General features: G+C 40.7%; 1 protein-coding gene across 5 annotated transcripts; it reads right to left on the bottom strand.

Annotated features, from left to right (window-relative positions):
• Positions 1-6,304: 6,304 nt before the first annotated feature.
• NDUFAF6 (NADH:ubiquinone oxidoreductase complex assembly factor 6) lies at positions 6,305-35,682 on the bottom strand. 5 transcript variants are annotated; one of them, XM_042464087.1, is made up of 9 exons: positions 35,570-35,682; positions 33,949-34,052; positions 29,531-29,653; positions 22,633-22,689; positions 20,355-20,457; positions 19,182-19,315; positions 16,741-16,842; positions 6,791-6,847; positions 6,305-6,449 (listed from the first exon to the last, which is right to left on the bottom strand). In XM_042464087.1, exons 3-9 carry the CDS (start codon positions 29,615-29,617, stop codon positions 6,321-6,323), a joined length of 669 nt encoding a protein of 222 aa, XP_042320021.1. In that variant the 5' UTR covers positions 29,618-29,653; positions 33,949-34,052; positions 35,570-35,682; the 3' UTR covers positions 6,305-6,320. The 5 variants fall into 5 exon arrangements, with proteins under 5 accessions (XP_042320021.1, XP_042320019.1, XP_042320016.1 ...); XM_042464085.1 differs by lacking the exon at positions 35,570-35,682 and adding an exon at positions 35,381-35,500; XM_042464082.1 differs by lacking the exon at positions 35,570-35,682 and adding an exon at positions 35,129-35,358 and having other exon boundaries at positions 33,953-34,052.
• Positions 35,683-65,103: the final 29,421 nt, after the last annotated feature.

Raw genomic sequence — 65,103 nt, 5'->3', positions numbered from 1 at the left:
ATGATGATGATGATGATGATGATGATGATGATGATGATGATGATGATGATGTCGTCGTCTTTGGTGTTGTTATTCAGCCTGGTGTGGTCTGTCAAGGTCAGGGAAGTGCAAATAGGGTGACATTCTGCCTCTTGATCTCAGTGCTTCCCAATCTAGTCTACAATGGGTAGGGGCAGCTGTCCAAAGTTTCATGCAGGGATATTTTCCATTCCTCTGAAGATGCAAAATGTGACCTTTACGCATGGAAAATATTGCACTCTATCTGGAATTTGAAAGAAAAAAATCAGTTGGAGTCCCAGAATCCCCTACACAAAACAACCCCAGTGCAGCCAAGATATTAAGTTCTGGGACTACCACTGAGCTACAGCATCTCGAAACACCTGTCTCCTACGAGATGCTAAAGAATTGGCCATAATGCAGGTCTCATGGGCAAGCAATATAAGAATTTTTTATACCAACATACGTGTTCAAACTGCTGCATGCCAGTGTTTCTTTTTAATTTTTGAAAATGCAGTTTATTTTCTTTATGAATGTTAAACAACGTTTTGCTTCTTACCAAAACTCTGAATAAACTTCAGTCCAAAAAACACAGTGCGCTTTTTGCGTGCCATCAAAGCATCCTTTAGTTCCACATTACACAGAACTATTCTTCAAGCAGTGGTAGTCAAAGCAACATCCTTTGCCTAAAAACAAAACTGCCCCAGCCTGACGCTAACTCTATCTAGCAATGTTCTCACAAAGCTAATCCATAGCAACATTTAAAACATGAAACCTATTAAGTGGATTGAGGAATCAGAATTTCTTCACAGTTCCTGGTCAAATTTCTTCCTCCTGCCTCTCAACATTGCAATTTATTTACAGCTTATTTTGAGCAATCATGTAACTTAATTAAGCAATGTCAGCCAGATGGCATCTAGTTCCTGTTGTTTCCTATTCCAATAACTTTAAAACTAGCTTCACCAAAATGACATTTGCCTAGTTGTATATTTTTAAAGAGCATAAGGGAGAGAATCCTATTTTGCATCCAGCATGCTGACTATCCATCAATCTCATAAAAAGATGGCATTAACTTACAGCACTGGAGGAAAAGCTGATAGCAAAGCATCGGATGGCCTCTTCCAGCTCTAATCTGTAACTGAGAAGTTGTGAGTCTCAAGTGGGTCAGATCTTGAATGCAAGGTGGGTTGTATCAACAAGACAACTCACTCCTGCCAGTTCTCTTTGCTTGTTTTTGTGTTCAAAGGGAAAGCTTTTTTTGTTTTTAAAAAAGAAGAAAGTAAAGGATGCGAGTGAAGGAAGCTAAATTTGGCAAACTCACACTATCCATCAATTTTTCCTTCCATGCAATTCTGATGCGCAACAACAACCTTGGCTCCAAAAGCAGCCATCCCTAAACAAGTGCCCTCTGGATGTGTTGGATTATAACATTCAGATCCAGCCACATGGGAGTTGTAATCACCTACATTCCAAACTGGAGGAGGCAATGGGGGAGTCTCCATCAAACCAATCTGAGGATCGATTGGAGCTGTGACTTTCTGCAGTGGATGGTAGTTACAGCCCAGCCTATTTAGAGAATCACTCCAGGTTCTCAAGCAGGGAACATATTTCATATATCATCATCCTTTTCACCAGAGATCCCAGTGGATGAGCCGTGTATTTTGCCGCTGAGTCATGGTCCCTGCTCCTGTTAGCTAATAGCAGCAAGAGAAGAACCAAAAAGAAAAAGATGGACAAATAGTAAACATATTCCAATCTCATCTCTCACCCCCATTTTAACTTAAAAGGCTGGTCTAATATTTTGCCTGATATCAGTAGTCTCTCAAGTCGAGATATTGGAGCTACTGTTTTGTGAACACCTGTCCTATACATTTTTTGTATGTTGCTTTACAGTGTCAACACTCATTCAATCATTAATTTAAATGGCATAGGTTTTAACCTGTACTTTAATCTTTTGTAGGAAACAATTAGGGTTGTTATTATTATTATTATTATTTAAAAAACACTTCAAGAACAGTTGGCCTGATTTAGTTGCAATTAAAACTGCAAGATGTATTCCTGCACAGCAGGAGATTGGACTGGATGCCCTTGTGCTCTCTTCTAACTATGATTCTATGCATTCATCAATACAAACTACAGTACCAAGTGCAACTGATCGTGGACAAGTGCTCATGATTTTTTTTAAAAAAAAGTATGTTGTTTTCGACATTATAGATTACTATTTGTCAAATTTTGGTGTTATCCAGACTGGCGCTTTACGTCGGCCTGGATTCATGCTAGGGTTGCACAAGTGTGGTGCCTCCGCAAGCGCTGCAGTCCCAGCATGTCACAGTGGTGTAAAAATGGCAATGCCCTGTCTACATGGGTGCCGCCATTACGTGACAGACGCATAGCATCCGCACATTGTGTTGCGCTTGTGACATCACGAGTGTGCCATTTGCTCACTCAGGCGTCGCAAGCGCAACGAAAAATGAACCCACTTTTTGCAGGTTCTTTTTCTGCTGCGGCTTCCCACCGGCGGAAAAGGAGATGGCGGCAGACCGCCCTTTTTGGACGGTCTGTCTCCCACCTTTAATTGTTGTTGTTGTTTGCCTACAAGTTGTTTCCAACTTATGGCAACCCTGAGGCAAACCTATTGTAGGGTATTCTTGGCAAGTTTCTTCAAAGGTTTTGTCACTGCCATCCCTGTGGCTGAGAAAATGTGGCTTGCACAAGGTCACTCAGTGGGTTTCCATGGCCAAGACAGGATTCGAACCCTGGTCTCCCAATGTCCTAACCCAATGCTTAAACTTTATCCTGACCTATCAGCAGTGAAAATATCAAATACTGTTTGAACTCTACTTTTTCAAAAGGTAGAGAAGGAATGAAAGATTACTTTCTAGTACACTTAAGGTTTTGGCAATCCACCCCTTGTTTAGAAAAAGCTGCACCACCAGCAAGGATTGAAAGCATTTGAAAAAAGTGAACAGGCTAGAAGTATTTGTTTGTCCTGATACTGCTAAAGTTATTACTGAGATTGAAGAGTTCTCTCTGGTTAGCAAAGTCCTCTCAACAAGACTAAATGTACCCACACAGAATGCCATCGTATCCTTTGGAATACCTTCTCTTTCTTTTCAGACTAGCAGAGCATCACACAGAAGCAGCACATTTGATCTACTTTGCTCTTATTTGCACATTTAACAGCTGTAACTTGTGTCAGCCCAAGTTTTGGTTGTATGATCATGGAACACCAAGGCTGCAGGATAGAGGGGAGAAAAGGTATATTTTCTTAACATAATACAGCAAGTGCCAAGAACGACCACAGATGTGATAGGGTGTGTATTGTTATATGATCCTTTAGTTCATTGCTGAAGTTAAAGGAAACAGGGTTGTTGCTAGGGGGGAAAAACGAGCCCTGAATCAAAATCTTTATAGTCTTCAACATGTAAACACCAGAGCCACTTTTAATGGAAACCAGACCTTATTGGGTAAAAAGGCCAAGATTGCAATCCTATACACTGGGGAGTAAATCCCTCTAACAGCAGGAGCTAGTGAAATAAGCCTAAGACTGCATTGCCAGTATTTTCAGTGTATGTTCTGTTTTTTAATATGGGGGCTCAAATCTGGGACCAGTCCCACTATACCCCAACAAGACATCAGATCTGGCAAGGATTGCCATGTTCCAAACTGTGCAGAGCAGAAAGGAACTCCTGGAATAAGCCACTCCAGTAAGATATGAATCATTCAACAGTGAGCTGCCACTTTTCTGAAATATGTGTGTGCCTTCTAAACAAAACCTCAGTTTCCAAAGCACAGCCTGTAAAGATTTTCCCATTAAGGAATTATTTTTGTACTTTCAAAGTTTCCGTTAATGCAGTAATAGACCCTCTGACTGAAATGGGGGGAAAAGGATCTTCCTCTTAGATGAAACCTGTTACGTAGCACACTAAAAGCCCAGGATGCTGTTACACAACAAAGCAGCTATGGAGATTAATCCTGATTAAGTTTGTGGTAGTAGTGGTGGAGAGGCTGCACGCTGAAATTCATCCAACAAGACAAGTATGACTGCAAAACACAGTACATAGAACAGTAAAAGTAAAGGCTTAAAGGGACTGCACTTTATAGAATTAAGCCGTTCTAAACATTTGGAACTTTCCCTCTGGCTGTACAGGTTGAGCATCCCTTATCTGAAATGCTTGGGAGCAGAAATGTTTTGGATATTGAATTTTCTTTGGATTTGGGAATACCTGTATTTGCATATACATACATAATGAGTATCTTGGAGATGGGACCCATGTGTAAATACAAAATTTATTCATGTTTCCTATGAACCTTATACACATAGCCTGAAGGTAACATTATATAATATTACAGAACATTATACAATAGTTTTGATAATTTTGTGCACAAAACAAGTGTGTGTACACTGAACCATCAGAAAGCAAATGTCTCAGTCACTCATGAAGTATTTTTCGGAGCATTCCAGATAAAGGGAAACTCAACCTGTACTCCACAGGTAGCTTGATCATTTCTACATAATAAGAAATGACAATGTTGTGTGAAATTGACTCAACTCACAGTCAGCTCATAGGGTTTGCTGAAGAAAAGAGAATTGTTACTTCCTGCAAATAGATAATGACCTGGAAGATGGTCTAAAGCAGAGTCTTGCAACTTATGGTCCTCTCCAGATATTGGACTCCAACACTGATCATCCCGTCACTGGTTATGCTGGCTAGAACTTAAAAAGAATTACAAACAGTGTCCCTCCCTAATCTAAAGTCACCTGATACCTTGGCAAAACTATGCAGATCTGGTCACTGCCTGGATAAGAGACTACCATTAACCCTTTGAATTGTTTTGAAGGCAAGATAAATATGTTGTAATTTTTTAAAGTGTACAATGCCCCCTTCTCAAATTGACAGTTCACATTTGCAGTAACATCACAAGACAATGCAGATTCCTTAAATGCATTCATTAGTACTTCAACACAAGTCCCACGTACTTTAACACAAGTCCCACGTGTAATTCCATCATTAATTATAACCTTATATGGAAAAGCATTTTATTTCATACCAACAATACCCTGACTTATTATTAATTGGTTCAAATTACAGGATATCAACATGAGCGTTTTTGTTTCAACTTCCTACATGAAAGATACTGCAGTTGCACCAGTTCTTCATCCTTCCATCTCCTCCTCAGGTTTCCTTTATATCCAAGTGTTTTTCTGTTGGAATAGTCAATTGTTTTAACAACCACTTGCCTCTTTCCATTGCTTTTATTCTGCTCTTCTCAGGTTTTGTAATACAGTGGTACCCCGGGATACGAATTGATCGCGTTACGAAATTTCCGGGATACGAAAAAGTTACATTGGAAAAAACTGTTCCGGGATACGATGTTTTTTTCGGGTTACGAATTTTTTTTCGGCGCGAAATTCAAACCGCAAAGCGCGGCTAGCGGCTTTCCAGCGCTAAAAAAAGCCTTTTCGGGTTGCGAAATTACTCAGGTTACGAACAGAGCGGCGGAACGAATTAATTTCATAACCCGAGGGACTACTGTACATTTATTTGTTTGTTTTAACCGACTGTTAGTTACCTTCAATTTTCCAAAGGAAAAGAAGAATATCAGTGTGGTAAATTACGGGTGGGCAACTTGAGTCGAGGAGCCAATTTTCTGTCACTGAGCCCTCCAGGAGCCACAAACCACAACCCAAGACAAAAACTGTCCACTGATTTTTAAAAACAGATGCAAGGAGTCTTTAAACAGATTTAAAAGTGTGGATTAACTTTGAGACAATCTGCCCTTTAGCCACAGAATTGTAATCTGGAGACTCAAAAGGAGCTGGGACCCTCCCATACACACACACAAAAAACAGCCTCAGGGGCCACATGCTGCTCCATGACCACAATTTGCTTCATACATATATCCCAGATGTTTGAGAGAAGCCAGAAGCTCCATGTCTCAAATGTTAAATGATATGCAAGGAACATAACCATAGTAATTGCAACAGAAAAGAACTCCACGCCCTCCACTAAGATGCACCCACCACCACCACCTAATGCCAGTATCTTGAGCTCCAACCTGCATCTTGAGCCAGTGTGAAGTAAATGCATGGTGCTGTTATCTGGAGGGGAAGATATGGGTTCAAATCCTGCCCTAAATGAGAAATTTTCCCTGTGACATGGGTCAGTCACTCTTACGGTACTTCAAACAAGAATGTGAGGACTAAGAGGTAAGAATGGAGGGGTGATAAGAGAAGCCCATGTATGCCATTCAAAGCAACTGGCAGGAGTAATGAGATGAAAAAATTGCATCACCAGCAAGAATCTCATGTTAAATATAATTTAATAAGTTTTCTTCCATGATCTAATATATAAATGCAAAGGTAGTAAAGTGTTCTTCTGATGCAAACTTGGATGAAATATATTGAAGTCAACTTTTTGTATTTGATTTAAATAATCCTCAATAGCAACCTGGAAAAGAAGGAAAATTTTCTTGTTTTATTACAGTGATATGCCAAGGAGGTATTAAGAAGCAGCTACAGATGAAATATCAATTCACAGGGATCAGAACCAGACAATATTAATAGACATTAAGATGTCATGATGTCAAAAGCAGTAGTAAAATGAACACACATCTAAAAACAGAAATTCTGAATTTTACAAGGGTAAATTTGTCAGAAAGGAGCACTCTCTAGTTTGTAAACTACTTGCTAGTCTTTAATTAAGTATTTACAGAGTTCACGTGCTCTCAACGCTTTGCTGCCAATCTAAGCTATTTTTACAGGGTAAAAAAATGCAGCAGGCCTACTTACTGTACAGAGAAAGGCAGGAAATGCTTTAGGAGGAACGCTCTTCCTGAAGGACCTAGCCTGGAGAAAGAAGGTCAGAAAGTATGTTCAAATTTCAAGGAATACGTGAGCATACCTAGCATAAGTAAGCATTGTGCCACGTACCTTCTTCATCCTTCATACATCATCAAAAGACATATATACTCTTCGTCATTTTAAAAATTTAGCAGAAGATAAAGCCCCTGGGTGAACATTTGCTCACAACAATGTAAGTGGCAAAGCTGATATGCACATCTGAGCCAGAAAAGCAAATGTGTCTCCCTAGTTGAGAACCATTCCAGTGCATCGCACAGGAATAACCAGCTACAGGCCAGTAAAAGTGACAAATCCTTAGCTGATGAAGAAATTCCATTCAATTGATTCCTAAACAGCTTGACCCTTTGAAGTTGGCTACTCATGGTAGATCATTAGCTCTCTTTGTATAACTACACTGATATTTCTCTCCTGGTCATGTAGAAAAGGCCATTCTAACTCTCATTTAGGAATATGCATGAATTAGCTTGTCAGTAGTGTGGGGGCCGAAGGTGAGAAAGATAAGGCAGAAAAACAGATAGAGAGACCAACAGCCAAGTGTTGAGTCAACATCTGCCTGCACAGATTGAAGTATAAGTGTTGTTATTCTTTAGAACACAAACATAATAAAAGATTACTTTCCTTATCTTTCTTCTTAAAAAAAACACCTTAATTTGCCAAGGACACAGAGTGGATCTGTGACTTCCTTGGCTTCTCAAAATTCCTGCACAGGGTGTAAGTGTTGTTATAGTAGGAGCATTAAAAGCTGGAAGCTCAAAGCTAGTGAGTCATGATTGTTATTTTTAAATGGTCACCAAAAGGACAAGTCCCTGCCCCAAGGAGCTTAGTGTCTAAAATTAGGCACAGGAAAAGGCAATGTAAGGGGATGGCAGCAGGAGGGCAAGGGTAACAGTACAAATGTGTATTTTAGTTGAGAAGAGATGCAATGAAAGAGTGGAAGACAGCATCATACATGGAAGAATAGAAGGCAGCATCACACAGGTGTTTGTGGGGAACGTCTCCAAGGAGAAAAACAGCAAGTGTAAAAGGGCAGTTATTTGAGCTTTGCTGGGAGAAAGGTAGAATACTAATAGTAATAATGGCAGCAGCCTGAGTCCTATATGAACACTGTGTAGTACATATTACTGTAATTACATTGCTGCATAGTGAATTCTTTGGAACCAAAACCACACTTACCAGTAAGCAGCCACAGGGTGCTGTTCCCCCGTTGATCAAGAACCTGCCTGATATTCCCACCCCCTCCCATGAGCAAGTTTTGGTGCAATGGGTAGGAATAACTTGCAAATCCCCCTTGTGCCAGAGATTGTGTATGTAAGAGGGTGGTGGGAACATCAAGCAGCTGCTTACTGAGCAACAGGGAAACAGACCCCTCTCTATTGCAGTGGTTGCTTACTAGTAAGTGGGGTTTAGGGGACTTTCACAGTCCCTACATAGCCCCTAAAGTAGGGGCTGCATAGGGATCGTGAATGCATAGCAGTTGCAAATGCATAACTGCAGGTTACATATAATTGCCCAACACGATTCTGGCCATTAATAATCATTAATAATGGCAGCAAAAAAGAAAAAGAAAAAAAGTGCCTCTGGACAGTTGATGGTGCTAAAACAAGAAAAGCGAGAGGTCACGTGAGATACAAGGGTAGTGATATAAAGAGGGACATGACATGGAGAGCTCTGAAGGCATATGTAAGAAATATGGAATCTACACCATTTCTAGTTTTTGTGGGGTTTTCGGGCTATGTGGCCATGTTCTAGAAGAGTTTCTTCCTGACATTTCACCAGAATCTGTGGCTGGCATCTTCAGAGAATGCTTGCCTGGAAACAGTTGGGTGTGTATATATATACACACACACACACACACACTGTGTGAGCCTGGGAATGCAGGAGTGATTTGCATGTGTATTGGTCTGTTGCTGATGGCAGGCCTCAGGCTGGGAGGCTAATGCAAAAGAGGATTAGTGTCTGCTAATTGGTGATCATTATCTGTTGGGAAAGTCCCTGACTCTGAGTGGTTTCCCATTTGCATTTGCTGAGTCCTCATTTTGCTATTCTTCAGGACTGGTAGCCAAATTTTGTTCGCTTTAAGGGTTTCTTCTTTCCAGTTGAAATTATCCAGATGTTTGTGGATTTCATTGGCTTCCCTGTGCATCCTGACATGGTAGTGGTTGGCATGGTCCAGAATTTCAGTGTTTTCAAACAGTATTTTATGCCCAGGATGGTTTGTGGCATGTTCTGCTACTGCTGAATTTTCTGGCTGGCCCAGTCTGCATTCCCAGGCTCACACAGTATATATATACCCAACTTTTTCCAGGCAAGCATTCTCTGAAGATGCCAGCCACAGATGCTGGCGAAATGTCAGGAAGAAACTCTTCTAGAACATGGCCACATAGCCCAAATAACCCACAAAAAACTATGGATGCCGGCCATGAAAGCCTTCAACTTTACACCATTTCTCACAAAAGTTATTTTCTTGGACTACACCTTCTAGACTCCTTGATGTCATGCCTTTTAAACCTAATACCAAAGCTGGAAGAGGGAAATCTAAGTTAGGTTATTATCAGAAATTCCATGGTTTACCAGGACAGCTTTAGAAATTTAAGGATTGGCAATCAAATCTGAACCTTATTAGAAAAGGCTTATTTTGCCCTCTGCTGGCCATGAATGAGAAGCAACTTACTTCAAGCTTCACAGTCACCCATCTATTTTAATGTAGTTTTAATATATTAAGCCAAAGAGCCAATGTGGTGTAGTGGTTTGGGCACTGGACTGTAACTCTGGGGACCAGGGTTCATTTCCCTGCTTGGCCATGAAAACCACTGGGTGACCCTGGGCACGTCACACACTCTCAGCCTCAGGGGAAGGCAATGACAAACCACTCCTAAACAAATCTTGCTAGGAAACCCCCATGATAGGTTTGCCTTAGGGTTGCTATAAGTTGGAAATGTCTTGAAGGCACACAACAACAACAACGGTTACTTAAAATAACAACAAAAATAATGCTTTGTTCATTCAAGGTATTACAGACATAGTCCTGCCTGAGTGATACAGTTTACCAAAACCCTGAACTGGCCCTATAAAGTTCACCTCTTTTCCACTGGCTCATTTAAAATAGGTATGTTTTAGCTTCTAGATGAGGATAAAACCTCAAGGAAAGGCACCAATTCATTAACATATTCTGAAAAACAACTTCATCCAACAGGGAATCAGAAACCGAGCAGCTTGCAAGGGGAGACAATGGGCATACAATCAAAAGTAACAGCTAAGCCTGCATAAAGGCCCTATTCACACTGCATCACATTACAGCAACAACAGGATAGGGCCTGGCTACAAGAGAAAAGGAAATGGATATGGCTCTGCCAAGCAATTGAGGATATGTCAGAATTAGAGTACCACTTATATAGCCCATTCCTTTTTGATCTATTGTTTTGTGTCCTTCTAGTTGTCTGTGTGTCACTCTGTGTTTTGGCTAGCAGTACAGTCCAGACAAGGTGAGGGACACAAGAAAGCCAGTTCCTTTCAAATATGCAACACAAAACTTGTGAAAAAGTATCCTAAACGCAAAATACCAGCCAGGTTGGGTACAGACAGCACCAGCTGTTTAAAACAAATTTCAGGACAGTTTCTCTGAAAAATTCCTTTAATTAAGGCAAGGGTACATGCAATAATAATCCACATTTTCTAAAAATCAGGCTCAAGCTAGTTACTTTACCTTGAAGAAAAACACAATCGGCCTAAGGTCACTTTACAGGTGGGGGCCCTGCATCAGTTTCCTTATCAAATCTTCCTCTTTTTGTTGCCATTTGCCTTGAAGCTTTTGTTTACTGCAAACTTCAAAGAACATCCAAGGACAGATATACAAAAGAATCTTGTAGCACCTCTGAAACTAACTGTGTAAAAGAGGTTGTAGCATAAGCTTTCCTAAACTTGGTCTACTTAGACAAAGCCTACAAAATCTTATAACACTTTCACACAATTAGCCTCAAAGGTGCTACAAGGTAATTTTTTGCATACTGATATTCTAGACTAACATAGCTATGTCTCTGAATTCCAATCCAAGCATAGGGTAATTTTCAAAATGCTGCTGACATGGGACTATGATCTGGTCCCAGCAGTATATCCTAGACTGAAGCCCAACAGCTGTCTTTTCTCAAAAATTAAAGCAGCTAACTTAAGAATGGTTCCTCAAAAAATATGGGTAATATCCTCCATTCTGAGACATCACTGGGAGCAGAAGGATGCTATTCTCAGAATCTCAATGGAACATAAGATCTAGCAGACTCGACCAAGCATGTAAGGATTCCAGTACAGCTAAAGAGGTGAATTGCATGTCTGGGGACTAGTCTAGCTAAGTATGCAAAGGTTCATCATCAGAAATATGGCCACCATGTACCGAACTGGACACAGTAATCATGAACACAACGACACCAAGTAGCTTCAGTCTGCATTGGTAGGAAGATTGCCTGCCCAGATAAAGTCACAAAACTTCAAGGTGTATGAATAATATCATTACTGGCCCTTAACATTCATGCAAAACATCTTGAAATAATATACATATGTAGGCCAGGCTTATCATGTGTCCAAGCAATTGCTTTTTCTGGTTGGACCATGGATTGCCATTCCCCAGAGGCCTTTGACAATTGTTCGCTATCAATTTAGAAGTGTGCATCTACTGTTCAGGGAAAGAGGATTGCATTTTGAAAACCCTAGGGTTAGGTACATCTGGTATTAAATCTTGAAGGTTCAGTAGGCCAATGTTCATCAATCCAATTAGCATGTCTGTGTTCTACTTTTGTAGAGCTGCAGTAATCTAGAGGATAAATAGCTTATCCTAGAAAAGAGCAGTGAAAGTGCTGCTTTCATACTACATGTGGCTCCCCAACATAATTTATATGCCCACAAGGGCCTGCCCAAACACACACGCACACACACACACACACAGATTCTTCTATGTTAAGGGGCATTTCTGCTATTTTTTATTTTTCGTATTTTCTGCCTCATTTTGGACTGTCTGAAGCCCAGGGGCATCCCTTTTCAAAACCAGAAGTTAATTTTGGCCCATTTAGTGGTTATTAGGGATGCAAGAACATGACAAATTTTTCCCCAATCTCTAGGAGCATACATGAAGGTAGTTTTTATTCAAACACAATTTGGTGCGAGGGGAATGTGTGGCCCCCAGACTTCTGATAGTTGCCCATCCAATCCTATAATTATACAATGTGTTTGGGAACAGACAATTTCACTGGTAACTGTGGCACTCTTCTTCATTTATGAAATACTATTTATGAAATGCTGTTTCTACTCAACTCACTCTTACAACTTGAAAGCTACCAAATGCCCAAACAGTTATGATTTCCTTGGGAGTATTTTCCTGGGCAGAGACTTAGGCTTGTTCCAGACCGGCGCTTTGCACTGGCCTGGACACGTAGTAGGGCTGCCTGGGGGCGGAGCGACCACACACCTCACAACCCTACTACACATTAGCAAGGTAACAATGGTGGTGTGCGGTGTTCGCACAGCACCATGCATTTCTTACGTCACGAGTGCGTATCACTGCAGTATCGACGTCACTGCAGTATCACACAAAGAACCCAGAAATTCTGGGTTCTTTTTGCTCTGCAGTGGCGGTGTGCCATTTAGGGTCTGTGCCGTCCTTGCGGAGCAAAAATGGGCACCGGCAGGCCACCATTTCTTGGCGGTCTGTCCCACACCATAGTTTCTTTGTTAGGACCAAGTTAAAAGTATTTTTTATTTTTTATTCTTTTTTCCGTTCAAATGTTCTTTATTAGTTTTACATAAATCATATACAGTATACATTCCATTAATCCATACAAATACATATCCATATTTAACATATACATCTATTTTTAATTCTTCTTCATATTTCTCCATATTTCTTTACTTCCTTAGCTCTAAAGGTTTTATTGGATTATTTTTATATTTTCTTCGTATCTTGTTTCAAAATACTGTACAACAAGGAAAAATAAAACTCTTAATCATATTCTCTTTCTTTTCTTCTTCTTCCTTGTGGTACTACCATATGTATTCTCCAAATAACTATTCCAATAGAACTCATAACCTCAATCTTACAACTATATATTTCATGTTTCCGGTTTGCAAATCTTCCATCCCATAAATTAATCATTCTCAGCAAACCAGCCCTTATCTAAACACCATCTTTTTTCCAGGAACGTTGTTATTTGAACCCAATCTTTCTCAATCCTATTTTTCTTTTTGTCATCTACTATACATGAGAGCACATCTAATTTTCTTATATCGTTTAGCTTCCATAACCAATCCTCTATCTGTAATTTCTCCTTCGATTTCCAATTTTTTGCTCTTATTAACCTTGCAAGCGTAATCATATATAACATAATTCTCCACAGTCTGCTCTCATCTTCCTTTTTCAAAAAATATGTCATATTTAGTAAATATATTTCCGGCTTTTTTTATAGCTTATTCCAAATATTTGCTGTATAATTTGATGTATTTCATCCCAAAATTCTTTTACTCTTTCACATTTCCAACACATATGAATTGTTGTACCCCTTTCTTTCTGACAATTCCAACAAATATCCAACTCTAGTTTCCGAATCTTTTTTAATCTAGCTGGGGTATAATACCATCTGTTACATATTTTAAGAAAATTTTCTTTAAGATCTTGACTTTTAGTGAAAGCTTTTTCCCATGCTTCTAATGGTATTTCATGACCTATATCTTTTGCCCAATCCACCATACATTGTTTGATTGGTTCTTTCTCCAATTCCCTTTCTCTGAACAATTTATACAGTTTTGATATTTTCTTTTCCTCCTCCTTTAATACTATCTCATCCAATTCTGTTTTGCCTAATTCTATTCCTCTCGTTTTTACATCTTCCTTAAATCTATTATGTATCTGATAATAACTATACCAGTATAATTCCTTATTTTCATTTACCAATTCTTTTCTCGATTTTATTACCACTTCTTGTTTTCCATTCCATTTCCATTTAATATATCATTGTATCTTAACCATCTATCCTTGTTTTCCCATTTATTTGCAAATGCCTCTTGTGTGGATACCCAGCCCGGGATTTTATAATAAAAAATATTTTAACCCGATTCCATGTTCCTATCAAAGCTCTCCTAATAGGATTATTATAAAAATCTTTATTTACTTCTAATTTGTTATACCATAAATATGCGTGCCAACCAAAACGCAGGCCTGGCCCCTCCAAATTCAACATATCCTTTTCCTTTAAGCTAATCCAATCTTGTATCCACATCATATTACAAGCCCATCTGTACAGTTTAATATCTGGCATTCCACACCCACCATTCTCTCTTTTTTCTTTCAAATTATTCCACCTTATCCTGGCCTTTCCTCCTTTCCAAATAAATTTTTTAAATTCACTATTCCATTGGTCCAGCACTTTGTCCTGAATAGGAATAGGTAAATTTGTAAACAGAAACAAAAGTTTTGGAATGATATTCATTTTTATGGCGTATACTTTGCCTAATATAGATAGATTTAAATGTGTCCATCTTTGCATATCCTTTTTAATGTCTTCCCAGGTTTTTTTGTAATTATTATCATACAGATTCATATTATTCTCTGCAATCCATATACCCAGATATCTCACTTTATTGGCCACTTCACAACCCGTTTTTTTGTCCTAACATTCCCTTCTCCTCTTTATTCAAGTTTTTTGTTAATATCACTGATTTTCCTTTATTAATTTTAAATCCTGACAATTTTCCAAACCACTTTAATTCATGTAATACTTCCTCGATGTTCTTTACAGGGTTTTCTATAATCAAAACTAAATCATCCGCATATGCTTGTATTTTTGTTTCTTTTCCCTTTATTTTTATTCCTCCTATTTTCTTATTACTCCTTATTTTATTTAATAACACTTCTAACACAAGTATAAACAACAGAGGCGACAGGGGACATGCAAATCACTCCTGTATTTTTTAAAATGTACATCCCACCTAGTCTCATAACATGCTAATTGCATCTTTGAAGCTGTTTACATTTACCAGAAAGAAATCCACCACAGGTGTCAATGGGAGATTTCATTTTAAAGCAATGAACATTTTCAAATAAGAAATTTTCATCAGCATAACAGTAGGGAGGAAAGAGTTAAATTCCACTGGCTGCAAACTCAACATAGACCAGGGGCTTCATTTCCCAAGCAGCTGCTACTTGTGCTAAAAAAAACATGCATGATAAATGCACAGGCACGTTTAGAGCATAATTCTCTACACACCTACACAAAAGTCAGTCCTACTGAACTGAACAGAGTTTACTTCAGGAAACAGAGTATAGAATTGAAGCTTAATGTCATGTCTAGTTTGATCGCCATCCCTCTGAAAAATTTTCATTGTCATTTCCAGTTCCAGAATCAACTGCTTCTCTCTTGTAATCACAGTCAAAGCACCAAAAATGCTTTTCACGTTCAGCCTAGGCAGAATACAGGAACGGTACTAAACAGACCCATGGATTTGAAGTAGTAGCTAACAATTAATGTATATCATGTTTAATGTGAAGTCGAAGGATTTCATGGCTGGCATCCATAGTTTTTTGTGTTTTTTTTCAGGCTATGAGTCTGTGTTCTAGAAGAGTTTATTCCTAACTGTGGCTGGCATCTTCAGAGAATGCTGGCATGAAAGAGAGTGGGGTATATCTACTGTTGGTTGAGAGGATGTGATACATGTTAATCTGTGTATTGTTCTGTTGTTGAATGGCAAGGCTTCAGGGTGTCCATTTAATTAATGATCCACTGTCTACTGGGAAACCCTCTCACGCTGGGTGGTTTTCATTTGCATTTGCTGGATCTTGATTTTGGTGTTTTTCAGGACTAGTAGCCAAACCAGGTTTTTCCTTTCCTGTTGAAGTTGTCCAGGTGTTTATGGATTTCAATGGCTTCCCTGTGCATTCTGACCTTGTAGTTGTTGGCATGGTCCAGAATTTCAGTGTTTTCAAGCAGCATTTTATGTCCAGGATCATTTAAACAGAAGAGACCCTCTCAGGGCCGCAGGAGTTTACCGCATACAGCTGTCCACATAGGGACCACCGAACACAGTGTTCAAACATGAATCAAGGAACACAAGAGACACTGCAGACTGGGTCAACCAGAAAAATCAGCAGTAGCAGAACACAGAATGATAGAATCATAGAATAATAGAGTTGGAAGAGACCGCAAGGGCCATCCAGTCCAACCTTCTGCCATGCAGGAAATCCAAATCAAAGCATCTCCGACAGATGGCCATCCAGCCTCTGTTTAAAGATCTCTAAGGAAGGAGACTCCACTACACTCCAAGGGAGTGGCATATAACGCTGTTTGAAATAACTGAAATTCTGGACCATGCCAACAACTACCAGGTCAGAAGGCACATGGAAGTCATTAAAATATATAAACACTTGGACAACTTAACAGGAAATAAGAAACCCTGAAAGTAAACAAAGTTTGGCTACCAGTCCTGAAAAACACCAAAATCAACACCCAGCAAATGCAAAGGAAAACCACCCAGGGTGAGGGGGGGTTCCCGGCTGACAACGGATCATTAATTAAATAGATACCCTGAGGTCTTGCCATTCAATAACAGAACAATACCTAGATTAACGTGTATCACTTCCTCTCAACCAACAGTATATATATCCCACTCTCTTCCATGCTAACATTCTCTAAAGATGCCAGCCACAGCTGCTGGCCAAACATCAAGAATAATCTCTTCTAGAACATGGCCTCATAGCCTGAACAACGCACAAAAAACTGTATCATGTCTATTACTAAAGAGACAAGGTGCATTATAGCCTGATCAAGGTGGCCATTTTACTGCATCAAGGAACAACATTTACAAAAAGACCATTAAAGAGATTTCAGCAAAAGCTTGAAACTCACGTGTTCTAGATGAACATGTGCTTGACTGGCAATGTCGTATATGACATCTTGCATTTTCTTCTCCTGTTTACGTCTTATGAAATCTTCCTGTGAAACGCCATGCTAACATAGCCAGAAGAATGGGGTGGAGAGACAAAGCAACACAGACAAGTTAAAAACAGTTCTAGCAAGTCAAGTAGGAGGAGGTTAAACTGCTGTCCTAAAGGCATATTGCAAGCATACTGTTATTATTGAATACTTTTGAATTTGCATTTTTAACATTTAGCATGCTACTTTTCAACCTTTAATTTGGCATGGTGCAATCTCAGGAACCTATACTTCAGAAATCAAGGAAGTAATTTTTCAATTTATTTTTCAGATGCATCTGCCAAAACCTCCTCACTGACATGGCTGCTAGCAATAAATACAGAGTTGTATTCCTGAACGGATTCTGGGAATTGTAGTTCAACAAAGTAACTTCTTCAAGCCCTGCACTTTATTCTTCATTAAAGGTTGTTCATACTCCTTCAAGAAATATTCCACAATACAGCGGTCCCTTGCCTTACGCAAGGATCTGTTCCGGACCCTGCTGCATAAGGCAAATTCCACCTATGCTCAAGTCCTACTGAGGATAATGAGGCTCATGCACACAACAGCATGACGGCGTGAGCATTGTGGGCACATGCGCCATTCATTAAATGGCATGGGGCTTCCAGCATAAGCTGGAAGCTGCGTAAAAGGTGCCCGCGTATGAGGTGGGTGCATTGTATACTAATCAGAAAAAGACAACAAATAGTATGTGAGACTATTCTGCATCAACATAAAATGTAAGAAGTGCTGCTATGTGCATGTCAGAATTTTAAAAGGTAAGAACAGCCCAGCTAGGATAAACCAAAAATTTAACTCATACAGCATCCTGTTTCCCACCTCACAGGATGGCATTCAGAGGCACACTGCCTCTAAATCTGGAGGCTGCATATAGCCTAGAGCAGGGGTAGGCAACTTTTTTGAGTCGGGGGCCGGGTTGCTGTCCCTCAGACAATTGGGGGGCCGAAGCCAAAAAAAAAATAATTAAATTTTTTTTTAAAAAAAAACTTAAATAAATAAATAAACCGGGACAAATGTAGGACAAAATTTTCAAATGGAAGACACTTTTTTTTAAAAAATGGAGGACACGCGAAAAAATTTGCTGATTTTTTAAAAATGTTAATATAAATGCATGTTTTGAGGCTTCTATAGACAATTGCCCCCCAAAGGCCCCGGCGGCAATCGGCGGCAGGACCAGGCTGGGGCCGGTCCCAAGGCCTCGCTGGGCCGCATCCGGCCCGCGGGCCGCAGGTTGCCTACCAATGGCCTAGAGTCTGACAAAGTTACTTTTCTGGATTATAATTCTGTATTATAGCTTTGGGAATTGTAGTCCAACAAAAGTAAATGTTTCCAGGTTCTTGTATAGCAACCAGAAGCAGGTAATAAGTTTATTGTCCTTTGTTATCAAAGAAGCTGTGACTACTAATTTAGGGGATGTTGAGACATATGTCTATTGGTCATTTAGGGCTTTTTAGGACATCCATTCATCTACCAATTGATATGTTCCACTGTGAAGTATAATGTTGGAAGCAATATGAAAATATTGCATTGTTGGAAATCCTCAGGTCCATTGTAGGATATTCTGCTACATGACAAGATAAGATGATGCATTCTTATCAGCACCACTACAGTTCCTGATACAGAAGCTGATCTGACATGCAGTTGAATCTGTCTTCAAAACTGGTGACAGAATAGTGTGCTTCCCTACACCTAAGGATGACAGACTACCTTATGGGCATATGATAGGTGACATAAAACCCATAACTCTGTCCTCCAACATCTCATGGCTGCTCCCTACACTCCGTGCCTGCTACTTGCAGCAGCTTCCTCATAATTTAATGGAAGGCTGGCCCTGAGTATATTTTACATACATTCACCTGTCTTTAACAGGCAATAAAACTGATGAATATGTATGTCTAGATAGGATTTGTTACATTAGTAGAGAACTTCATCTATGATTTTAGAGAAAGCATGCTGACTATTCCACATAGATTTTCCTCCCCCTTCAACACACAATCACATCCCTTGCAGCCACTTGACCACATGTATCAGTAATGTACCTGTCACAAAATACAACAAATAAGATTTCTTCTGAATACTAGGTTCGCATTTCCTTCTTCTTTATCTTACTGTGAACATGTGGCCAACCTACACAGCCAAGATAAGCTTTTTCAATGAATGAATGATAATGGAAACAAACACTGCTCAGCAACGTCACTGAAAACTATTCTGAGTTGAACAGAGCTTGATAAAGTAACTTTTAGACTACTGCTCCCAGAATCCCCAGTCAGAATGGTCTGGGAATTCTGGAAGGTGTGATACAAAAAAGTAACCTTTCCAAGCCTTGATGTTAGATCCCAGTTATATTGCCTTACCAGCATACATATGTCCATGGGCAGAAAGATCCTCCCTCTGCTAGCATGGTACGGAGTAGCTCTTAAGCAGGTTACTATGCCTTGTGCCTTTCCAATGTGACTGGCTGCGTGGTCTGCATGGATGTCCTTCACACCTATGCTCACAAAAACATACATTCCAACAAACTATGATTATTTATTTTTTAAAATGAAGTTTAACACCCACACACACACCTTTTCTTATCACAAAGGCACAGACAATAAAATACAGATTAAAAACAAAATCTTGATTAAAACACAACAGCAGAACAAAGAACACAAAAATACAACCATGAAACTAATTTTTTTAAAAAAGCCAACACCCAAATGGTTAGGTTCCATTCAGTCACAGACCAGTTCACATAACTGTCAGAATAAAAAGGCTTTTGCTGGCCAACAGAAAGACAACAGAGAGAGAGAGCAACCCTGCCCTTCCTTGGCAGAAAATCCAAAAGCAACCACTAGAATAGGACCTCTCTCACGTTCCCACCAGATATGCTTCCAATAGTTCTTGACCAACCCAGGCTGGTCTGTATGAGACAATGCAATCTTTGGAATAGCCTAGTTGCAAGAGTATTCAGTTCAGCTATGCCTAGGTTTATGGATTAAATCCTAAGTGTACGTACTAGAATCCACATCCAACCAACTCCATTGGGGATTTAAGTCCAAGTAAACATAATCAATGCTCCAAAGAATTATTTAAAACACAAGCAACATTAAAGAATACTTTGATTTCACATGTTTGTTAAACTATTTCAGATTAAGACTACATGCTATGCAGCATGTATTACTGCAGACATGGGATTCTAACACTGTTTTTACAATAAGGTTATAGTCCTCGTTGGATCCCAAAGTTCCAGCTACCAAATTTTGATAAAGAGTTTAAAAAAAAAAAGACTATTCCTTGTTGCTATTGTTCTTTAAAAAAATACCTATGTGCAAAAAATCACTGATTATCTACTTGAAATCACTGGGGTACACTAGTAGCTCTGAGCCAACAGCTCATGCCTGTTTCAAGCTCCCATTTGTATCACAACTGCAAATACTGTAACTGCACTGTTATGAAAAATTGCAGTCACATATCAGTAACTGAATTCAGAAACTTCTACTTGTGTATATCTATCACAGAAAGCCAAGTTCCAAACATACACCCACCAAGTGTTTCCAGAGTGAGATAAAGGAGGACACTCTGTGTGTTTTCAGCATATGCTTCAAGTTCACTGATATCCCGATATCCTCTATCATCCAGATTTTTTTCCTAAAAGTTTGAATACAGAGAAAAGGCTTCATTATTTGAATGATCTGCCTATATCAAAAACAACTAAACATAAAGGTGGTTGAGAGAGGGTCTGTGTCCACAAGTACCCACTCACCTATGCATCATCTGTATAATTGAAGACTTTCATTGGCTTTCCATCAAGCATAGATCACCTACTGACCAGTCTAGTACCTACATGGGGTTGTTTCCCAACTTAAGAGTTTCTTTTTCAGAAAGAGGAGAATGCCAGGCAAAGGTGGTGCAGTGAGGGGGGATTAGATGAGGGCAATCACTTTACATTTCGGTGTTGCAGTGGACCCTCTGTAATGGCAGGCTGGCAATCCATGGGTAAACATAATATTATTCAGTGCTGATACATCTGTGTGCATTTTGCCAACACTGAACAAAACTATCCATATATTTTGCCATCTGCAGGGCCCTCACTGCAGATGGAAAAGATCCACTATATAACAAACAAGCTTCATTTATATACCGCTTCATATTGCCTAAACAGTGTCTAAGCGGTTTACAACTGTAAGCTAATTTGCCCCCAACAGTCTGGGTACTCATTTTAGCGACCTCCTTGGAAAGATGCAAGCCTGAGTCAAGCTTGAGCCCTTTTGCTGGTTTTGAACTCGCAACCTTATGGTTTTGAGTGAGTGGCTGCAGTACAGGCATTTAACTACTGCACCACCAGGGTTCCTATATAAGCCTCCTGTCAGGCCTGGGAAGAATGTACTTCCCCACACCTATCCCCTTACTTTTAATAACAAGTTTGGGGGTCTAAAAAGCACCCTTGTGTTCTGTAGTCACTGACAAAGCAGTTGGCCACAATTTGAGGTTTCCCTTGTCTCAGGAGCGGCATTTCCCCCAAACTACAAAATGATCAGATTTGGAAAAAGCACCCCTCTCCCAAGTTCAGATCAGGTTGAGGCCCTCAAAATGTGGCAAAATTTTCCCTACAGGCACATGAGCAAGTTTTAAAAAGACAAATGTAAACTTGAAGGGGAGGTACAGTGGACCCTGGGGGCCAGGAGGAACTCAAAAGCTGCACTTTGCCCACCATTACAGTAAGAGCAAAACATGTTCTCTACAATAAAATCTTTCTTCCGCACATTGGGATTTCTTGAAAGATACCCGCCTTTGCAAATTCCTTAATTAAGCTTGTGTTTATCTTCCAATGTCCAAATACAAAACAAAGCATACCATATAAACAATACAGTACATATGTGATAAAAATCACATGCTACAACAAACAGACCTCTCCACTTGAGAGAACACCTCTGCCTATATATATCAAACCACTGCCTAGTTTGATTATGAGCAAAAGGGTGGCTACATGCAGAGGAAGATTGAATTTCTTCATCTGCAACTATGTAGAATGATGAAATCTCAATAGGTAAATCTCTATCAAATATCTCTCTGTTTTATAGAAGTTAAATATACAAGGGACAAGGATAGGATGATCAGTAACCATCACTGTGAACGCTTTTAGGTCTTTCAGAAATATTCTGTACAAGGAGTCACCACAGTGACATTCAGGAACAACAACAAAAATTTTTTACAAAAAAAAAAATAGTACAGAAGGATTACAGGATGGATGTGAAAATGTGAATCAATATCGTAATTTATCTGCCATGGCTCCTCCAAAGGAATCTGACGTTTTATAATACTATGCAAATACCCAGAGTTCCTTATTAGAAATCTTTAGGTCACCACACAGATCTCAGCAGTTTCCAAGGGTTTCTGGGGGAGAAACAAAGCTGCATACCTGTATGAAGGCTGATCTTTATCTTTCAATTTCAAGAACACAGACCAGGATCCAATTACTATTGGCACTGACAGAAGAAAGCTCATCAGCAGATCTTGCCAACTTCTTGCGCTTTCCATATTTGATATGGAGACCTACTAAATACTCCAGATTACTATTCTGAGTGGCACTGAAGGCTGGAGGGAAGTAGTAAGCAGAAAAGACAGTATCCATTTGCAAGGACATGGGGACTGTGGGGTAGAATTGCCTCCTCCATGATCCAGTGATGAGTCTCATCAGACAGTATACAAAGTGATTCTGGTCTTTGCTCTTAAAATAAAAGATCAACATTAACAGAGTATCCTGACTTTTAAAAATTAAATAAAAACACAATCAAGTTGCTAGGTTTTTAAAGCAAAACTCACCCTTTCATCAATAATCTTCATAAGCCACCTTTTGTTCAAGTTTTGTCGCTTGACTGCCTAGAAGTGGATGAACACAATTTCATCATTTAGAAAACAGTGAAGAACTAAATCAAGATACAGTTATGCCAGGAAATGCATGAGACATTATGAAGAAAAGAAAAAAGTCTGTAATTCTTGTTAAATGATCATAATTTCTTTGTATATTTTATTATTTCCCTTGCAGAATTCAAAGACATGGCCATGTTAATCTGGAAAATCAGCATGCAAAGGGATCTTGTAATACCTTTGAGAATAACTGAAAGAAAGAAGCCGGTAGCATCACTTTTCGTAGACTTAACTAAGTAGCTGCTATCCTTCTGGCGGGTCTACCCACCTGAGCTTCTATAACTGATCTTAAAGAATCTTCCACACTTGATTGAGTAGTACAGAAACAGTTAACGATTTGGCTATTTTAATGACTGTGCATGTATTTTTGTGTGCTTTTATTGACATTTTGTAACTGTATTGTTCGATTTTATCTGTTGTAATCCCGCCTCAATCCACAGGGAGGCGGGAAATAATAATAATAATAATAATAATAATAATAATTGTTATTATCATCTGACTTGAGCTTACTTCCTCAGATACATGTTTAGATGCTTGTAATGAATTAGCCTGAAATCTATCCATGCTCATGCCACCAGCTACTTTCTTTCAGTTAAGTCTCAAAGGTGCTAGAAGATCCCTTTACATACTATTTCCCCTGCAGTTTAACATAAGTGAATTCTAATACAGCCTTCTGCTGTCACTGTGTTATATAGAGTAGCCACCAATGCAAGGATTGTTTCCAGAAAAGACTAAAAAGATGACCCTACTCCCATTTGCTCCAGAAAATTACCCTGAACTCAACCAGTTTTTAACCAAACACTTGATTCAAGTCAAGCTGTAGTTTTTGACAAGGAAGTAGAGGGAAAGAGAGAAAGTGTTGCTAAGATACCTAGAGCAATCGCTCAGCAACAGCAATTCTTAGACTGTACCAAGGTCGAAACATCCCCTTTAGAAGTCTGTAACTTAGTTTTACATACAATCTGTTCTTCAAAGTGATGTGTGTAGCAGCTGAGGACACAACAGTTGCAATAATGTTATTAAAGAACATTCTCCACACACAAATATTGCTATCAACAGTATGTTCTTTATATGAAAGGAAAAGTACAAAAGCTGCTATATATAGTACAAAAGATTAACATAATACAAGTAACAAAACACAATGCCCTCAGCAGAATAGTCAAACAATGAAAACAACATGCTCATAACAATAAAGCAGTGTAAACTGTTCTACCTTACCTTGAGAGTGTGCACCATCTGCAAAACCCCATCTGGACCCTAATTCACTGATTAAACAAATGGTCCTATTTGGCAAGGATTGATCTGGAAGCCACCAGACCGCACTGAGATCCCAGATTCAAATCCAGATTAAAAATTGATGATCCATGCCTATCACTGATTATCATCAGAAATATTACAAAAGCTAGAGCATTTAAAGGTGTTTTTTTTCAAGGTGCTGCCAATTATCTTTTTTACTTTCTTGAGCAAGAAAGTATTGAGTATGCAGGTGTCATCTCTTCTGAGAAAATCAAGGCTGGCAAGATTCAGACGAACAGATGTAAAGATTTTTGTGCAGTTACAACAAGACTGATATTTTGAGGGTATGGACAATTTTAGAGACAACTGTAATGAAAATGAACTATAGCAAGCAGATAGCTCCAGAAAGGCAGAAACGCTGGTTTCTGTAGAAGAAAAGCCCTCAAATGGGGGAGAGGGCATGATACTTGTTCTTTTGCAGGCAACTTTGCATGAAAGCGATCTTGAGAAACCTACAGAGTTTAAGGAGGACAGATACAGGCCTGGGGGTTGTGATGCTTATAAATCAAAACCTGCAAACAATGAATAAAGGCAACATTGGAACAGCCATCCGTATTTTGCACTACCCCACCTCACCTGTATAAACTGCCTTGTCCTACCTAACTGCAATGCTCTGTTCTTAGTTGAACGCTTAATTTAAATCAAGGAGTTTTTGACAAAGTTTAAGATGTATAATGGAAACTGTGGTGTTCCACAGCAAAGCCAAGCTTACAAGAGGAGAATTAACATGTTTTACTACAAGACTGAGCCACAAGCAATCTACAGGCAGTGTACTTTGAAGGTTCGCTGTATTAGCCAGGAGCCATAAAATGCCGACATTGAAAGCAGCAGCCACAGAAAGTAGACCACTGGAATGAGAAGGATGGGATGCAGAGCAGAAGTAAGCGTTGGGAGCTGAGGAAGTAGAGGCAGTCGCAGACATACACATAGCTGGATACTTACCCAGAGGTGTGGCCTTCGACAGGTGGGGACAGTATTCATTACAGCGAGCAAGAGATTCACACTTAGGTGACAAAAGCTTACTTATCCACTTAGGCTAGCAGGGATCCTTTATGGAAAAAGTTGCTAGGAGGCCAGAGGATAGTAGTGGTGTGGCTGACAGGTCAAAAAGGTAGTGATGGAGGAAGCACGTATGCAGAGAAAGGAGCCAAGTAAAGCAGGCACAGACCTACCTGAGCTTCTATAACTGATCTTAAATGATCTAAAAATCCTTACTTATGGTCATGGTCCCCTTTACACTGAATGGGAAGAAGGTCTATCTTACTTTAGGGAGCAGTGGAACTGGTATGAAGCAGTCTGATTTATCTTAAGTGCACCTTCCACATGTTAATGAGAGAACTATGATGCGTCCTTGAACAGATTAAGCCCAAACTCTCCCTGGAAGCCAAAATGACAAAACTAAAGCCGTTGTACTTTGGCCACATCACGAAAAGGCACAACTTGCTAGAAAAAGGTAATAATGTTAGGGAAGGCAGAAGAAAGAAAAGAAGACCACATGCTGGATGGATGGACTTAATCAAGGAGTCCATGGGCCTGAATCTACAGGACTGAAGTAGGGTAATTGATGATAGGGGGGCTTGGAGATGTCTCATCCACAAGGTCACTGTGAGTTGGGGCCAGCTCGAGGGCAGTTAATAACAACAACAACAACAACAACAACAACAACAATAAATCAACTACAGCAAGAAGAGATCAATGCTGTAGCAGTACTGAAAATTGCATACAAATTGCTGATGCATGCCTACTATAATATTAAAGAAACTTGTCTGATGGGCATTCATGTAAACCAACTTAATAATCTTGAAGGAAGCCAGGCTTTATGTACAATAAATACACTGCTCCCCAACAGAAGCACATTTCCAGTAGGGAGGAGTATTTATTGTGGACATATCACAGGCCTCATTAGGGCAGTTGTGGAAAGACCAACTATCATCCCAAGTACAGTCAATGATGTACCACCAAAGGGCAAGTTAACTGCTCTACATTTTATTGCTCTGGACTTAAAAAGCCTGCTTATCTAATACAGCATCCTGTTTCCCACAGTGGCCACACATTAGTAAATTACTTTTGTATGATTTTACCAGAAGATGGGGTAGTAATCTTGAAAATAAATAAATACAGTGAAAGACACAGTACTACCCACATTTTAATAGCTTGTGCTTGTATGCCCAAAAATACATAAAGCAATACTAGAAAATGTACTTTCACATTATCCTGAAGTGGAGTACTTGAAGTGTTTGGTGTGACTCTAGGTGCCAGTCAAGGAATACAAATATGGTCTGCAATATTTATGTCAGAAGAGAAAAAAGCTAATTGCTTAAGCAACACCATTGTGCTGAGACTCTCTTCGCTTTCTGACTCACAAAGAGTAAAATTATGACTCATAAAAGGGGCAATCAGAAGAACAAGTCTGGACAAGTCCACAGACAACATGCATAGTAAACAAGCTGCGTGGAAAGGAAAAAGGGGAACAAAAGCCAAGTTCATGAGGTAGGCAGAGAAAAAGGATTTGGCACAACTATCCAAGTCCCTTCCCGTAGGGAGAGCTCAGTGACTGCAGAGAACAAAAGCATCCTGCCATGTACTGATGTGTGCACACCAGTACATATGGTGAGAACAAGTACAACAGCATATTACAGTGGTTTATATTGGGTTAGGAAAGAGAATGCACAGGAGGAAGTCCTCACTCTGACAAACAAGCCTGTCACTCCTTCTCAGCCTAATCTACCTTATAGGCATATTAGAAGGATAAATGGATAAATAATTCTGGCCAATTCTTCCTGGACTGCAGGGAGAACCTTTTGAAAAGGTAAAGCCTAGCTAACAGTGCACTCTGTTGACTAGCAGCCTCCTTCTGATACCACTCCAAAATCTCTATCTACTCCCCTATTCCTGCAGCAGTTTTACACTTTGAAAATAAAATGTATTTTAAAAATCAAAAAGACATTATTAAAGTCCAAACACATAAACATTCGGGCAGATCTTGGAAATGTTAGTTGTTCTGACAGCAGTGTTTAGGAAATGACCACTAGAATTCTGAGGACTGCAGTTTAAATATATTTCCAAGCTTTAAATTCATCTTAAAAGTCAGCAGTTCACCCAAACGCTTGGCGGGAGCAGTGGAGGACTATAACTGATAGATGAGCAAAGGTCTCAGTTGCCAGAATATAGCTATTACTCCAGTTGTGCATATATTTTAGAAATAAGGAACATGCTGCAAAAATTGTTTTCATGCTACACCTGCTTATATATACTTATAAACAATGGATACCTGCCACTCATTCATAATGACACTTAATGTAAGAACGTAATATACCTTGCACATTAACAATATTTAAAATCATATGATTTAGACAATGCTCAAATAAAGGAACCCAGAGTGTTAATCCAAGCTAAATGAGGAAATACTATCAGAATGAATACAGCACAGTCTAAGCCCTAACAGATAGTTTGGGGCCTACAGACCTTTTCAGACAGTACGTATGTGGCCTATAGCTCCCATCAGTCCCGCCTAGAATGATCAGTGGCAAAATGCTAAAATATTTAAAATTGGGAAACTGAGTAACGTTTTGTCCTCCAAGTGAAAAGACCATAATGTAGATGCCAGATAACCAATTTCTGATGAGGACACCATCACTAAAAAGCTCACTAACTGCTAGTCACCTGCAACTCACTATTTAATGGGAACACTTGAAAATGGTTTGAGAATCTTAATAGGTGTGTTTGGGAGAAACCACTCTGTAGATAACCTGGCCCCAATTTGTTATGGTTTACTAGGTTAATATTAACACTTTGAAATGGGCTTGGAAAGATTGGTAAGCAGTGTATTTGTGCAGATTGTCACAGTCCTTATCAATTTCACCTCCTTTCACTCTTCAAATCAAACCATAGCTAATTTTACATATACATTAATACTATATTAACATTTACAATGGTTAGCTACAAGCTAGAGTTTCCTATATAAACTAAGCACGATCAGTGGAGTTCTTAAACATAGTTAACTCTGAAAAAGGAAGAGGAGAAACTCAGATATGAGAGAGGGGAAGAACATACAGTGCTGACAATCAAGACCTGTCCTGAACAAATGTTGGCTTGTATTACAAATCAGATCACTTCTCTCACCTGCTCTGGAATATGGAGAAGGTAAGAAGCAGCAAGAGAGAATTTCACTGCTCAGACAAGATTCTTGTTAAACTTTTGCAAATCACAGTGGAAATTACAACTATAGGAAGAGACTCATTATGCTACAGGGTATTCTGCATTTATTTATTTGTTTATTGCTACCTGTCAATAGATGTATCCACATTTGGAGATGCTGCAGAATTCTGCTCATCCAAGTTGGCTCTTGAAAGGATGGAGTACATTTTCATAATGCTCCTGACATCTGATAGAAATTTTTATAGGGAGCTCTGAAGCCAAGTCCTCATTCTCCCAGTAGGATCTATTCTGCTCAGCATTTAATCTACCTTTCTTTATGACCAAAGATCTATTCTGTAGATTATTTAGATACTCTCCCCATATAATCCGCCTCGCACACTCAGAACTTCCGGGACCAAACTGTTGGAGGTCCCTAGGTCCAATCATGTCCGGACCTCACAGAGGGCTTTTACCACCGCTGCCCCTCCCCTCTGGAATAAGCTCCCTGTAGAGCTTCGCTCCGCCGCCTCATTAGCTGTTTTTAAAGAACAGTTAAAAACATACTTATTTCGTTTGGCCTTCCCACCTTAATCTGTTCATTCATTTTCCTGCCCCCTTTCCCCCTCTTTTCTTTCTTGACCCTGGATTGATGTTGAATTTTCACTTTTTTCTGCCCCTGCCATGTGATTTTCTATTTTATTGTTTTCCTGTTCCTGTTTTGTAGTAATGTTTTTAACTGATTATTGGATTTTAACGTTGTACTGTATTGTAATTGTTTTTATATTTTGTACGCCGCCCTGATCATATCCATGGAAGGGCGGGATATAAATAAAATTTATTATTATTATTATTATTATATCAAGTCCAGGTACCAAAATGAAGAAGAGATCAATGGATTAATTAAAATACCTGATAGCTTCTTTCCATAGCTTCTAACTACTGAAAACAACCCAAGGTCCTGTTTTGCAGTACACTATAAGATACACTTGTATTTTCCATTTTAAAACATCTGCATCAGCTTGAATACCCCAAAAAAACTGGCCTGCCATATTTCCTGAAATGAGAGAACTACTATAGTACAACCCCTGTATCCATGGTGGTTACATCCCAAGACCCTCCATGAATACATGATGCCATGTTATAATAGGGAAACCATGAATAGTAGGGAACTGTGTTATTTTGAATGCGACAGACAAACTTCTTCCAGCCCAAGCACACCATAGAATCACACTGGAGGACCTAGAAATGCCTAGAGAGAACGTATTTTTTCAGATGTGGGTAAGCGAAATGACAGCTACAGAATGCACAGATATGGGGGTCATAGTGTATTACAATTTAATTACAAATGTTGACTTTATACCTTCCACAACTCTATTGCAACTGGTTGTTGGGGTGGATTGTCATGGTATATATCTTCCACAGTTTTCCTCCAGAACTGAAGTCGCATCAAACCAATGGTCTTTTGGGTTATAGAGTCTTTAATCTGGAATTGAAACATAAATTGGAGTGATACTGAAATTTCTTGTTTTTATACAACATTTGATACATGAAAAAATAAATGAAGCAAACAGAGTTTGTTTTCTTTTATATTCATTCTTTCACATATCTAATTTGGTATATCACAAACCTGATCAAGATAGGTATCCTGATAAACCATGCAGTTATTATGTCACCCAATCTCTCTTATTTAATATTTATATCATTCAAGAAGTCAAATGCTTAGTCAAGCACCTTTTGGCATATTTATGTGCTGTGGAGAATATAAATTCACCTGGAAAAGCCACCAGATGGGTCCTGCAAAATTAATTCATTCTTCTTTTCTCATTCAATTACAACCTGTTTTGTTAATTACCTTATCTAAATAATGGTGTCTAAATCAAGTGGGATCCAATTACAAGAGAGAAACAGCATTTCTAGATACAGTTAATAACTGTCTTGGAATAATTCCCTGAAGCCAACAAAAGGAAAGAAGCAACTGTTGATGCAATCCTTAACCTTAAAAAGAAGTCTGTTACCTCTGAAACAGCACCTAGTATAAAGAACTGTAGAGTTGCTTGTGAAAATCCCCATAATAAACCCTTCAAACACAGGTAGAGGTTTATCCTGATATATTTAATTTCAAATAAGGGAATTTTCAAAGATAACAGCAGGCCCAAACAAATATGCAGGCTGAAGCAGCAGGGCTGGGATGTCATGAAAGGGCAACAAGCTCTGTTATTTAATTTGGTATTGTTTCATTTTTATTGCTAGAGATAGGAAAGGGCATGTGTTCCTGTGTTATATGACAAAATAACTTGGTTGGGTTTGTGTACTATGTGCCTTGACGGGTAGACTGGGTGATGCATTTGATGCTATACTTCAATATGCTTAATCTCCCCCTGCCCAAGAGAACAAATTAAAAAGGTATAATTCCAACTGTTAAATTATTAAGGAATGCTGATATATATGTAAACTATATTTTATGTATCTTATTATTCTAGCTATTAAAACTTTTTAAATCACTACCAATTCATACGAGTACAAGGGCTGTACAGAGATAGAATTAAAACAGTAAAATAATTAAGAGCGGGGGAAAGGATTTACCTAAACAGAGCTCACAGTACTTATCAAGTATTTAAATCCTAAAAATAAGGTCCAAAACACACTGCAGAAATAATCCAGTTTGAGACAGGTTTATCTGCCCTGGCTCAGTGCTAGGGAATCCTAGGAATTTTAGTTTATTGTGGTACCAAAGTTCTCTGACAGAAAAGGCTAAATGTCTCACAAAACTAGTTTCCTGAATTGCCTAGCACTGAGCCAGGGCAGTTAAAGCGGTCACCAACTGGATTATTTTTGCAGTGTGTTTTGGACCTAAATCACCAAATTAATCTACAAGTTGCAGTGTATGCACCCAGGTCATGGGAGAAGAAAAGACAAACAGCCTTCTATCAGGAACCACAACAACAAAGCAAGGTTTCACAACCAAAGCTAATTCTATGAAAGGCAAGGAATGCCAAGAAATGGATTGACATTTCAAAATGACCAATTGTCCAAGTGACCGTGATCACATATCCTTTAATAAACTCCAGCACATAACTACTTAACGTAAGACTGAGTAATTGGGGAGGAGGGGGAAATCAAGGTTCAGCTGCAGAATAATGCAAAATTTGAAATGTATAAATGTTTGCCCAAGCGCTTTGTCTATAGACATATTCTAGATGGGAGGGGCTAAATGTGAATTTGCCATACAAGCAAATAATGGAATTTCCCAGAGCTATTTATTGGAACCATTGCTGTTATTGTTATTATTATTATTATTATGCTTTATTTATATAGCCCTGTAGATTTGCATAGCACTGTACATACAAACAATAAAATAGATATGAGTAAACCTGCCCATGGCGTACAATCTAAGAAATAGTAGCATAATATATAAAAATAATATATAATAATACAGGAACATCAAACAGCAAATAATAGTCATGCAATGCCTGGGAACACTTCTCCGAACAGGATGGTCTTCAACTCAGTTTTGAAACAAGTTAAAGAAGTGAAGCTCGATGCTCGTGGGGGAAGGACGTTCCAGGAGTGAGGGCAGCAAGTGAAAAGGGACGAATCCAGGATGGGGCAGAGAAAATCCTGGGCTGGGACAGCAGACCTTTACTACCAGAACGGAGGGCCCAAGTGGGAAGATGAGGATAAAGAAGGTCTGATAAGTAAGGAGGGGGCAGCCCATGGAGGGCTTTAAAAGCCAACAACAGGAGCTTATACTGAATACGGAAAGGGAGGGAGCCAGAGAAGGGATGACAACAAAGGAGAAATATGGTCAGAGTGGTGGGCTGATGTAATAATGCATGCAGCTGAATGCTGGACAGAAATTAAAGGTGTTCGGCCGCTTGAGAGCAGGACCGGGGAAACCTAACAATGGGGGCAAGCCAGGGCTGAGGCCTAGTCATAGAGGAAGAAGTGCATACAGATACAGGGACAAAGTTGTCAAGTGTTGAAGAAAGAGTGGAGTTAAATAAAGAATCGCTGAGTCAGCAGAGTCTCCAAGAGGTAGAGAAGAGAGAGATGAATCCAAGGACTGACTGAGATGGTCACAGTTAACAGACTGAAGATCACGAAAGTAGCACTGAGCAGTATGATGAGGAGGTGGGATATAAGTAAGAGTAAAAGAAATTAAATGATGATCAGACAATGGAAAATCAGATGCCAAGTAGTCAGAAATGACACACTTAGCAGCAAGAACTAAGTCGAGGCAGTGACCGAGAGAATGGGTTGAAGAGTTGGAATGAGGTTGAAGACTGAAAGAAGCTAAAGTGAGACACTGAGGAATTCTTGGGATCGTCAAGGTGGATATTAAAGTCACCTAGGATCAAAGTGGGGACTGCATCCGATAGAAAAAATGTCGGCCAAGACTCAAAGTCTGAGAGGAACTGGGTAGCAGAACCAGGAGGGTGATAGATGACTGCAACCTGCGGCTGTAAAGGAAAAAAGAATCTAATAGAGTGAGACTCAAACGAAGAGAAACAATAGCTGGGGGAAAAGAAGGAATTTGAAACTGGAAGGAATTAGACAATAAGATACCGACTCCTCTTCCAGCATCTTGTGTGGGTGAAAGAGAGACCGCCAAAAGAAAGGGAAGTGGAGGTAGCAGTGTCATGGGCCAGGAACCATGTTTCAGTAAGAGCAAGAAGATTAAATGATCTAGAAAGAAAAAGATCATGAATTGCTGTCGCTTTCTGAGCTACAAAGCAACAATTTCAGAGAGAATGGAAGCTGGGTGATAGGAAGAGGTCTAATAGGGATCAGATTAGGAGAAATGCATGGAGCCATGGGAAGAAAAGGTTTGAGTATCCAGTAATCAACAACAGAAAATGTAACAATGACAAGAGCAGAAAAATAAAAGCCGACAGTGCTTGATAACATTGCCTGACCACCAGAAGACAGGAGGGCTCCTTCTCTGTAGCAGTGGCTGCTGGGAAGGGCAGTTGGTGCTGGGCCTGCCTCTGGAGGCGCCTCTATTTAAAGTGTTTATAAGCTACCTTCAATAAAGAACAAGCAAAAAGACTGCCAAGTCTGCACAGAACACCACATTATTCAGGATGAAATAATCACTAGCAGAATGTAAAAGATGATTTTAATTGTTCTGAATTTCATTGAGATTTTTAAAGGCTTTATCTGCGAGCCACCTGGGTATCTCCTGGGAGAAAGGTGCCATACAAATTAAATAAATAAATACAATTTCTTTCCATTTTTGGCCATAAAATGACACAAAGCTTGCAGAAGTGACTTCTCTGAACCACAGGTCTCAGAAACCCTAGTCGCCATGACTAGTGGCCATACTAGCCATGGGGATCCTGGAAGTCATAGTCTAAAAAGTAACCTTTTCAACCTCTGGAATGGCAGATAATACTCAGTTTAAGTTGAAAATAATATTGTTTTCTACTGATTTCACATGTAAGTAAACAGATTCTACACTATTTGAAGCAAGTGCCTCAGAGTGTGGTAGTGTCTCCTTCTTTGGAGGTTTCTAAACAGAGGCTGGATGGTCATTTGTGGGGGTTGCTTTAAGGGTGCCTTCCTGCGCGGCAAGAGGTTGGACTAATGGTCCTTGTGCTCTCTTAGGAAAGATAATGAAGAGCTGCATGAATACATCAGTATAGTATGGAGCTGGAGAAGGACTAAAGCCCTAGGGTTGCCTTAAGCTGACAAGCAACTTGAAGGCACATACACACAGAGAGAGTGTCAATATGGTTCTGTTTTCCCCAATTCAACATTTAGTGTGTATTTTAATACCTGCCTGAGCCAGTTCTATGTTGAAGGCTCTGAGGGCGAAAGCAGACGGACGAGATCCCGCAGGCAACAACAACGAACAGAGGAACCCTTCATAGTCACGTTTCCTGGATAGGTAAACAAAAAACAGACAGGGGAAATGGGAAGTATAATCCAATGGCAATCTGAATGCAATCGTGGGGTTTCATGTTATTGCGTGATAGACTACCACACGCAAATTTGGGCAATGGGAAGCCAGTTCGAACGCCATTCGAATTCACGTAAATTCACTGAACTAGAGAATTCGCATTAATGCGTTCTGGCCCCACTTTCTTTTCATTCGAAATTAAGAGAAATTCGTCCTGTGCGATAAACTCCAAGGATACGTTTTTGTCACAACCACATTTAGCCAAAGCAAGTTAAGTAGACAGAAAGTCTCTCCAAGAGTTCAAGGAATTCAGGCTGTAATTCCAAGCACTTCCTTCATAAAAGATCTCTATGGGGCTGAGGTTCAAATCCTCAGAGCCATGCAAACTGTTTGCTGTTCAGTTTCCCATCTGCTCCTTCTCTTCTATACAGAACCCGACCACTATCCTCCATCCGCACCACAGAGCCTGAGACCCCTGCAATGGATCTGGTAGGTTGTCCAACACAATAAACGTTGTCATTGTCTTTAGCTGGAGGGCGAAGGGCAACAGAAGTCTGGGTGGGAGACTGGAGGATACGCAATGCCAAGGCAGACTCATTTCTCAGAATGCTCAGGGCAACTTATTTATAATATAAAACCTACTATTTTGCATGTTAAATGATTTCATTTTAAGAAAACTGTGCCTAGGCTCTACATGAAAGGAGGAGGCGTTAACTTCTGCATCCTACGCTACCTGCGTGCATGCATGGTTCCTCCAGCGCAGGGCTCCCCTGACTCTGCTGCTGCTCGTCCGTCGAGGGATTTCGGACTTCAGTTCCCAGAGTCCCAGGCCGTTGGCGACACGGCAGAGGCTTCTGGGAGATGAAGTCCAGATGCTCTTAAAGGGCACGTTTTCAGGACCAAAGAGGAAAGTCTTTGTTTTGAATGGAAGGAAGGTAGAGAAGGGAGGGCAGAACAAAGATAAGGGCCAGGCGAAGAGTTAAAGCGGTGCCAAACCGGATTATTCCTCCAGTGTGGATGCAGCCTACCACTGTGAGGCCTCCCCTCTGCACTCACCGCAGCAGCTCCATGCAATAGCGCCCCTCCTCCTCCTCTTCCCCCGCAGAGCCCCGGCTGGAAGCCACTGCCACCGCCGGCGCGCTCCCTCCGCATTTGGCCGGAGCCAGCAGCCTCCCTCGGCCGAAGACAAGGGCCCTCAGAGGACTCCCAGCCGCCATGCCTCCCAGCCACGCCCCTCCTGCCAATCACAAGCACCGCCCTGCTGCCAATCAAGCCTAAGTCCCGCCTTCTTCGCCCGCCTCCGCCAACCGGAAGGTGTGCTGCTCTGCTGCCAATCAAGCCTAAGTCCCGCCTTTCACGCTGTTCCTTTATCCCTCGATGATGCTCCCCACTCTCAGGCACATTTTGCGCTTCTGACTCCTCCACCGGGGATTCGGCAGGAAGGTCTGCTCTACCGTCAATCAAGACAAAGTCCCGCCTCTCGCGTCATTGCTTTACCTCACGGCCACGCCCCTTCCTCTCAATCACAGGTAAGTCTCAACCAATCGAGAATTCTGCTGTGTGTCAATCAGGTCCAAATCTCGCCTCTCCTGATAGTGCTTTACCTCTCGGCCGCGCCCCCTCCCGTCGATCGCAAGCTCATACCTACTATCAATCCAGTTTAAGCCCCGCCCCTTCCATGTATTTCTTTATCGCTTGGCCACGCCCTCTCAGGCCTTGTTTGCCTCGCGTCAACTGCCTCTGTCAACCAGGGATACAGTAAAGCAATGTCAATCAAGTGTAAGTCCCGCCTCCAATCTTATTTCTTGCTCGGCCACGCCTCTCTACTGTCAATCAAAGCCAGGGCTCGGCTGTCTTTTTTTTCCCGCCTCCACCAGCAAGGGATTGGGCCGGAAGCTGTATCCTGCTGTCAATCAACTCTAAGTCCCGCCTTCCATGTTATTTCCTTCTCGTTCTCTGCTCTGGGCCCCACAACAAACTCCAACTCCCAGAATTCCATAGCCTTGAGCCAGAAAAGAGTGGATGCAGCCAAAGTCTCTTCCAGCTCTGTTTCTAAGGTGCATCCACACTGTAGAAATAATACAGTTTCACACCACTTTAGCTGTCATGACTCCATCTTACAGAATCCTGGGATTTGTAGTTCTGTGAGGCAGCAGCAGAGAAGGCGAAAGGCTTTGTTCTTGTTTGCCTTCTAGTCCTTTCCAACTTACGGCGAACCTTAGGAATAGGAAGCTGTGAAAGAACAAGGCCAAATCCTAAAGAGTAAAGATATATAAATGAACGCTAAAGTTAGAATCGTCCAAGCCATTGTATTCCCCATCACTGTGTGCGGATGTGAGAGCAGGACAGCTGAGAAAGCCAATGGAAAGGATATTATTATTGTTATTAACTTAAAGTGCTGTAAGTTTACACAGCACTGTACATAAAATAGAATAGAATAGAATAAAAATAGAATATACACTTGTCCCTCCCTACACTTCTGGGGTTAGGGGCACAAGACCCCCGTGGATGTGGAAAAAACACAAATAACAAAAACACCATGTTTTTACCTGAGAGAACACCTCTCTAGGAACCTCTGGGTCCTCCAGGGCAACTCTGTGGTCACCACCTGTCAGACATTGACCATAGAGTTGCGCTGGAGGAGCTACAAAGGCTAGTGGAGTGTTCTCTCTAGGAATCTCTAGCTCCTCTCAATGCGACTTTTAGTTAAAGTTTACCACAGAGTTGCACCAGAGGACCTAGATATTCCTAGAGAGAACATATGAATAAAACCCCTGAATAATCAAATCTGCAAAAGTCAGAGCCGCAAACGTGGAGGGGCAAGTGTAAACTCATTTGCGATGTGGTGCTGGAGGATACCATGGGCGGCCAAAAAGACAAAGAAACGGATCCTTCAACAGATTGAGCCTGAAATCTCCCTGGAAGCCCAAATGCTCAAACTGAGGCTGTTGTACTTTGGCCGCATCATGAGAAGGCATGGCTCATTAGAAAAGACAATGATGCTGCGAAAGGTGGAGGGTAGTAGCAAGAAAGAAGACCTCATGCCAGATGGATGGATGGATTCAGTCAAGGGGTCACTGGCCTGAGCCTGCAGGACCTGAGCAGGGCAGTGGAGGCTTGGAACGGGGGGCTTGGAGATGCCTCATTCACAGAGCCGCCATTAGTCAAGGTTGACTCAGATGTGAGGGCGATCTGTCTGGATGTGAGGGCGATCTGGCTGAGGATGTGAGGGCGATCTGGCTGAGACATCTGTCACCCCATTGATCGCCAGGGTTGATTCGGCTGATCTGGCTGGCTAGGCGGGTGTCCCCTTCCTCCCTCACCGCTCCATGTGCGTCCCTCCCGAAGCTGCGCGCTTGGTGGAAGAGGACGACCGGTACCATTCTTCGGTCAAGGGTATACGATAGCTGCGCTCCCCTGCTAGAACCTCCAAACAAGCTCAAGGTTGACTCAAAGGCAACTAACAGCAAACAACAATGGGGTTTGCGATTGCCATCCTATGAGGCTGAGGTACAAAACACACTGCAGAAATAATCCAGTTTGAGACCACTTTAACTGCCTGGGCTCAAAGCTAGGGAATCCTGGGAACTGCAGCACTGTGAGACATTTAGCATCTATCATAGAGCTCTGGTGCCACAATAGTTCCCAGTGGTAGAATTTGGAGATATATCATATATACTTGACTATAAGTCAACCTCATGTATAAGTGGAGGGCAGATTTGGGGGGGGGGGGGATTATGGATTTTGATATGACCCTTGGATAAGTCAAGGGTAAAACTTAGGGGCATGTAACAAAGGATGGAAAGAATGAACTAAAGGAAAACAATGCCAAAGAACGTACAAGATCCCAGCAGGCATAACTGTTTTGGCTCACGCTAAAGGCTGGATGGAAGAGAGAGTACAGGGAGGTCAGTGCTTCCAGGACAGATTGCACTCTCGCCTTTCACCAGGGGATGATTCCCTTTCTTATAAGAGTTATAATATAGTATCTACATCAACCCATGGATAAGTTGACCTAGGTTGTTGGGGTCAATTTTTTGACTAAGATTTCTAGACTTATACATGAGTATATACAATAGCTGTGTTAGTCTGTAGAATCAGTATGTAGAGAGATCTTGTAGCATCTTTGAGACTAACTGAAATAAAGAAGTTGGCAGCATGCGCTTTTGTAGACTTCAACCTACTTCCTTAGATGCATATACACTGAAGTCTATGAAAGCTCATGCTGCCAACTTCTTTATGTCAGTCTCAAAGGTACTACAAGATCTCTCTACATACAGTTTCCAGGATTTTCTAGCACTGAACCAGAGCAATTAAAGCGGTCTCAAACTCAATTATTTCTGCAGTGTGTTTTGGACCTAAGAGAGTATGACTTGCCTAAGTTCATCCAGTGGTTTCCATGGCTGAGCGAGGATTTGAACCCTGGTCTCCAGAATCGCAGCTCAGTGCCTCTCGGCAGTACAGATATTATCACAATAAATTATATAACAGGTTGGTACTTTTCGGGGCACCCAAAATCTGCCTGGGGCAGTTTCCTCAGTATACCTAAGAGTATGGCCAGCCCCACTCCCAATCTTGTCTCTAACAACTGGTATTCTGTACCGTATCGATTTGCATGGAGGTGCTGCTCCATATAAAACAAAACAGCAATGTGTCAAATGTTGTCTGGGATAACAATCACAACAGCATTCACAGAAAATATACAAAGCCTCCAGTCCTTACATGATGAAAAATGAACTAACAGACATTATTCTTCACTCACCATCAACTCAGCCTTCCTGCATGTGACAAGGTGGGTCTGACAACATCTCAAACTTCACACAAATATCACAAGAACTGATATGGAAATTCCTAGCAGTGTCCCCAAAATAGTTGTTCTAGCACATGCTATGGGGCATGTTTTGCCAAAACAAATCAACAAAAGCTGCCAGAATGAGTAACTGGAATTTACATCCTTCTCTTACCCAAACATCTGGGCCAACTCAGATTGTGTATTTCTGCCTGGTTGTTTTTAACACAACATTTTATGTGTATGTGGTAGCCCAAGGTCAACTCATGCAAATATGGAGTGCATCATCCCTATTTAAGGCTTGGACCATCCCAAATAAATACATCCCTACTATAGGGAGACCACCTCCTTTTTAGATGCTTTAGCAAAGTTTCCAGCCTAAAACTTTGCTTCTGCACAACTTGCTCTGAGGTGTGAATTGTACTTGACAGTGTCCTGGTGGAAAGAATATGTGGCATACAGCAGACTACAGTTTATTTGGAGGTACAAAGATGTAAAGAGCAGCTGTGAATGCAGGCTGCTCCTGCACTTAAATATTGAACAAGAAGCTAGGAACCAGGGACAAGTTCAGCCAGCTGGGAATCATTTTCCTTTGTGACACACATCTTAGTAGTTTCAGAATTAGGGTTTTCTTTATTGGTATGTCTGTCAGACAAACAAGGATTTTAAATTTTCACTAAGTAACCAATACAGTGGACCCTTGATATCCACTGGGGTTTGGTTCGAGGACACGCAGTGGATACAAAAATCCTTGGATGCTCAAGTCCCATTAAATACAGTGGATAGTAAAATGGTGCCTCTTGTATAAAATGGCAAAGTCAAGGTTTGTGTTTTGGAATGTGTGTGTGTGTGTAATATTTTCAAGCCGTGGATGCTGGACTCCATGGATGAAGGTTCTGTGGATAAGGAGGGCCAAATGTATATTAATTGAAGTAAAATCTGAACCATGGCATTCATGATCTACAATTGATTTATAATTTACAGTGCAATCCTGTATGTGTTCAGACATTCCACTCTGCTCAATGTAACTTATTGCCCATTAAGGAACATTGCATAGGACTGCAGCCATGATCAACAAATCTAACTACTTAGCATCAGAAGTCTCTGTTTTCCTATCACAGTAAATAACAGAACTCCTAGAAATAAACAAACAGTATGAATGTTAAATTGAAGTCTCTTCCAATTAAGCCTGTTTGAACTTTTCAGTCTTTTTCCCCCCAAGAAAACATTTTTTTCACATTTTAAAAGGATATTGTGTACCAACAGGAATGAAACTCAGTCCTACCATGGAATGCCTTATCATGGTGTGCTCCCAGTTGCCCTTTGTTCCAAACTGCAAGCGCATGAGATCCTTTTTTTATTGCTGTATGGTAATGTGGGAGTACGTACTTTTATATCATTAAGTCTAAACAATTATTCCCCCCTCTCCCCATTTTTCCCCTCCTGGCTCTCTCTACAAAGTCATTCAGTTTTGTTCCATCTTGTTGCCTGGGGTGACACACCACAAACAGCAGATGGAATTATTGAAGAGAGTATTTGAATGGCATTTACGGTGTTTACATGTTCTAGATAAATGAGATTCTATCTGTGTTAGATGCAAATTTATTCACCAGAAATGCTGTTTTTATATTTATCTCTTATCTTGCACCTGGTATTGTTACAGGGATTGTTGTAACCAATACCCTCTTTCAGACTCCTATGTAAAAAATAAGTCTTGACTGATATAATAACAATGTGATCCTTTGATATGATATATCTATAAGCCTCACTGACTTCAATGGTACTTATTCCAAGGTTCAAGTGTATAGGATTGGGTTGTTTTTTTTTTCCTACTTCTACTAGGTGCAACAAAACTAGCACCTATATTACATTAAAAAAGCAAACCCTGACATTTGAAGATTTAAGTGCCATGGCTTAGTAGACAGCTATGTATGCAACTAATATAATATTGCTGAATGTCAGCAAGGTTTGTGCTCTATTTCTGTCGCATATTCTTGTACTAACTTTGTAAAACTGGCCTGTTAAAATTTATGAGCTAATGGGTATGGAATAAAAGCAGAGATTTAATTGCCTGTGGCAGAGCCATAAATGCCATCCTGTCACCCCATTCAGGTTGCATATTATTCAAGGCTTGACAGGTTATTTTGGCACCTGAAGCAGACAATCCCACAAACATCTCTCCCTATACCTGGCAGAAAAAGATACAATAAAAATAAACCAATCAAATACAATTGACCAGACCTTTGTGACATCCTAAATGTACCCTGAAGTAGATGCAAGGGCCTGGTTTTTGCTCTCAGAGCTCTCCATGACATGAGCCACATGGACTCTCACAAAAGTCATACAAAGTGATCAGATGCTTTGGGGGGTTGTTTTTTAATGTTAAACTGTACACAAGGGGCCCATACCCTATTTAAAACTACAACTCCCAGTGACTCCTTTTGCTGGGGTTGGGAAGAAGGTTTTCCAGGGAATCTTATGGAACTGAGGACCACAAAGATAGAATTCAAAGATATAACAGTGTAAGTATGTAGAATCTGTATGTAAAGACATCTTGCAGCAACTTTGAGGCTAAGTGGAAGAAAGAAGCCTTAGGGTGGCCATAAGTGGAAAACAACTTGAAGGCACACAAGTACAAAAAAGCCCTATGGAATTCATGGGGTTACCATAAGCTGACAGGCAACTTGAGGGCATATGCATATCTACTGTTCTGTTTGCCTCACCTGGAAGAGAAAGGATATGCAGAGTGGACAGAGATGCGTGAAAAGAAGCAAACAAATTATTCAAGACACTGGAGCAACTCACCTAAGGAAAGAGAGTATATTATTTGGGGATCTTTAGATGGGGCGGAAGGAAAGATGACTAGAGACACACATAATAGAGATGTATAAAGTTATGCACATTTTGATGAAAGAAGACGAGAAGAAGATTGTCTTCCTCTGTCATAATACTAGAACCTGCCATAATACTAGAAGCTAAAATGAAAGGAAGTACTTCTTAACAGGTTGTTGTTAAACCATGGCATTCACTGCCACAGGATCATGTGATGGCTGCCAAATTGGATAACTTTTAAAAGGGAGTTAGACAAATTCATGGCAGGGCAATGAATTGCTATTAGACAAGATTGCTATGTATCACCTCCAGTATTTGAGGCAGTTGCTCTGTATCACAGTTGCTGGGGAACACAAGAAGGAAGGTGCAGCTGCACTCAAATCTGCTGGCAGGCTTCCCATAAGCAACTGGCTGGTTGCTGTATGAAGAAAATGCTAGAATTTCTAGTTTTGGTCCAGCCTTTGATATGACTCAGCCATACTTTTTTTTCCCCCTTGTTTTTTAAACCCTGCCGTTGTCTGGAAGCTTAAAGTGCTTCTTCAAGTGGTAGGGAAGACAAGATAATATAAACTGAAATATAGTGTATAATGATGTGTCTTATAACTTGTCTTTCTCATGAGGAAAAGTGGGGGATCTGATGTTTGCATATTTTGTTATTGTCTAAGGGATGCAAAATAAATAATGAGAGGCAGGCTTCCTAAAAAGACAATTTGCTCACCACTAATAACATTCCTATTCTGTGCCCATCTGAATCGATGCATTGGATATCGTACAGCAAACTGTTTACAGATTTGAGAAATGGAAGATCTACTTAGCATTTTTTTCCTAGAATAGCTACTAACAGTGGACGTTAAGGGAAATTGGAAGTATAATCCAATGGCAATCCGAACGCAATCATGGTGTTTAACGTTATTGTGTGATAGACTACCACACGCAATTTCGGGCAATGAGAAGTCAGTTCGAATGCAATTCGAATTCACGTAAACTAGCAAATTCATGTGAATGTGTTCTGGCCTCACTTTCTTTTCTTTCAAAATTAAGAGAAATTCCTCCCGTGTGATAAACTCCCTCGAAAGCCTGATGCAAGAAGTACACACTTAGAATGAAAGAGTTCTCCGCTCAGGTTTGTGTTTTGTGCAGCAAAACTGAATGAAGCTTAGAATCTTCAAAATCAAAATCTATTTTGGTAAGCCTGAGCTTTCTTTGCTTCAGTAATATAAATTAGGATTTGATAGAGGTCATCTTCTTGCACCTACTGTTAAAACAGGTGTGAGTTGGAAGTCAGTCCTGCAGAGGGTTAAAGTAATGTGTTGCAACAAGTAACATTTTTATCTGTTACTCATTTTGGGGTGGGTGGGGAGAATAATGAGTGGATAATGATGGCCCGTTTTTGCATGTTAACAGTACGGCCAGTGTGTTACATATCTGGATTGAACTAATATTTACTTGTCTGCCATAGCATGGAAATGAGTTGAAGGCACACAACAACAACTACAACAACAACATTTCAAAAAATGTTACTTTTAGGGTCATTTGAGTGCACTGTTGGCTTTTTGTAGGACATTTTTATACTTTTAAGGGGCTTTTTGGAAGCAATGTATTCTTAGCATATTACTAATAGGTTATTTCCCAAAATTGTTACTAACCCTAATATCCTATCTGTGATACCTTTTAAAAATAATGTTTACCTGTAAAATGGTACTCATTTTAACGAATATTTCCAAGCTCTATCGAGAATATCAGAATGTCCAGAGATGTAGGAGTGGTTCTATCTTCTCTCCAACTTTGTTGCAGGATTTACATACAAGGTAACGTTATAGCTCAAAGATCTGGTTGGTACTCTGTATACCCTTAGAAGCACCCACGCTTCTTCTTATTAATGTCTTTGTTATTTTAGGACACATTACAGAGTGCAGGGCTCTTTAGAGACACAACAGCAGGGGTAGGCAACTTTTCTGACCTGAGGGCCAGGTTGCTGTCCCTCAGACAACTGGGGGGCCGAAGCCAATAAATAAATAAATAAATAAATAAATCTTTTTATAAATTAAATAAATAAATAAACCGGGACAAATGTAGGACAACATTTTTAAATGGAGGACACTTTTTTTAAAAAAATGGAGGACACGCAAAAAATGTGCTGATTTTTTAACAAATGTTAATATAAATGCATGTTACTGAGGCTTCTATAGACAATTGCCCCCCTTGCTCCCCCTTCTGCCCCTTGCCACCGCTTGCCCCCCTTGCCCCCGCTTGCTCTCGAAAGGCCCCACGCCCTCGCCATGGGCCTCTTGCACGAGGGCACGGGGCCAAAGGCCACTTGCGCAAGAGGCCAAAGGCCCCATGCAAGAGGTCCTGCCGCCAATTGCCCCACGCCGGCGGCAATCGGCGGCAGGACCAGGCTGGGGCTGGTACCATGGCCTCACCGGGCCAGATCCGGCCCATGGGCCAGGGGTTGCCAACCCCTGCACAACAGGATAAACAGGCTCCTGATCTAAGGAGCTTACAGTCTAAAAGGCAACAAGAAGAAAGTAGTAGATGGAGAAGTTTCTCTCTGTGTGTGGCCTAAAGAGCTCATTGGCAACCAAGTGAGTTGGAAAATGCTTCTTGCAGATAGAAAGTCTGATATCCATTTGATGAGAGCATAGACTTGTCAAGAAAAAAGCAACATGGGATATACAGTATATGAAATAAAACATGTATGTGTGAGTCAGGGTGACTCAGCAGAAGCCAATTGGGAACCACACAGGTGTAAATGATAATGCAATTAAGAAGTCCTGAGTGCCAAGGACAAGAAATGTAAAGTGGATAATTGGACACACCTGACAATTGTTAAGTGGTCAAGGCTGAGATGATGAAATCATTAATTGTAGGATGAAACAAGAGAACCAATGAGAATGGTGTACACGCCTACTGGGTGGAAACAGACAACAGTGGGTGGTACCATGCATTGACTATAATAATGACTATGCATCCCAATGTATTTTGTGGGTTGTAGAGTGGGTTGTAGTAGTGGATAGTGAGGAGTAGAGTATTGTTGTGTTGGATAGTTTTGGAGCTGTATATAGTAGAATAAAGTAGATCTTTTATATAAGACTACTGAGTTGTCTGGTGTCTTGGGTGAAGCTACCAGCTGGATCCTGAAGAAGGGTGAAGACTTCTGTGGAAGCAAGAGTGAGAAGGCTTGGAGAGTTTGTCAGGGTCTTCAGCCTATTCTCTGTAACTCTTGCTAAGCTATAACCACTGGCCAAAACTGGTCAGCGCGGTGCACAACCAGGTGGTGAGTTCGAGCCAGAGGTGAAGAGCTACAACTCCCATCATCCCTGACAAATTTAATAGTCCATTAATCTATCAGAACAGGCAGCCACTGTGGGTACAGGATGCTACTAGACAGGCCTTTACTGTGATCAAATGGAGTTCTTCTTGTGCTCTTCTTATGTAGTCTTAATCACTACAAATATATATTAAAAAATGGGCCTCTGTGAGGTGTTATAAGCTGTAATGAGAGTCACCATTAGGACCTCCAGAAGCTTCAGCACAGTAGATAGTCTTCCGCATAAATGTTAGAAGCAGATTTATTAAGCAGATATTTTCAGGCTTGTTCAATTTGAATACATTATGCAGGTTTAGAGATTTCCACTTTTGTTGGTATAGAGTATGTGATAAACTGAAAGTACCAATTAAAAAGTTTCTAACAGATTACTAGCACCTATTGATTTACTAAAACGTGACACCCCTAGCATTTACTAAAGTTTATCTTTGATACCTGAAATTTCACATAAGCTATCCACTGGATTCCATTTTGCCTCTTTAATCATTTGCTAAAAACCTAACATTATTTGTATACAGAGTGATCTTGTAGCACCTTCAAGACTAAATGTGTGAAAGAAGTTGTAGTATAAGCTTTCGTAGACTTAGGGCTCGAACAAACAGGCCAAAATAAAGCTACTTCGGGTCCTTAAGACTGGAGCGCTACTTTGGCACAGCTTCTGGCCTCTTGAGTTGCATGTATCATTTAAACAGCATACCTCCAAAGTGACCCGGAGTAGTCTGTTCAGGCCCTAAGTCTACGAAAGCTTATACTACAACTTCTTTCACACAGTTAGTCACAAAGGTGCTATGGCATACACTGCATACTGATATTCCAGACTAACATGACTATGTCTCTAAATTCTAAGATTGTTTGGTTTGCCTCAGTCAAACATCCTTTGCTGAAAACTGATCTTTTTAAAGTCTTTCCCAGTTTTGTTTTAAAAATATCAGTATGAGACCTCAAGCATTATCCCCTTTCAGCAAGCATTGTGAATAACCCTCCAAATTGCTTACAAAAGATGGGGAGGAGTGAAGAGTCTAGATAACCTAAATACACTGATGACAAAACACCCATAGAAAGCACACTAGGAAGAAAGCATTTAAGTATATAGTGATTTATAGGGACTCTGTGGGTGCTGAAACAAACAAATTATTGAGCGCTTTAAAGAAAAATAGAGGCCTGTACTGGGAGATTGACGACTGAAACCACAGGGAAGTAATTCTTTCTTCTTCAGAATGGCAAGGCATGCTTTTAGTCCAAGAAGCAGGTCAATATAGGTCAGTGCTTGAACTGGAAACATTAAGCCAAGCAACTCATCTGCCCCTTTGCTTTGTCCTCTGCGTTGCTTGGAAAGCAACTGAAACCAGTTTATTATATTTTGGTATGGTAGATTCAAGTCTCGGCAGAGTTGATTAAACATTGGAGGTAGCAGAGCATGACTCATGTGGCACAAGAAAGTATTACCTAAATGAAGATTTTATATATATTGTCCTTCTGCAACAAAATTACAATTAGCATTTTCCCTAAAACTCTTCTACTAGTGGTGGGGCTATAGCTGTTCCCCAAAGCTGACTTGGTTATGAACACAGACCCTAACAGGTGAATAAGTATATAAAATCCTCAGTTAAAGGCGGTTTGAGCATAAGATTAGGACTCTGGAGATCAGAGTTCAATTCCTTGCTTAGCAAGTCACACACTCTCAGCCCCAGAAAACCCCATGATAAGTTCACCTTAGAGTCACCATAAGAAGGAAACAACTTAAAGGCACACAAGAACAGAATCTTGGGATAACAATTTTGCAACTCCAGTTTTTACTTCCTTAACCAATTATAGGCGAGAAACCGAAAATTGTAAATCATAGAAAAGGAAGTAGAGATCTTGAGTCCTGATTCTGGGGAAAAGGCAGGGTAGAAATCAAGTTACTCATCATCTTAGAGCATCGTTTCTAAACCATATACTCTTCAGACTACAGAGCCCATCATTCCTGACCATCGTGACCATGAAGTAACTTCCAGTCCAACTCATTTGAAGGGTACCAAGTTGGGAAAGGTCTCAGAGTCTGTCACCTAACTGTTCCTTTCATCCCATATAAATAACAGCAGGTTGAAGAACATTAAACAGAATACCAAGGCTGCTGCCACATTGATTCACTGGAAAGATGGCTTCCTTATATGGAATGATGGAGGAAGCATTGGTATGTACTTTGCATCAATCAGAAAAATAACTTGATAACATTAGACTCTGCCTTACACTGTGATCACGGAGACACTGCATTTCTTTCAGTGTTCACAGTTGTAACACTTTGATATAACTCTAACTGTCATGCCTCCATCCCATGAAATCCTGGGATTTGAAGTTTTGTGAGGTATTTAGAATTGTGTATCAGAGAGCCTTTGTTGTTGTGTGTCTTCAAGTTGTTTCTGACTTATGGTGACCATAAGGCTCACAGGATCCTCTGAGACTGAGAGAGTGTGACCCTGGTCTCCAGAGACATAGTCCAACGCTTGAACTACTATACCACACTGGCTCACCAGAGAGCCTTACTAAACTACAAATCTTAGGATTGTGTATGATGTAGCCATGGCAGTGAACATGATATTGGAGTGCTATAATTTTGCAACATGAAAGAGACCTGTGACTCCAGCATCAAGTGAGCTTACTTTCTTCCTTTCCCACCCAATCTGCTTTTTTTAAAAAAATCTTGCCTGATGAAGAGATCCAGAAATCCTGAAGGTTTGCACATATTTAGTGACTGTTTGGGTGACCTCATATAGATGTATCACTGATACAGATTTTTCCCCTTGAAGGATGGCCCAGCTATGTTTGCATTTTCTGTATTTTATACCAAGTTTGACTACTTAAGCTCTGCTCTGATCATCAGTGGGATCTCAGATAGAGAGCCTTTTTACAGCCTGCCATTAGGCAGGGTAAGACAGCTGTCAGTCAGCAGATATGAGGTGTCATGAGAGAGAAGCAAATTTAATTTGTTGTTATTGTATTTTTACTGACGAATGGATGGTGTCACTTGTGGGAAGTTTCTTTCTCATGGGACAGAATGCCTCCTGGCTGGCTTTGGCCATGTACATACACCTTCATTTAAAGGGTAGTGGTGGGATACATCTGCCATTTGCCTTGGTCAGCAAAATGTCTTGGGATGGCTGTATCTTCTCAGTACCTCCTACTAACTTTTTCCAGCGAGTGAATGAAAGTGTGCTAAGCATATGGTCTACCTTAAGCCTGGAAATGTTATACTTTGGAAAACTACAATTCCCAGAAGCTGGATCTGGATCACTGAGCTAAAGTGTTTTCCCAGTTAGTTTTGAACTTTTTAACATTTATCTAGCATAAAATGAGTTTTAAAACTTGATCATGTAGCATGAACCTTGGCCATGGAGCCTCTATTTGCAGCCCATAATGCCTGGATTTCTTTAACCAGACATACCAGATTCCCCTTTCTTCTCCTTGTCTTCCTTGCCCCATCCCCCAGTTGTTCCCTGGTCTCAATAGATGCATTCACCGATACTGAACCAGCTCTCGCCTTCATGATCTGGGGATTGTTTGGTTCCCACAGCAGTGAAAAGGATGGATTTTCTTCTCTGACCCAGCTGTCAGTCCCTCTCCCAGGGCCAAGTGGGTCAAGGCTGTCAGGCAGGCTCCTGCCAGATATCCATAATTATATAAACAAATCTTAGCTATTAAGGGGAGAGAAATGGTGAACTCCCTCCGTGACCTGTAGCAAAGGAAATGAAGTCTTCACTCAGCGGAGGCTTGTTCTGCCCTTTTTTCAACCCTTCATATGTTCTTCCCTCCTCCTGCTTTAGAATAGCATTTCTAGAAGGCAGTGCAGAGTTCTGGTACATTTCAGTACTAGTAACAAAATAAATTGCTGCCTTTACCTGATCACCTTAAACCTGCTGCCTATGGCAGCTGCTTCACTGTCTTCCTCCAACCCAGGAAACAACTGATTAATTTGCATGATTTTGTTTGGGGGCTCAGCAATAGAAATGTACTTGCTCAGGGGCCCTTCAAATATGGAATCAGGCCTCGTCAGCTCATATTATAAACTACTTTGTAAACTGCTTAGGGAGTGCTTAAGTGCATTGATAAGCAGTATAGAAATGTACTTGCTATTGCTATTATAAGAGTGCAGCATCTGTTTCACATTTGAAGCCACAAGCTACTAGCATAAGTGGTGGTGGTGGGGGGAGCAGGGCATCACAGATTGAGTGTACAGAAATAACTGCTCTTTTCCCATTGTTGCCCTATATGCTTAGAAATGCTTTCCAGATACCTGTATGATGTGCCTTTGAGTCAATTCTGTCTTTGGTGACCCTACCTCTCTTCTCCTCCTCTCTGTAGCAGGAACTGCTCTGCAGAGGCTCTGAGAGAAGAAATAAAGAGCTTGTTTGCTAGCTCCGGCCCTAGTGACTCACAGGTGTGACTCACTGAAGATGTGACTACAAGCACACTCTTCCTAGAGTTTAAAAAGAAGCCTACTGACCAATACCCCTTCCTTTTGGTCCACATGGGAACCAACGATACTGCAAGACACAGCCTGCAGAACATCAAAAGGGATTACGAGGCGCTTGGTAGGAAGCTGAAAGGAATGGATGTACAGGTTGTCATCTCGTCTCTTCTGCCAGTTGAAGGGCATGGTCCAGGAAGGGAGAGGAAAATAGCAGATGTGAACAACTGGCTTCGCAGATGGTGCCGCCGAGAACTATTTGGATTCTTTGATCATGGGCTGCAGTTCCATGAGGAGGGACTTCTTGCAATGGATGGGTTGCATCTCACGCCAGTTAGAGGAAATGTTTTTGCCAACAGTCTCAAGAACTTGATCAGGAGGGCTTTAAACTGAGTTCCGAGGGGAAGGGAGACAATATTAAGGAAGGCGAAAGGGCTGGAGAAAATAGTCAAACAGACATAGAGGAAACAAGAAAAAAAGTGCAAGGACACAACAGTGGGAGGCAAATAAACTTGCACAAGCAACAAGTAAATGGGACCAGTGGTCTGCGATGCCTCTACACTAATGCACAGAGCATGGGAAATAAGCAAGATGAACTTGAACTGCTAGTACAGCAAAGCAAATATGGTATAAAAGGCATCACTGAAACCTGGTGGGATGAGTCTCATGATTGGAATGTGGAATGTTTAGCCTGGAGAAGAGAAGGTTAAGAGGTGATATGATAGCCCTGTTTAAATATTTGAAAGGATGTCATATTGAGGAGGGAGCAAGCTTGTTTTCTGCTGCTCCAGAGAACAGGACCCGGAACAATGGATGCAAGCTACAGGAAAAGAGATTCCACCTCAACATTAGGAGGAACTTCCTGACAGTAAGGGCTGTTTGACAGTGGAACAAACTCCTTCCTCGGAGTGTAGTGGAGTCTCCTTCCTTGGAGGTCTTTAAGCAGAGGCTGGATGGCCATCTCTTGGGGATGCTTTGATTTGGATTTCCTGCATGGCAGGGGGTTGGACTGGATGGCCCATGTGGTCTCTTCCAGCTCTATGATTCTATTATTCTAAGGTGAACCTACAATGGGGTTTTCTTGGCAAGAGTTGTTCAGATGAGGTTTGCCATTGCCTTCCCCTGAGGCTGAGAATATGTGATGTGCCCAAGGTCACCCAGTGGGTTTCATGGCCTTTTCCTTCCTACAGATTCCTCCTCAAAACTTTAATTTTTGGTGAAGCCTTTGACACAACCATGCCCTTCTGTAGAGCTCTTAATCATACGTATTCATTCCCACTTACCCTTGCCACCATTTTTCTTCATTCCCTTTGTTGTTTTCCCTGTGTCAGATTATAATAGATTGTAAAATCCTTGGAGCAGAGCAGTGGTCTGTATTTAGTAAAGAAGTGTTACATCATCATCAGCTATTCATCATACTAATAAAATGTAGAATAAGGACAACATTTTTGGACACATTTCACATTTTAAAATACAGATTAGGCTCACATTTTGAGGTACAGGTTGAGTGTTCCTTGTCTGAAAGGCTTGGGAGCAGAATTATTTTGGATTTCAGATTTTGGAATATTTGCTTATATATAATGAGGTACCTTGGGCATGGACCCTAGTCTAAACATGAAATTCATTTATGTTTCATTTATATCTTGTACACATAGTCCAAAGGTAATTTTATACAACATTTTAAATAATTTTGTGCATGAAATAAAGTTTGTATATATTGAACCATCAGAAAGCAAAGATCACTATTTCAGCCACCCATGAAAAAAGTTTTGAATTTTGGAGCATTTTGAATTTTTGGATAAGGGATACTTAATCTTTCTTTTAATTATGATGTACCTTAATTATGTCCTTTTATCTAATTTAAATGTAGTGCTCTTCAACTACCTGAATACATTCTGACAGTATTTTATATATCAGCTCTAGAATTAATATGTCAGTCCATGGTGAACTTTAATTTTTTTTTTTTTAGAATGAGGAGTGTTGTTACAAAACATTATGGTTATATGGCTGTTATGTACTTGAGAAGTATGACTCAGTCATCTTTTCTTTTTTTAAAACAGTTAACACTCTCTTTGTTCCATGATGTTCTAGCATGAAACAAATACTGTTATCCAGACAACCAAAACAGGCTCACTGTCCTTTAGTCTCCAACATAACATTGTGACGTTCTGTGTGATGTAATGTATCGGTCATAAAATGAAAGTTTGATAGCTATCTCAAAAGGTAAATGACATTTTTATTTTAAAAGGCAACTCCTAGTTTATTCTAGTTTATTGCAGCACAAGATATAAGTGCTTGCATGGCAAGGACTCTCTGTTTATGGGGAGGCTTTAAACAAGAAGGGCTATGAACTGGGCCAGCTGACCAGTGTGTTGATCCTTGTGGTTTCTTCCAACTCTATGAGTCTATGATCAGAGCCATTACCCTAGGCAAGGATAACATGAGTGTGCCTGATTAAATGTCTTTATTTATTCAAAAAATGCATATTTATTTATCTATATATTAAAATATTTATATCCCACAGTATAAAATAAAATCTTAAGGCTGTAAACTTCAGAGCAATTTAAACTGATTTGGAACAGTATAAATCATATAAAATATAATTTAAATCATTTTTTCACAATTTTAAACCACATACGTATACAGAGCAAAACAATCTATTCAGACTAAGATTCTTATATCCCAAAGGCTTTGGTAATGAACTATGTTTGAGCATAGCACTGAAAGTAAATGCATGTGCCAATTGTGCTTTCGATAAGAGGACATTCTGTAATTGTGGTGCTTCAGCAGAGAAGGTCAACTCCCACGTCCCCCATGTATATTGCCCTCCAATGATAAGACACTAAGGAGAGCCTTCCTGCAGATCTCAATGCTCAAGCAGATACAAGGACAGGTGCTTCTTGACTTTAAAGAAGTACACTGACAGGCAAAGCAATTCTTTAAGGACCAGTGTCATGTGGTTTCAATCAGATGTTCTTGCCAGCAATCCAGTGGCCTCATCTTGCGATAGGTGCATCATCTTTAAGGGCAGACCCCACATATAGGATACTTCAGTTGTGTTACTGGGAAGTTCATCTTTGTGATCTCTATGACTTACACAAATGGGTTATCCTGCACCTGTGCAAATACATCTTTCAGAACCATCTAAAATGCTATAGACGGATTTTGGTAGCCCCACCCACCTGCAGCAGCCCATACGCAGAGGTTTTGCTTTTCTGTTACTATACACATACACACACACCTGCTTATTCATGGGCATAAATATTTGTCTGTACATTCCAGGTGTACCTGTGGTTATTTTGGTTAGGGGAAAGAACACGTAAGCTGGGCCATTGAGCGGCCAGGCAAACAAAGGGAACTGCTATTGTAAGATGCTATTGGACACCTCCCAATGCAAGCTTGGAAGACAAACAACTGCCAGTGCAACCAAACAATGCCCTCAGAGGATCTTGGCCTATAGCTAAATCCAATTTTAGGTCAATTAGAGTAGACTTGGACTTGAAATCAATTGAATTTACATAAGTGGTGACTAATAATCTCCACGATTGGCCTAAATACCCTAAAGGCACAGATCTTGTTTGATCTTGGAAGCTAAGCAGGGTCAGCCCTGGTTAGTACATGGATGGGTGACAACCAACAAATACCAGGTGTGAAGGCTATATTTCTGAGGAAGGAAATGACAAACCACCTCTGAGTGTTCCTTGTCTAAGAAAACCCTATGAAACAAATGGGGTTGCCGGAAATTGACAGATGACTCAATAGCATGTATGCATACACAATAATCCCCATTCATTTCAGTGGGTTGTTAGGGCTACAGTTTGATTTAGGCCTATATCTTCAATTTAGGGGTGGGAATTATACAACTCTCCAGCTGCTGAGAGCTGCAGGTGAATAACATCTGGAAGACCATACAATTCCCACCCTGGGTTAGATAAACAGAACTAATCCACGTCTACAAAACTGGAACAGGGGGAACAGGAATATTATTACAGAATAATAGGAAATGCAGATATATCAAAACATTTTAAAATTTAATTTAAATTAATAACTAGCTGTGACAAAGTTAGGGCTTAGTGAAAGTGAGCACAGCCAGAGTTCCTTGTTCACAAGTTCACCTTACAGTGTCTTTCCATGTATAAGCAGAGATTACTATATGTATAGTGTATCTACATCCTTCTGTGAAAGTGAATTTGCAGTTTAGATACATGTGTGACACCCTACAGATGTTCAATGTTTCATCACTGAAAAATAATCTTGATCATCTTGGACTTAGAAAGTAACATCACTGAAAGAATCTGCAGCTTTGCAGAGAAATTGCAATGAGGTACACTAAACTTTTCCCCCTTGGGTCCCCCTTTACATCTACATGTGCATGTCCCCCCCCCGCCCCCTCTCAACTTAGTATATGAATAAAAATATTATTCAAATTAGAATGTTTTTATTTCAATAAATACAATATCCAAGTCAGCAGAATGATTATACTTAATATAAATCGTGTGTTCATTTCTGAACACAAAGTTTACTCAAGCGAGGAGCAATATTAGAGCAACTTTCAGTTCTTTGGTGACATCAAGTCTTGCACGATATTTACCCTTAACAGCTGCCACAGCTGAGAATCCAGTTTCACAAATAAAGTAGGTCCTTGCAAACAATATGAGCACCTTCATAGCCTTTTCACTTTATCTTGCGTATTTTTTGTCAAACACTAATCCAAAACTCTGGCAAGGAGCTTTAAAAATCCCAGTTTCTGCTACTGCCCCAGCACAGCTCTGCTTTGCCTATGAGGAAGGCTTCCTCCTCATGCTCCGAAAGTTCTCTGTTGATTTTCTTGGGGAACCTGGGTTTTAAGCAGTCCCTATTTATTTATTTTTACCCTCCTACACACAGCTGCTGTGATCGCGGTTCCTCCCCAGCAGCTCATGAGGCAGGAGGAATGAGAGAGCAGTGACCTTTGTTCCAGCCATGCACACAAAATCCCCAGCCTCCCTACCATACCTTGACACTTGCTTCCTTCTCTTCCCCTCTCACTCCCTGCCATGCAGTCTGTTGCTAAAGTGAATGCTGAAAAGAGTGTTTAACGCACCTCTCCTCTCTGGAGGGTGAGCTGATCAGCTCCTGAGATTGGTGCCCCACTGGAGAAACTGGGAGGTGGAACCCTAGACATTACACTATATTAACAGATCAGATTGTTCTGGTAGGGCAACTTCCACCTGATACATTTCCCTCCACTAGTCATTATTATTTACTTTGCATAACTGTTTTTGTTCTGTTAACTATTTATACAGTTGCATGGTTACAGCTGATGATAGGTAAACTTTCCATGTTATATCTCCCTTAGAAAAGAAGTGTGAATGCTATGTTTTGGACACACTTCTATTTACTTATAATTCTGAATGTTGCTACCGTTCTGCTTCTTTGTCCTGTTACCATCTGAAAGCCTGAAGTTTCTACTTATGTTTGTTGTTGCATGCCTTCAAATCAATTCTAATTTTTGGCGACCTTAAGGCAAACCTGTCAGGGTTTTCTTGGCAAGTTTCTTCCGAGGGGATTTACCATTGCTGTCCTCTGAGGATGAGACAATGTGATATGCCCAAAGTCCCCCAGTGAGTTTCAATGGCCGAGACAAGATTCAAACCCTGGTCTCCAGTGTCTTAGCCCAGTGTCTTAATCCAGTGCTCAAACCACTACATCCTGCTAGTTTGTGTCTTTTACCCAACTGAACTATGCAGAGCATCAATTATGTTGGAAAATGTTTATTTTTCCTTTTTTAAAATAAATCAAGTAGGGAAAGCACACAAGACCTCTGCTCCTGCAAGATGTTTTCAGGGCTGGAGAATTTTGAGTAGGAAATCAAAATCCTGTGGAGGGTGTGGGTTATAAGCAAAAACTTTGTACTATGCAGGACCTGGTTTTGTTGTTGTTTTTTAAAGAGACAAGCTTATTTGACAATAGGAATTTTCCCTCCTTTATGAGTAGGCATGGTTTGCCTAGAGATCTAGTCAGCACTGTTTGGGAAAAGTTGGTCTGTTTTTTTTAAAGTTGAATCTAAGCTTAATGCCCCTGTTGATTGTTTACATTGTTTATTGCTATGGCTCTAGTATAGTAGCAGCTGTTGTTTCTCCTTATATCTTCCTATATTCCAAAAAGATATTGCTCAAGTTGTAAGCCCCAAAGCAAAATAATTTAGACAACAAATCAAACCCCACAACTCAAAACATGGCCTATTTATGGGTTATGGCTGTCAGGTTAGTACATTCCCTGGCCCTGACTTTCAAGGCCAAAAGCTGAGACCAGAGGGCAGATTCTAGTGATGCCAATAAGCATGATACTTTAAGCATCACCACTGTTGCTCAGAGTATGCAATTCAAATAATGTTTAAAAAGACTAACAAAGGAGAACACGCGCACATGTAGACACATACACATTTTTCAAGACGGTACTCTTGCCTTGTAATTCCTCCTTTATTCAAATGACTGGAGAAGATCAAAGCCAAGATTCAGAGCTGGGCCTGGAAGTCTGAAAACACTATGATGGACCTTTCTTTTACCTTAACTCGCACCCCAAGTAAAAACAAGAAGTGTATTCCAGTCTTTGAATCCCTAAATGGGGTGGGGGGTGGGGGGCTCTGGTTTAAATTAGATTTAAGGTTGTGGGATTAAAAGCAGGGAAACTGGGACCAAATATTACACACTCCCCCAAGTAAATTCTAAATGTGGCCATATTCACAATCCTGGCTTTTGCACAAACCTTTACTCCAAGTAAAGGCAAGGTATATCCTGATCTCTTATATTGCGGTCTGTTATAATTGTCAAATAACTCTCATTACTTCAGAACTATGGGAAGTATGATTATTTACTTTCCAGAGTAAAGTATTTTCTAATGGGATACCTCAACATTTAGTACAGATTTTATTAGCTTTTCTAAACGTATCAATTAATTTCCTTTCTTCGAAAGGATGTTTGACTGTGAAGAGAAACCATTTATAGTTAGTAACAAGGAAACTAGACAGTAGAAGGGAACCATAACATCTCAAGTTGCAATCTTATCTGCAAGTTGCACCATGTTTACAAGTGGAATCCTGTGTACTGTATCTCGCTTATCAGGGCCTAAGACCATTAAACACAATGAGTCTTCTTTCCCCACTCCAATTTAGGTCAGTTAGACTGGACTATGTAGTGCAGATGGTGTGACTGTGCATAGGACTGTGTTGTAGATTTGTTTGTAGATCTTGATACCGTGAAAAGAAAATCTACAAATAGATACATACCTACTGTTATTGAGAATGCTCCAACTTTTTTTTAAAGGTATCAGTTATTCAGAAAAGTTCCCTATGTTTCTGTGGCATATGACCTCTAATCTCTGAATTATTTCAGTTCTCTCCAAATGGGAGTGGTTGGGGTTACAAATGTGTAATGACTCTGGAGATGAGCCACTATTGATGTTGCTCACCCCTTCAGTACCCCCGATATTGTCTGCCCCATTTCTATCTAGATGTTCCTCCATTTTGTGTCTCCTGCAGAACAAGGCAAGACTGTGCAAGGAGAAGTGACAGAGGAAAGCACACCTCTGGTTCCTTCTTCAGACCTCTGGCAAGCATGAGATGCTTGTCAAGATGTGAAAGAGAGAGAGAGAGAGAGGAGATGCTAAGGGGCTTGCTTAGAAGCAAATGTGCCCGACACACTCCCCCCATACTCTTCCCTGGAGTCAGGAAATGAGACCCAAAGAAACAGAACACACAATTTCCTGGTACAAATAATGTTAAGGTCAACAGTAACATTATTTGTGCCAGGAAAATCTGTGTGTTCTATTGCTTGTGTCAATCTATCACAGGGTTTTCTTGGCAACATTTGTTCAGAGGCAGATTTACCGTTGCCTCCTTCTGAGGTTCAGAGAGTGTGACATGCCTGAGGTCATCCAATAGACTTCCATGTCTGAGCAAGGAATTGAACCTTGGCCTCCGGAGTCATAGTCCAACACTCTAAACCAAAGGTTCCCAACCTATGCTCTGCGGAGCCCTTAGGGTTTTGTGTGCACTTCCCAGCTGCTCCGCAGTTGATCCAGGAAAATGGGAAAAAAATTGAATGAAATTGAAGAATAAGAATATATTCTTATATACTCCTAAACACCATCAACTTGTAAGACATAGGATTGTCTTCTTAGGGGCTCTGCCTTAGAAATAAGGACTCTGCAAGCCAAAAAGGTTGAGAATCCCTGCTCTACACCATGTCGGCACAAATAATACTGCACTTATTGTTATGTATAATGGCACAAATAATACTGCACTTATTGTTATGTATAATGGAGAACGTTTGGAGATGGTACACAAAGGATAATCTAGTGTGCTCGGCCATGAAATCCACTGGGGGACCTTGGGCAAGTCACCCACTCTCAGCCTCAGGGGAAGGCAATGGCAAACCACCTCTGAACAAATCTGGCCAAGAAAACCCCATGTTAAGTTCATCTTAGGGCCCCTGTAAGTCAGAAACTACTTGAAGGCACACAACAACAATGGTGGATGATGTGAAGTCGAAGGCTTTCACTGATGGCATCCATAGTTTTTTGTTGGTTTTTTGGCCTATGAGGCCGTGATCTAGAAAAACCCACAAAAAACAATGGTGGAAGATGTTTGGAAATAGTACATGAAAGATAATCTAATGAACCTTCATTACTTTTTGGTACAATATGACAGCCTGAGGAGACAACCTGCTGTGGAGGAAGCAAGCATTTTAGAGAGAAAAAACATCTGTGTAACTAGGGCAGGGAACATATACTGTAATTTGTGGTATATATTTTAAAAAATCAACTTAGTAGACAGGGTGCCATAAGTACCTATGGAAACCTTCTCGCCCCACAGCTGACTGAGAGCAAAACCCTCCACAGGGCTCCAGTCCTCCTAGCCCTACTTGTCCAAGCCAAGCTAGCAGCCTGGAGAAGAGAAATGTTCCAGGGGGCACATGAGTCCAGCCCTCAGAACAAGAGAGAGTGCCCCAGAGTGCATTCATTCCTACCTCCCTTGAGACTGTGCTCACTAATGTGTTTGCACACCTGCAATGCCAGTTATGCCACACACTTGCCTTGGCATCAGGAGGTGGGTCAGCCCAGTAGGGGTGATTGGCAGTGATGGTGGGCTTCCTGGGAGGAAACAGTGAGAAGCAATAGGAGCAAGCAGAGACAATGGGGATGCAGTGGGAAGACCTAGGAGTTGCTGCTGCATTTCTGCACAATGACTTGCATGGTGTGGAAATACACACACACACATGCACACGCGCACACACACACACACACACACACACACTGTGGCCAATAAGAATTTGGCCATAAAATCTGGCTGGAAAAGTGAATAGATATTAATGAGGCCAGAACATCACCAATATGGGAGGGGAGCAAAAGCAGTGTGTTTTCATGGTACAGTACAGTGAAATACAAATAGCTTCAGGCATAGTTACCATCCTATTCACATTAAACTTTTCTCCTTTTTCCCCTCAGAGCTTCCACAACACTAGCAATGTATTCTGTAGGGAGTGAGATGCCTTGTGGGAATATGCATAAATGTTTACTTGAGGTGAAAGTCAGAGTGCAAGAACAGTTCACCAATGTGTCTGTGGTTTTGCTTTGTGTCCAGAGAGGCTTTTATGCCTGTTGTGGTCAGAGGTATTCAGAATGGATGTGCTGGACCTCTTCCTGCGTTACAACTTATTATTTGTATGGCATTTTAATATTGGTTTAATTGGCATTTTAACAGTATAGCTAGTTTTTTGTATTTTAATATATATGCTTTATTATTGCTTGGTTAAGTGGAAGGCAATAATAATAATAATAATAATAATAATAATATAGTTTATTTGTATTTCCCGCCTCTCCCTACGGATCGAGGTGGGCTTACAATTATAACAATAAAAATACAATTTCGTATCAAATGCAGCTTAATCATGACATCAAATTAAAATCAATATATCATCATCTAGTCCATTTAACATACTCTGAGTGGGATGTTCCTTTATTTTTATTTACAGGAGATCTGGGGGATAAGCTCACCGGAAGAGATCCATCTTAATCGCTTTCCTAAAGGCTTCTAAGTTAGTGATAAATCGGATCTCTTCTGGTAGGCTATTCCGCAGTTTAGTGGCCATGACAGTAAATGCTTTGTGGGAAGTTGATATCAATCTGGTATTTGGATAATCCAATAGATTCTTCCCAGATGTTCTGAGAGTGTGGGGTGGATTATGTAGGGAGAGGCGTTCCTTCAAGTAACTCGGGCCCAAGCCATGTAGGGCTTTAAAGGTAATAACCAACACTTTGTACTGTACCTGGAAGCTAATTGGTAGCCAGTGAAGAGATTTTAGTACAGGTGTAATATGGTCAAGACCTAGGTGTTCCTGTGACCAATCTGGCTGCCGCATTTTGCACCAATTAAAGCTTCCGAACTTGGCACAGAGGGTAGCCCCATGTAGAGTGCATTACAGAAGTCAAGACAAGAGATTACCAGTGCAAGTACTACTGCTTCAAGGTCCTTTCGGTCCAGGTAGGGAACGCAGTTGACGTATCAGACGAAATTGATACCGGGCACTTCTGGCCATCGCATCTACTTGTGATGATAACTGTAGAGATGGATCCAGAAGTACCCTCAAACTGCGTACTTCGTCCTTTAGGGGAAGTGTGATCCCATCCAGGACAGGTTGACAAATCTCCATCCCTGAGCTTGGAGAACCTATCGCTAGTACCTCCGTTTTCCCTGGATTCAATTTGAATTTGTTTCCCCTCATCCAGCCCATTACTGACCCAAGGCAGGCATCCAGAGAAGAGATGCCATCCTTAGTCACTGCAACAGTCGGAGACATAGAGACATAGATTTGGGTGTCATCAGCATACCCGTCTCTGGATGATCTCTCCCAGCAGTTTCATGTAAATGTTAAACAGCATGGGGGATAGGATGGGGCCCTGAGGGATGCCAGATGTCAGCTCTCTTTTAGCAGAGCAGCTGCCCCCTAGCTCCACCATCTGGAATCTACCCAAGAGGTAGGATCGGAACCACTGGAGTGCAGTGCCGCCAATGTCTAACTCACTCAGGCATTCCAGAAGGATACCATAGTCAATAGTATCAAAAGCCGCTGAGATGTCCAAGAGCACCAACAGGGTCACACTTCCCCTGTCGATGCCCAGACAGAGGTCATCGACTAAGGCGACCATGTCCGTCTCAACTCCGTATACCGCCCTGAAGCCGGTTTGAAATGGGTCCAGATAAGCTGCTTCATCTAAGTCAGCTTGGAGTTGGAGGGCAACTGCCCTCTCGATCACTTTGCCCAAAAATGGTATAAGGAAATGAAGAACACTACACTACAAATGGATTGAAGGAATAAGGAAGCCATAGCCCTGGGTTTGCATGACCTGAGCAGAGCAGTTGATGGCTCATGAAGGTCTCCCATTCACAGGGTCACCGTAAACTGAAGTCGACTTGAGGCAAATACAGTGGTACCTCGGGTTATGAAATTAATTCGTTCCGCCGCCGTTTTCGTAACCCGAAAAGCCTTTGCAAGCCGAAAACCCATAGGCGCTAATGGGGAAAAGCCGCGATTTCGTGTGAAATAGCGCCGAAAAGCACCAAAATTTTCTTCGTAACCCGGAACAGTTATTTCCTATGGGATTTTTTCGTATCCCGGAAATTTCGTAACGTGGGTATTTCGTATCCCGGGGTACCACTGTAATAAGAACAACAATACTTGTGTTTTTATAAGAACCTTTTAAATTATGCATTTCAACCTTTTGTGCTCTGAGTTTTCTTCTTTGGGGTGGTATAACTCCAAGCATAACTTCAAGTAGCTCTGCTCTCACAGCCTAGAAATGTTGTTTTTTAAATTTATTTGCTTTCTTGTAAACTTCCTATGTCATAGTTCCTAATTTAAATGTGCAAATGGGAGGCTACTTTTGCCCTCAGTATCTATCTCAGTTTTCCCCCACCACAGGAAACGCCTTTCATGCTAAGCTAGACCCCTCCAGTCTTCTTATCTCACACATCTGTAATATTTTCCCCCTACAATTAAAAAATATTTCACTGACATCCCTGCAGAAGTTGTGGTAAGCAATTCAACATACGTCTGAGTGTACACATTGTCTCCAGAGTTGTAGTCTAATGCTCAAACCACTATACATGCTGGCTTTTTTCTCATAGGATTATAGCCAAATTATAATAGCATTACCTGGCATAACAGCTACCTGGTATAGTACCCAACCTACCTGGTAGGACCAGAGAATAAGTGTGCCTGCCTAAATATTCTAAAAGCACCAGACCCTGTCTCAGGAGTTTATCGCACAGCTTTAAATAGTGATTTACTGCTCCCAAATTGAATTCTAATTTGGGCTGCATTGAGCAGTAAATCGCTTTTTAAAGCTGTGTAAGCTCCTCGTTGTGGAAGCTAAGAGGGCTCAGCCATGGTTAGTACTTGGATGGAAGACCAGGTGCTGTAGGCTATATTTCAGAGGAAGGAGCTGGCAAAATGAACTCACAGTACTCCTTGCCTATGGAGTTTATCACACTGGGGCTAATTTTGGTATTAAAGAGACATTAAAGCAAAGTAAAACCATCCCACAAATAAAGAGGAAATGACATGAAAATGAGGATCACACACATTTCCATTTCACGTGTAATAATGTGAAAATGGGGGGGGGGGCAAAGTTGCATTTCATATTCAGTGGAGATAAAGTAGAAATAAAAGAGAATTGGACGTACTGTGCATGTCCACAAACAGATGGGAGCACCACAGCTTCTACCTCCTTTTGTGACAGGTAGGAGGTGGGAGCTCTCAATTGCCCCTGAGGTCAGTGCCTCATGGGGCTTTTGGGAAGGAGCTGGGACCTAGAGATCATTATGGGCTCCTCCTCCAACCCCAACAAGGCAATCTATGCCAGGACTGTGAGTGGGTTGGAGACATATAAAGGTGCCTTTATATATCTCCTTTATCTATCTACCTTTATACACAAACAAAGGCCCCTTTATCTATCTCCCTATTACACTATCTGTCTTCGTGTGTGTGTGTATGAGTGCGTGCGTGCATGCGTGCGTGCATGGAAAGATACTACATGTATACATAGTGCTGTTCCAGTAAATATATGATTTCAGAAACCAAAACATGTTCCCACACATCCTACCAGCTAGCATCAAGTCCCACCAAACGCTGCCTCCCTGAGGAATGGGCAATGCTGTGCCTAACCTCTCTTTCCAAAAGCAAAATAACCACATATCAAAACCGGACGCCATCTCAAGGGAGCGGGGAGACAGGAGTTCTTTCTCCAAGGCACCACCAGCAGCAATCCAGCCCCATAGAATCAAGGGAAAACCAGAAAAACAAGAAAAACGTGGGTTATCACGAAGATAACGTGAATTTGGCTATTGTACCATCTCAATTTCACAAATATAGCGAATTCGAAAATGCATTTTCGCTAAAGTTATGAAGTTAAAAAGATGTCTGGTTTAACTGCAGTCTTTGTGCAACATGGTCTGAAATAGTGCTGCGTAATTACATGTTTTTTCAGGATATTTTTGGGATAACCTCTCGATCTCCTTCCTGTGATAAACTCCTATGAAATTCATACAATGCCTTACATTGACAGGTGACTTGAAGGCACACACATACTCCTTTCATCCACAAACAGTTTTCCTTTCTTCCTTTGGCCTGTCTATGCCTCCATTCCTTCTTTCTTAAAGAAATTCATTCCTCCAAGAGACTGGCATTAACAAACCATTATCTCTTGGAGTCTGAGAAGTAAATGAACCTCCAGATATTTATGGAAAGCTACAATGTGTCAATGAACCATAGCTAAAAATGCAGAACATGCAATTCTTGCACAGAGAAGTTGGGGAAAGAAATTGGATTTTTTTCAAAACCCAGCCCTTGGACTGTGAGGTTTTCCTTCTGCCAGATCTTAGACTGTACTTTGCACAGCCTTTTTGTCATTAAAATACTCTTATGTAAGCCTAATTGACACCGTTAAAAGAGCTATTACTCAGAGATGTCTGTTGCCATAGTAATGGGGAAGAAAGGCAGAATGCTCTTCAGCCTTAGGAAAATAATACACATTATCATATGTAAAGACATTGTGTCTTGGTTGTTTTTTTTTAAGTCTCCTCTTCAGAAGCCAAGCACTTTGTACATGTTATAACAAGGATGAACTCTCATTAAAGAGTTCATATAATTTTTAACACTTGCCAAAAGGATGGAGAGGCAGGATTAATTCAAAAGTAGGCCATAATGTTCCACAGGACATGTCTTTAGATGCAGCAGCCTCAACTTTCTTTGTTAATGTTTGTGAGATTTCCAGAAATCAGTATTGTTTCCATGGAACTGCAGTTACCATCAAACCTCCAGGCAGTAGCAGAGAGAAGCTTACATCTATTGGTTTTTGTTTTTCTGCTGCCTTTCTCCCAGAAATTCAGGGAGCCACACATGAGGTAGCCAGAATTGTGGTTAGGAAGGTGCATGAAGTAATAAACATCCAAAAGGTCATCTGGTCTGGGGCCAGACAGGAGGAAACCATCCAGACTGAAAGCCAACTACCTTGAGCCCACTGCAGAAAGGCAGATGATAAATGCAATAAATGCCTTTCCCTCTCCATATTATCATCACATTAGCCTTGTAAGGTAGGTTACATGGAGGTAAACCCAATAACCCAATGATTTGTTGTGTGCCATGAAGTTGTTTCTGACTTGTGGAGATCATAAGGTGGATCTCTCAGGGATTTTTCTGCGCCTGAGAGTGTATGACCCCTGAACTTGAATTAGCTGAGATTCTCCCTACTTGGCTTTGTCAAATTTTCTTGCTTGCAACCTTGCCATTGAAGCCTGCTTGACTTGAACCCTAAGGCAAAACCTATCATGGGTTTTTCATGGCATGTTTCTTCAGAGGTTTGCGATTGCCATCCCCTGAGAAGGTGTGACTTCTCCAAAGCCATCTGGTGGTTTTCCATGGCCAAGCCAGGATTCAAACCTGGTCTCCGACCTAGACCAGTGCTCAAACCACTAGGCCATCCCTCTAGCATCCCACTAGGTACCATTTTCTAGAAATGAGTCATTATCTGAAAACAGAAGGAGAATGTTGTAGTTCTTTTCTTTTCATGCTTTTTTCTTGAATCTTTGGCCTTAGAAGGATAGCAATATGAGTGTTTTTTTGGTATGTGATTTAAAAAATAATAATAGCATCCTAGGTGAAATGTTAATGACTAGTTTGATTCATTTTGTATTTTGGTAATCACTGTCTTCCCTTTTACACATACATTTTTCCTGAAGCTGGCTGTATTTTTAGTCCAAAACAGAAATTAAAAGACTAAACTGAAAAACTACTACCGGTAGGTTTTTAAAAAAGAAAAAACACACACACACACACACAAGAACAATTGACTACCTGTCTCTTCAAATGACTAACAAGACAGACAATGTCCTGTTTAACATTTTCTATGCACTTTGTGGCATTGCATTAAAATTAAATCATTGTGTCGCATATGACCAGCTGTCTTTTACTTTCTTTCTAGAGTCATCTACAGTGCCTTTTGTTCATTACTTGGAAATCTAGAAATGGATGGTTTTGTTCAAGCCCAGGTACTCTGTGTTCATGTTAAATCTACACAGAGGCCCTCTCCTACAGATG

This window comes from Sceloporus undulatus, chromosome 4, assembly GCF_019175285.1.
Source record: "Sceloporus undulatus isolate JIND9_A2432 ecotype Alabama chromosome 4, SceUnd_v1.1, whole genome shotgun sequence".
NCBI lineage: Eukaryota > Metazoa > Chordata > Lepidosauria > Squamata > Phrynosomatidae > Sceloporus > Sceloporus undulatus.
This window is presented reverse-complemented; position numbering and strand designations above follow the sequence as displayed.

Bases quoted from the DNA above. Each gene is read 5' to 3' on its own strand.
- NDUFAF6 (XM_042464082.1), bottom strand. From the start codon at position 35,289: ATGGCGGCTGGGAGTCCTCTGAGGGCCCTTGTCTTCGGCCGAGGGAGG. The intron at 16,843-19,181 runs GTAAGGCAATAT...TGGCTATGTTAG, and splicing joins CCATGGACATATGTATGCTG to CATGGCGTTTCACAGGAAGA. The intron at 6,450-6,790 runs GTAAGTAGGCCT...CTTCTTTTCCAG, and splicing joins TTCCTGCCTTTCTCTGTACA to GTTGCTATTGAGGATTATTT.